General features: G+C 34.7%; 5 protein-coding genes across 8 annotated transcripts; 2 read left to right on the top strand and 3 right to left on the bottom strand.

Moving 5' to 3' along the window:
- Positions 1-528: 528 nt before the first annotated feature.
- On the bottom strand, positions 529-10,856 carry LOC143917571 (kielin/chordin-like protein). Its single transcript, XM_077439112.1, has 16 exons — positions 10,306-10,856; positions 9,594-9,755; positions 8,067-8,228; positions 7,836-7,997; positions 7,600-7,758; positions 7,348-7,512; positions 5,218-5,379; positions 4,978-5,139; positions 4,217-4,378; positions 3,977-4,135; positions 3,739-3,900; positions 2,478-2,642; positions 2,238-2,399; positions 1,998-2,159; positions 938-1,099; positions 529-853 (listed from the first exon to the last, which is right to left on the bottom strand). Exons 1-16 carry the CDS (start codon positions 10,487-10,489, stop codon positions 693-695), a joined length of 2,613 nt encoding a protein of 870 aa, XP_077295238.1. The 5' UTR covers positions 10,490-10,856; the 3' UTR covers positions 529-692.
- Positions 10,857-13,331: 2,475 nt separating this feature from the next.
- park (E3 ubiquitin-protein ligase parkin) lies at positions 13,332-18,853 on the top strand. Of its 4 annotated transcripts, XR_013261078.1 has the most exons (13): positions 13,332-14,211; positions 14,473-14,638; positions 14,713-14,909; positions 14,977-15,125; positions 15,200-15,277; positions 15,359-15,479; positions 15,552-15,624; positions 15,697-15,977; positions 16,035-16,352; positions 16,695-16,794; positions 17,837-18,148; positions 18,223-18,335; positions 18,413-18,617. XR_013261078.1 is itself a non-coding variant. In XM_077439110.1 (11 exons), exons 1-11 carry the CDS (start codon positions 13,951-13,953, stop codon positions 18,492-18,494), a joined length of 1,425 nt encoding a protein of 474 aa, XP_077295236.1. In that variant the 5' UTR covers positions 13,332-13,950; the 3' UTR covers positions 18,495-18,853. The 4 variants fall into 4 exon arrangements, 2 of the variants coding, with proteins under 2 accessions (XP_077295236.1, XP_077295237.1); XR_013261077.1 differs by lacking the exons at positions 16,035-16,352; positions 16,695-16,794 and having other exon boundaries at positions 15,697-15,805; positions 18,029-18,148; positions 18,413-18,624; XM_077439110.1 differs by lacking the exons at positions 16,035-16,352; positions 16,695-16,794 and having other exon boundaries at positions 15,697-15,761; positions 18,029-18,148; positions 18,413-18,853.
- Positions 18,854-24,195: 5,342 nt separating this feature from the next.
- wus (TM2 and DnaJ domain-containing protein wurst) lies at positions 24,196-29,834 on the top strand. Its single transcript, XM_077439109.1, has 6 exons — positions 24,196-24,846; positions 28,362-28,509; positions 28,585-28,786; positions 28,860-29,003; positions 29,100-29,223; positions 29,318-29,834. The coding sequence occupies exons 1-6, from the start codon at positions 24,520-24,522 to the stop codon at positions 29,531-29,533; spliced, it is 1,161 nt and encodes a 386-aa protein (XP_077295235.1). The 5' UTR covers positions 24,196-24,519; the 3' UTR covers positions 29,534-29,834.
- LOC143917568 (apoptosis-inducing factor 3-like) lies at positions 29,818-32,186 on the bottom strand. The gene is made up of 3 exons (XM_077439108.1): positions 32,127-32,186; positions 31,561-31,889; positions 29,818-31,211 (listed from the first exon to the last, which is right to left on the bottom strand). The coding sequence occupies exons 2-3, from the start codon at positions 31,876-31,878 to the stop codon at positions 29,898-29,900; spliced, it is 1,632 nt and encodes a 543-aa protein (XP_077295234.1). The 5' UTR covers positions 31,879-31,889; positions 32,127-32,186; the 3' UTR covers positions 29,818-29,897.
- Positions 32,187-37,272: 5,086 nt separating this feature from the next.
- On the bottom strand, positions 37,273-56,642 carry Dyrk2 (Dual-specificity tyrosine phosphorylation-regulated kinase 2; the record flags this gene model as incomplete). The annotated part of the gene is made up of 7 exons (XM_077439252.1): positions 37,273-37,839; positions 42,597-42,726; positions 42,840-42,983; positions 43,113-43,284; positions 44,620-44,758; positions 53,775-54,052; positions 56,460-56,642. Coding segments are annotated over 7 exons (1,467 nt in total), but the record flags the coding sequence as incomplete, so codon positions are not given.
- Positions 56,643-60,948: the final 4,306 nt, after the last annotated feature.

The raw sequence follows: 60,948 nt of genomic DNA, 5'->3' as shown, positions 1-60,948 counted from the left end.
GTGACCCTCGGAAAAAACAAATAGGTTTGTCTACCTTTAGAGGAACAATCCCATCTAAGTTGCCAAGCCGAATAATAATAAAAAAAAAATACATAAAAAAAATATCGGATCAGTGGAGCACTACTTATTTTTATGCTCCGGCTCCGCTCCTGCTCCACGCTCCGGCTCCGCTCCTGCTCCACGCTCCGCTCCAGATATCTGTTCAAAATGTGTGTATCCTTAAGGGTTGACCGCACTTGACGGAACTGCACTGCAGCAGAACTGCGCGGCCAAATATAGTTTGTATGAAATTGTATGAGATACGCACTAATACTGGCACGACACCACGCGTCACAGTTGCCTTGTGTACCAACTTTGACGTTTTCATTTACACAGTTTAATCAAAATAATTTTTTGTCTTAAACGCAGTCATTATAATATACAAACAATCAATTGCAATAATAAGTGGAAATGAAAGTTGAATAAAATATCCTTTTCAGTAAAAAAGTAAGCCAGAGTGTACCTTGATTTTCAAGTGTAAAGGGAAATTAAAAAAAATATGCTTCCAAAAATTTACATTTTATTTACATACAAAGTAAATTTGTACAAAAAAATATCATCATAATTATAATAAATGTTTTTGCTTTTTTCAAAATATATGTACAATATGGTAAAAAAATCATTTATTTTTGAATCTTGTATTATATCACTTCTTATGGACATTGACACTCTTTGATGCATTTATTTTTGCAATCACGCACATATCCTGGCAAGCACATGCATCCGGGCTTGCAATCATCGCTGTAAGATTTGTTTTCACAAGTTGCTTGTTTACTTGGAGCACAATCGCTGTAAAATTCATTTTCTCCGCAAGCTGAAACATTTTGATATGTTAAAAAACATAATATTATACCAGAAATCAATATTTTAGGGGTGGGGAGGATGTATGATTACTTACGACACTTGGATTGCTTTATGCATTTTCCTTCATGTCTAACGTAACCTTCAATGCAACGACATTCTTTTACCCGAGAGCAAGGAGCTGGTAACGGTTCACCACACGTTCTTTCACCATATCTTGACCAAACATACTCTTCATTTGGATTTGGACATTTGGGAGCTGTGGGAAATTTAAATGTAATAATAAATTTACTTAAATTTTTAACGCTTAAAAAAAATGTCATACATACATAATATATAATATTATAAATAAACTAGTGCTGTGCCCGATGAAATATCATCGCATGGGTTATGGCATATTAAGTCATTAAATTAAAAAAAAATAAAAGAAATGTGTCGGTCCTGTGATCGATCCGCACGCGGTCGTATTTTTTTCAAATACCTTTTAAATAAATTTAATTTATATTTTATGTTTAGTATGAAAAAAAGTAAAAACTACCTACCTACTTACATAAAAACAATATAAAATTCATTAAATAAATTTTCAATAGATGGCGCTAAATGCTCAGAGACTTATTGCCCTAGCGAAAACATTATCATTAAGTATTATCATTATGTTCGTACGTTTTGTTGGCAGTGTTTTAACTGTGACGTACATACATATAATATGTACATATGTCCAAACGACTATTATAGTACGGTGAGCATTGTCTCACACAGACACACAGACACACAGAATAGCGCTATTATATACATATACGTATATGATATGTAAATTAAGCTCAAATTAAATATTTAAACTTAAATTGAAATTCATCATTAAATTTGGATTGAAAAATTAAATAGCAAAATAATTCACAATCTTGGATTATATTATTTTATACTTCTGTATATATGTATGTATGCATGAATCTATGAATGCATATTACATACATATGTATGACATATTATGCACATTCTATGCTCATTTTTACCCAAAAAAGAGCTTTTTCAATTGTAAATATGCCAAATCTTATTTACTAAGACGATAATTTGGATGGTTCATTCCTTATCTTATTTCAATCATATACCGTTGTTTTGTAATGCATAATGATTATTAGTTTAAAGACAATACTCACGACATTCACAATCCTTGATACACTTTCCAAGGTGTCTCACATATCCAGCTTTACAACGACATTCTGCAACAGGTGAACAAGGAGCAGGAGATGGCTCGTCGCAAGTCAATTCACCGTATTGGGTAACGATATACACTTCATTGGGATCCTTGCATTTCGAAGCTGAAATGCCAAATCACATAATTTAGACTGACACAAACTTCTCCCAATGCGAATCGCTTTATTAAATAAAACACTCACGGCAATCGCACTTTTTGATGCAATTTCCTTCATGTCGAACGTATCCTCTAATGCAACGACACTCTTCCACGGGAGAACAAGGATCTGGATTGCGTCCGTCGCATGTCTCCTCACCATAATAAGCGTATACATATTCCTCATTGGGTTTTTTACATTTTTCAGCTGAAATGGTAAATTATCATTGGTTATTCAAATATACTGTATACACGGCAAAATACCCTTCTATATTATAATACTTACGGCAATCACAAGCTCTGATACATATTCCTGCATCTCTTACATATCCCTTTTTACAACGACAAGCTAAGACTGAAACTTTCAAACGTGCTGGAATCAGAGCATTGCAAGTTGCATCTTCGTATTTCGTAAGGCCATAGACTTCATTTGGATCTTGGCATTTAGGAGCTGAAAGTTTATGGAATTTAGAATGAATTATGTATGTAAAATCCACTACAGAGTCGATTGGAGTACATATATTATATAAAAGTATTACATTAAAATACATTACTGGGCTATTTTTACTTGAACTTTTTTTAGTTACATATGTACTCATTTAATCCTTTGAATGCTGACCAATGCCGATCGGCGTTTTGCCAACAAATCTACAAGCCTGAAATTTTGTTTTTTTTAGTATGTATAAAATAAACAAGAATTCTACCCGCTAAGCCTTTCCAGGTAGCATTGAAAAGAAATGCATTGAACATGGGTCGTGTAATCCCTGTCAATGTTTATAAAGACTGGTTTAAACCGGAATTTCTGAATTTATAACCATAGCAGAATTTCTCGAAATCCATAACTGCTGAGTATTTTGGATTGTGGCTTGGCATTTAAATTGTGAGCATTACATTTTAACAACAATGAAGAAGACGGAACTAGTTTTGAAAAAATACATTCGTTAATAGACTTGTTTTGTTTATTTTATATTGTTGCAAGATATATTAGAGAGTCTAAACACACCTTTACAAAACTCGAAATTCTCAGCGGTAGTTATCTAGGGTAGTGATCTAAGGTTTGTTGGGATTAGCAACAATTTTTATACCTACTTTCTATTGGATTTCTAAATAATTCTAATAATTTTGGCAAAATTTTCAGCGTCACGGGATTTCAACAGAAAAGACGTCAGCATTCAAAGGGTTAAGAGATATGAGCGTTTAAAAAATGTGCAATTTTTACAGATTTTTGGCTTTTGCGGTCTTTAATTCAAAATCTAGTATTAAAAATCATTGTCATATTCGAATTCAGTGGGTCAAACTCAATAAAGATTGGTTTCGGTAATCTTTTTCTGTTGCTCAGTGTTATCAGACTGACTATTTCTATAAAGTGGTGATTTAAAACTGCTCGAAAACATTCAAATATTTAACAAACTGAGGTAAACTAGTCCTGAACCGAAAATCTACAATTACATTGAAAGTTTTGAAAAATATTTTTTATCAATCATTTGTGTCTCAATATGACATATTTCTTTACTATTAATAGTATGACACTTAGTTTATATACTTACGACAATCGCATGATTTGATGCATTTGCCTTCATGTCTCACATATCCTTCAATACAACGACACTCTGTTACAGGACTACAAGGAGCTGGATTTCGTCCGTCACATGTTTCCTCTCCTGTGGATACGGTTACGTATGCTTCTAAAGGATTACTACATTTTTCAGCTGAAAAGTTTGGAGAGCATTCGATTAATTTCTGTGCCAAGATTTAAATCTTAATAAAACATTTAAAACCACTTACGACAATCGCATTTCCTTATACATATCCCTTCATGTCTGACGTAGTTTTTTCTACAACGACATGCCGTGACTGGCTGACAAAGTTTTTTAATTCCGTCACAAGTTGCATCCTCGTATTTGGTCAGAATGTAAATTTCGTTAGGGTCACTACATTTGGGTGCTGGAATAATACAAAAAAATATATTTTTAAAATAAATCCAATTGAAAAATTTACTTGGTACCAAACATAATGCAAACTTACGACATTGTGAAGCTCTGATACACTTTCCTTCGTGTCTGACGTATCCATGGATACATCTGCATTCACGGATAGGTGTGCAAGGATCTGGTGATAGACAATTGCAAGTTGGTTCACCTGAAGTGGCAAGGACGTACTCTTCGAGGGGATCTTGGCATTTGGGTGCTGCAAAATCATAAAAGAAATATAAAATGTTCAAATAAATAGTATAACGTGAAGATATTCGCTGTCTAAGTGCATCCGGGGGGTAACAATGGAGACCCCCGAATTAACCGAACGGGACTCAGTAAGTGACCGCTAGAATTCTCAGAACCCGAGAGCGTGAGACTCACTTAAAACTGTACGTGCCTAGACAATAGATTCATAAAAGGTTCTGGAAAGCTATGGTGAGCAACTTGTCGTTTATAAGGAGGCACTTAAGCCATATCAGACTATTTTTGGAGTGAGCGCTGGCTACGTATGAACCTTCTGAATCATTCATTTAAATGATGTAAAGCGACTTTGGCCTTTCATTTGAATCCTCAAACCACCCCTACGCAACAATAGTATACTTAGATGTTTGTCGCAAAGTCTTTTTTAACAATTCGTCTTTTCGAATTCAAGTTTTTTTTAAGGTATGTTTGCCAATCACAATTTGTTTTGATCTAGTTTTGTTAGTTTAAAGGATTCGAACCCATCAGTGTATATCTCAAGGAGTACTGTAAGTACATACAATCATGACTAATATGACAAAAACTAGTATAAAAGAATCAAAATTTACTTACGACAGTTACAAGATTTTATGCATGTGCCTTCATGTCTTACATATCCTCGTTTGCAACGGCAAGCTGTTACTGGAGTGCACAAAACTGCCTCTTCTCCATCACAGTTAATATCTTCGGTGTCAGTGTAGATATACACCTCATTGGGACCTTTGCACTTTGGCGCTGATAGTAAAAAAATCAAATAAATCAATCACAATATAATAACAAATTAAATAATTTTTCAATGCAGGTATTACTTACGACAGTCACATTTCCGAATGCATTTTCCTTCGTATCTGACGTATCCGTAGATGCACCTGCACGCTTCTTCCTCCTTGCAGGTTTCACCTTCTGGACGATCACAAGTTGCGTCAGTGTAACTGGTAAGGACGTATTCTTCATTTGGATTCGGGCATTTTAATGCTAAATCGAATAAAATCAACGATTAACTACATATAACTGTGTTAAGCCACGCATAATTATTGCATAGTTGAAATGAAACCCCTATACTCGATTTCTTTATAAATTCACTAAGCAGCTATTAATAGTTTTACGTACGCCGCGGATTAAGCTAATAGAATCCCAGAGACTATGTGACCGTTCAAGGGTTATCTGTTATCGGATTAACTAAGTGCTTGCACTTACTTCCAGGATTATATCTGGACTCTAAGTGCATTTAGGCTAAACAATGACCGGTATTAGGCTTTTCTCATAATCGGTACGGGGAGACCCAATGTCGTGGAAATACATATCCGAATACGTGACTATACAACAGGTAAACAGATAAGACGTCCTGAGAGATCGACCCTTTATGTACGTAGTACGGTACGTAGGCGATATCATGTCATTCTAGACTGAGCACTGCCAGTGCGTGTATCTCCTTAATCATCAATAAACGCTGTGAAACGACTGTTGGCCTTTTACTTGGATCCTCCACCCACCCCTACGCAACAATAGTAAACCTCAAACGAATTATTCTGGATTAAAAAATAATTTACAATATTGATTTGAAAATTGACAAAAACAGTTTTGTTTTTTCGTATACTACATTTTACAAAATACTGACAAATCAGATTAATTCTAGTACCAAAAGTTATTCTTATATGAACATTTACTTTATTTGTGTATGTATGTAGTAACAATAGAAGAAGTTTTGTGATATAAACTCACTGATCACTATATCATTCTAGAAAAAGTGTGTGTGTGTGTGTGTGTGTGTGTAAGTATGCTAGTATTTTGGATTCAATTATCACCTAAGCCGCTCGATGGATGAGACTGAAATATTCATACATGTATTATTAGTGTGAAATGTATTATTTCTATAATACATTTCACACTGATATTTTTAATACAACCGGAAGTAGTACTTTTACTCTAGAGAATCGAGGCTTTTAATGTTTTTCTCAGAAACTTTTAAGTGTATAAGATTTCGTTTAAAAAACGATCGGATAAGAGATGTGAGATATAAAAAATTACCACTTACACGAAAACCATGTGAAAGGTAAAGGAAGTATGTAAAAATAGAAGTTCAGCTTAATACCAAGTAATATATAAAATTTAGAAAGGTTCCCTCAACCGAGTTGGCAGTTTACTATTGTTCGATTTTTCTTCCACTATTTTTTTCGACCCCTTAAACATGTGTGCTCCTCACGAAAAAATTCAAGTATAATCTTTGTATTACTGTGATGAAAATAAAAAATAATCATTAAAGTTAATAAGCCGAAATAACCCTGAAAGTATCAAGCTGAAAATTTATATTTGTACTAACTTAAAACTGATAAGGTTGTGGTCAGAATTCGTAAACCGGAAGTAGAATTTATTTATAACAATATTTCATTATTTTATTTTGACCTTTTAAAATTATTTTTATATTCTTGATATTTAATGTGTATAATAATTATAGTGATTTTAAGTAATAAAAAAATTTCGAACAAAATTCGACAACCGGAAGTAAAACTTTTGTCTTGTGTAAGTTTCCCTACATGTGCGCTCAATTTGTATCAAAAATGCTCTCATAACTTGCATGTGTGAACGTGTATGATGTTTAATTATCGAATTTTGTTTTGCGACATTCTTATATTCCTCAAATACATAGATAAAGTCATAGGTTGGTCACATCCGATTTTTTTTCTTGTATAAAACATGTTATGTTGACTATAACAAGGAAAGGCATAACACAAAAGATTTGGGTAAGAGATATGTATGACAATAGCAGCTAAAAAAATATTGAAATACTGGCACAATAAAGCTACTCAAAGCTACCCAAGAGATGAGATTATTTAATGGTGCTTAGAACATAGAATAGAAGCGTATTGAAGAGATCTTCATCCAATAGTCGATGGCGAACAGCTATAAATAGTCGTGATGAAGTAAAACCCAAATTATACTCACGGCAATCGCAATACTTGATGCACACGCCTTGGTTTCGCACATATCCAGATTTGCAACGACATGCATCCACGGGAGCGTAAAGTGCAACTCCTGGACCATCACAAGTAGAATCTCCAGTTTGAGTATTTACTATGTATATTTCATTAGCACCGGTACACTTTGGTGCTAAAAAAAAGTCAGGAATAGCCCTATTTAGTCTCAATATACTTTATTCCACAATATATGTACATATATATGGTACGAGATACTCACGACAATCACATTTTCTGATACACTGTCCTTCATTTCTTACATATCCTTTAATGCATCTGCAAGCTTGAACCTTACAGGTTTTAGTTGGTTGAGCATCGCATGTTTCATCAGTGTAACTAGTTACAATGTATTCCTCAAACGGGTCCGGGCATTTAGATGCTATATTAAGGAAATATAGTGAAAATATGTTGATTTAACCATAGAATCAATTTAAATTTAATCACTTAATGACTTACGGCAACTGCATGGTTTGATGCAGACTCCTTCATGTCTGACGTAGCCGGTCTTGCAACGACATGCATATTCTGCTTCGCACGATGGTGCACTTTCTCCATCACATGTCTCATCTTGGTATGCGGTATAGATGTACACTTCGTTGGCTCCAGGGCACTTACTTGCTGTAATTTGATTTAAGGATTACTTATATGTTTTATGAATGAGGTCAACTCGAGCGAAACTATACTTACGACAATCTGAACGTGGGATACATTTTCCTTCGTGTCTGACGTATCCTGTAACGCAACGGCACTCCATAACAGGATTACATGGGGGTGGCTTAGAGCCATCACAGGTTAATTCACCTGTTGTTACCAAACCGTACACTTCGAACGGATCTTGACATCTTGAAGCTGTTAATAAAAAATAAAGTTGATACAAAATCATCACATTTCTAGAAAAATGTTTCAAAAAATCAAGTCATTCTAATATTTACACATTTTACACATATACATGTATACCAGGAAGGCCTTACAGAAACATTTTACATTAACAAATCAATGGTTAAACATCCACATCAGAGACATCTATGGTTAAATTTTGTAAATTTGCAGCATTTTATAGAATTCAGCGAAATTCGATGTTGATGAAAACTCGAGATTTGCGAGAAAATTTGTAAGGTTGCCAATTTTTTGGAGCCGTTTCAATGAAAATCAGATGAATTGTCAAACCCTGGTAGGGAACGATTGACCTGGAGTCACAAATCCAAGGTCTGGCCAGCAGAAACCAATGGGATTTGAACCTGTGACCACTTTTTTCAAAGCATGATTAAAGCATGGTTAAGTAATTATGTAATTTGGTACAATACACAATTATTTCAAAAGTTTAGAACCAATCAACTTTCATTTTGCGTGAATGTACATACATAATTAAATGACTTGCTGTTATTACATTAAAATGATTCAAATGGTATACAAAATTTACCTAACTAACGTATTTTTCATAGAATGATACAATATGACAATCATTGGAATGCAAAATATTGATTGCCATAATGAATCGCTTGCGAAGTAAACCTAAGAAGAGGCCTTGTAAAAAGTAAGTAACAATTTTAAGATCAAGATGTCTTGCATTCTAAAAAAATGTAAAAAAACGTATAACTCGTCCTTTAATGTCTAGAGAATTTTAGAAGGTATGTGTTATACATACATATGTACTATATACGTATACCTATAAATATGTATAAAAATAAAATGGTGATTATATGTATTTTTATCAAAAAGCAAAAATGTAATCAATAAAAAATATTTTATGATAAAATTGTCATATTGTGATTGAAAATTTTAGCATGCCTTCTAAAATATAGTCGAAATGTCGAAAAACGTTGACGGTGTCGAATATATTTTTAAAACGTATCGATAATATAGACTGACGTATTCTGTCCCAAAAAGACATATACTCTGTATACGGTAATACGGATCTTTTTTCTCTGCTTCGACTGACTATCTATGTACACTCTTCACACAGGGCCAGAGTAGCTGGTAAACTGAAGCTGGCGACTACGGGACTACGGCAGATAAGCGATTGCCACGTGGCAAGCGGGATAAATAAACACTTCGTGTCTGTCTCTTGACGAGAAATTAACAATATACTAAATTTGATTTTTGTTTTTTTCGTTTAGGAGAGATGTGTGTGGGGAAGTTCTCCGGTTGTCCTTAAAGACGAGCTGCCACTGATAATACCCAATTTTAGACTCAAAATTAATATGTAGTACTTACGACATTCGCATAGTGTGATACATTTTCCTTCGTGTCTCACGTATCCTTTTTTACATCTACATTCGTAAACAGGACCACAGCTTCTCGGTTTTCGATCAGTACAAGTTGGATCTCCATATTTTGTATATATGTATTCTTCGTTTTCACCTGGGCATTTTTTTACTGTGAACAAAAAAATGTATGAAAATTAATTAAGTCGCTTTGCACATTTATGTATGTACTAGTTTTATGCCCGTTGAAATTTCAACGGGTGGTTTCGAAAACAAATTGATACATGATTAAAAATAAAGTTATAATACGTGTGGTAATAATTAATCGGAAGCGGAACTAAAACAGAAATCGGGAATCGGAACTGAAACAGGGATCGTTATCCGGAACTGATGGGAATCCAAAACCGGAAATGAAAAAGGAATCAGGATTTGGAACTGAAAAAGAAATCGGGATCCGGAATTGAAATAGTAATCGGGATCTGGAACTGAAACACCCCGGCCGGAAAGGAATTGATACACGAATTGGGAATTATGAATTACGAAGTGGTACGCTCCTACTTCCCATGATTATCAATAAATATATATATATATATATATATATATATATATATATATATATATATATATATATATATATATATATATATATATATATATATATATATATATATATATATATATATATATATATATATAATGTATAATTAATTTATGAAGTATACCTTCACAAACACAAGGCTTTGGAGTCGGCTTTTGCGTTGTAGTCGGACATGGAGTCGGCTTTTGCGTTATAGTCGGACATGGAGTCGGCTTGGTGCATCCACATGGAGGAAGTTTTGCTATGCTCGTTGCCGCAGCACAAGTCACTGCAGCAAAAAATAATATGAATCGTAATAATTTAGCCATCGTACCTGTATTTAATTGGAACAGTTGTCTGTATCCAGAAAATGATATGTGATGCGAATAAAAAGGTATTTATATACATGAATTGTTCAAATAATGAGACAAAAACAATCCATTTTTGAAATTAATGGCTTTGAAAATAAGTAATAAAAACTCTTCAATTCTATTGTACACATGTCTCAGTTTGTAATATATCGATCTATATTAAATATGCACAAATGCAGGTGCATTTTTATCAATAAATACGTGTCAATTCTTGTGTGATCGTTGTTTGATTTATTTAAAGCCTTTGTTTAGAGAGTTTTCGTGTGTAAATAAGATTGAAATATTGCTGTTTAATCAAAATTGTAGGAGTTTTTGAAATATGCATAGTCATATGATCATTTCATTGTGCTTCATAACATAATTTAAGACTGCGGTTGTCAAGTGTCAATAATAAAAAAGTGAACATTTAAAAAAAAAGGCCAAAATTATCTACTCTATATATATATAAATGTATGTTATATCTACATATATAAAGAAAAAAAATTTCATTTGTTTGCTATGCAAATTTAAAGTTTTTTCAATTAAGAACCACCAAATTTGATATTCATATGAATGTACATATCTATGTTCATACTACTACATATATCATAGTAATTAGTCTAACATTTCTTCTATTTTATTATATTTATACCTATACAAAACACTAGGTGAATCTTTAAGAAATTAGGTGCTTCTAGGAAACAGGTTAAGTCTAATATAATTTCAGTAGAAACAAGAAACCTTATTAAGCTTAAAGGAAACTTAGGCAGAAATAATAACAAACAAGACTACGATCTAGTAAATAAATAAATTAAAAATGAATTGCTAGGGATGATAACAGTCAGCTAATCGAAAACACTATTAAGAACAACCATGAAAAAGAGCCTGAAAAAGTGCAAACAGGATCTTTTCTTGAAAAATGAAAAATGAGTTTTGGAATCTTTAATTTAGAAAAATACATTTATTGCAAGCTTTTTTTGTTAGCGCACAGACATGCCACTTGATAGGACACTTCTAACAAGGGCTTTTGAATTGTTGCACCACATAATTTTGTGATTGTACCACTGGCATCAAATCGAGCCTTCTTTGACCTCGAGATGTTCAGACTATGACCTGCACCTTCACCACTATGCACATTGTTGAAATATTCTAACAACTTCGATGGTTTAAGATTGGATTTTGAAAACATCTTGGAACATAAGATGCATTGAGGTCGTTGTGTACCATATTTTTCTGTTGTACAAGTGAATCCGTAACCAGCATAATCGTCTTTCCACTGGAGTTTTTTTTTTGCCATGGCGGGGTTAACTACAGTCAATTAAATAATAATTAGAAAGAACGTATAAAATAATAATAATATGTACTTCAAAATTTTGCAAGAAAACTTCTTACGTTTGTGTGATCATTATATCCTATTCGAGCTTTCATCACTAAACAATTAAGTATGTATTTGTTTCTGCTTTGAAATGGTAGAAAATGTTTGCAATCGAATTTTCGTGTGTGTACACATGCTAGTCTCAAGAAGTTTTTTGCTATCTATCTATCTATCTATAGTTTTTTGCTATCTGCCACTGTGGCAAAAACAACTGTAAACGGTATACCAGTGGAGACGACGGTGTGCAAATTCTGAGAAAACTGTCGTTCTTATTTGCGAGAAATGAGAAGAGAGCTTGACGCGATATCCTGCCATAAATTATATTATTTTTGTTATAGCTATTCGCTAAGCTAAGCGCTTTCGTCACGAAAAAAAATAATTAAAATAGTTTTCAAATATCACAAAACAAAATTTGTTTTGTTAGAAACGCCTCCCGCACCCCCTGACATGCCTTCTTGAAACCCATGAAGTGCGCGCACTCCCGGTTAAGAACCACTGATTTAAATACCTAGGATTCAGCTGACCTACTAACAGAGTAGCAGAGCTGAACAGGGAAAGTAGGATTAAAAATTAGCGTAGATAAGACCAAACTAATGTTACATAGTTATTGCATACCTGATAGCATTTCATTAGATGATAAAGTAGTAGAAGTAGTAAATAATTATTTATATTTAGGTCAAATAATAGGGGTTTGGTACAAACGATCGAAAAGCGCCAGACAGACTGAACCACAGATTAACTGGATGGCTGCTTTAAACGCAATTCTCGACTTCACGAATGAAAAATTTCTAATGAAACCTTTCGATGTGCACAGAAGCAATTATTAAAATTGAGTTGGATCTTTCTGGCGAGTTTAATAAGGCCAAATTTGGAATCCGTATGAAGCAAACTACTCTCTTATTATCGAAAAAGTGCAAAAAGCATTTCTTCGTTTTCTTTATAAAAAAGAGTATGGGTACTACCCATATCTCTATCCTACTCCTTTCCTTTTGGGCATGCTTGGGTATAATTCCCTTGAACTTCGGAGAAACTTCTCGTTAATTCGTTTCGTTCTCCAGCTATTGCGTGGTAATACGTCATGCCCGTTGTTGCTGGAACAGTTGGGACTTTATGTCCCTAATAATTATGTGCGTGGTAGACATCATCATTTGATAGTTGTACCTGCTGCTCGCACAGTTCTTTTTCGAATGGCTCCTATTCCAAGAGCTATTCGACTTCTCAATGAAATCGTTGCTGCTGTCCCTGAATGTGATATTTTCCACCTTGGGGAGCGTAGATTATCGGATATTATTTTTAAATATTTATCTGGTAACCTGCGCTCATCATTACTTTCTTAATTTGATTGTGATGTATGAGTGGAATCTTAATCTACTCTCTTCCATTTGGGCCTCACTGTGATTTTATTTTTTATTCATATTTTGTTTTATTTTATTTTATTTTTTCTTTCTCCTTTGTACATTTTTATATACTATTTTAATTTTGTTCAGTGTAAACAACGAATGGGATTTATGGATTTTATTTTTGATTTTTACACTTTTGTTATTTTTTTTTTCTCTCTGAATGATGTATTATTTTCCTTTTGTTACTTTTTTATTATTATTTTATTTTACCATGTTTTCTGCTTTTGCTTTTTTTCCTTTATTTACAGTTTACTTGTTTTTATATATTTTTCAAATGTAGGCCATTGTGGCGCATTAGGTTCTTCCTGTAATGCCACAATGGTCCAAAACTATTAAATAAATAATATATTTGGTAAAATTGCACATGAAATAACAAATTTTCAATATATAAGAATATTCGCACAGCATCTGTACAAACATTGCCTTAGTAGTGTTTATACATATGTAATCTAGTTATAGCATAATTTACGACTGTAGATCACTTCGATATAGTTTATTTTAAACTTACGTACAAAGTTGCACTTGTCCAGTTCCAATAATAATTACAATTGTAATAATTTTATATTGAAAATTTCCCTTGCGAAATATTAAATTCATAATGGTACAAGTGGAATATGTAAGTTGGCAACCATGCGCGATCAAACGTCAGTTTGACAGCGACGGTAATGTCGGCTGTTTTGACCCTCGTGAAAGGGTGTTTTCAGTGGATTTTCAGGTTGCTAACCGGTAGACTATCAGCCGTGGAGCCTTCTTCGACGTTGGTGGTGGTGGTGGTGAGTGAAGGTCGTCACCTGCCTCAGAAGCTGCCCGCTGATTGGGATGTTTTGCAGCTGAAACAGGCTGTGGCGCCAAAATTCGGCCTTCGCCACACACAGCTGGACATTGTATTGGCTGGAAAGCGTCTCAACAACTCCACACTCATTCAGGTAAAGATAATCTACTAATACTATAGTGTGCCTGAAATCTAAAGAGGTTATGTATAAAAATAAATTTCAGTATATTTATATACTTAGATGGGTGATTTCATTAGATGTAATTTGCAAATGTGCAATTATTAATCTTTCATTGTTGCTACTTATTATCAACATACAACGCATCATCAACCGTCACGTTGTAAATATGTAATTGATTTATGAATTAAATACAAAATTTCCGGTGATTTATGTTTCCTTTGAACTGATTTCCAGGACTGTGATCTCGGTCCTCAGACCATATTACATGCCGTGAAATTAAAGAAAAATGAAAATCAATCCCCAACCGTACAGGAAGACGATGAAGGCTCCAAACCGCTGTCAGAAACACTTTTAGATCTGCAATTGAACGATGAAGAACGTAGAAATCTTCCCGATTCAGGTATTTAAACTAAAATGGCACGTATAACAATTAAATATCATCAACACATCGATAATATTCATTCCATTATCTAGAAAAGGCGAAAGTCAAAGCACACTTTTACGTATCATGCAACACTTGCAACAAAATGCAAGAGGGAAAACTTAGAGTCCGTTGCAAAACATGCAAAATTGGTGCATTCACAGTCCACGCCGATCCGCAATCATGGCAAGATGTGCTAGAGCCGAACCAAATCACCGGAGAATGTTTAAATGAACCAAGCTGCTCTGTGGTACAGTTTATGAAAATATAAAACATATAAAACTTCATACAAAAATTAATTTTAATTATCATTCTAGATTCATCACAACATCGGTCCAACATATGCCGAGTTTTACTTCAAATGCACCAAACATGTATCCGAAGGGGAAAAAGATTCATCAGTTCCACTGTATCTGATCAAAGCCAACATTAAAGATATTCCGTGCTTAGCGTGCTCTGACGTTAGGTAACTTTTTCAAATAAAGCATATTTAAACCATCTCGCTTATAAGTATGTACAAATAATTTTATTTACTTTCAGCGAAACCGTCTTAGTCTTTCCGTGTGATTGTGGTCACGTCACATGCTTAGAATGCTTCCGACATTATTGTACATCCAGGTTATAACTCAAAACTTACATATAATATGTAGTATACATTACAATAATGTAAATTGTTATAAATAAATATAACTTCCGTAGATTAAGCAGTAGGGAATTTCTATTTCATCCGCAGTTTGGCTATACGCTATCATGTCCTGCGGGATGTGAAAACTCATTCATTAAAGAAACTCATCATTTCAAGTTGTTAACCGATAATCAGGTAACGTTTATGAATTTAAATCAATTTCTTATAGTAAAATCCTATATATTTAATATGTATAATACGTTTTAGTATAAACAATACCAAAGATTTGCAGCTGAAGAATACGTACTACAATCTGGAGGAGTGTTGTGTCCTCAACCGGGTATAAATCATTAAATTTTCATTTAAAATATGTAAGATTGGTTATAAATATACCTTTTTATTATTTGTTTAGGTTGCGGATCTGGAATATTGATTGATCCTCATTGCACTAAAATCACTTGTATTCATGGATGTGGTGTTAGTTTAATTATATCATTTCTATCGTACATTAAATATACACGGTAGGACAGAAACAATTATACGATTAATATCATAAAGAATGTGCACTTTAAATTGAGAAATAAATACTCACTTACTAAATAAAAGCAAACCACAAGATAGTATTATGATATACCACAAATAGGATATTATTACACTCGGCACGTTGTCGAACATTGTCCATCATTTTCCTCAGCATAATCTCTGAAACTCAATACATTTACGCTCTTCAATTTATTCTTCAACTCTTAGATATGTAGTCTGAAATTAATGAGTATACACTTTTTCTTTCAAATTATCACATTGTCTCCTTTAAATCTGATAATCATGGAAACCAGACATCGTCTCCAAAACGAGATATAAAGGTCTATTCATACTATCAAGCACTGCAAGACATATACACGGAAAAGACTTATATTCATACTATACAGCATTTCACGTTCAGACATGTGCAAAGCAAAATCGGCTTACATATATCAGTAGCGTCGCTAGGCCCTTACAGGGAGTGCGGTCTGCACCGGTTGACACCAAATTCTTCAAATTAAAAAACACTCATTCGACATATTCGTTGTATGACGGTCCTCGAGCAGCTACACGCCTCATTGCAATTTCTGTATATATACAGCTTTCTGGATATATACAGCTTTCTGTATATATACAGCTTTCTTTATATATACAGCTTTATGTATATATACAGCTTTATGTATATATACAGCTTTCTTTATATATACAGCTTTATGTATATATACAGCTTTATGTATATATACAGCTTTCTGTATATATACAGTAAGCTGTTTATATACAGTTTCTGTATTTATACAGCTTTCATGAAATCCGTCTGGTGCAGCTATATATATCATAAAATATGAACCATAATTGCATATATATACATTACATAGCGCGATGATACAGTCAATATTGTCACAGAATGACGTTTCTGAAAATATTCAAATGCGCATGCGCACTTAAGTTTGTATATGTACGTGCACTCGCTACTATGACGTCACTTCGTGTGTGAATATTTCCACAGTAGCCAAAGAAAATCGGGTTTGCTTGATACGTTACGGTGACATGTACTGCTGTATAATATTAATAGATTTTGTCGGCTACTGCTGCTATGTCTACGCCACGTACACACTACGGAACATATAAATGTGTCCATATATGTAGAATGTACCAAAGAATACTGCTGTTTACTTGCAGCCGGTCTGGGATCTTTAAGGTATATTCTTACTGGCACAGCACAGACCGGCAACTCCGCATTAACAGCAGTACGAAAAGGATTCTTTGGTACATTCTACAGCTTTTATGGTCCCGAATCAAGATCAGTGATCTCATCTTTTTCACCATAATGCAAAAGTCGTACGATGGCATCATCGCACTCTTGTACAGATATACAAATGAAATTATCTTCGCTCACACAAGGGCAACGACCCAATTCGACTCGCTTTATATATATACCATCTCGAGTCCGTAGAGACTTCCAGAAGCATGGACTATGGTCGTATGTGTGGTTACGATTTCAAGTCACACTGTTTGCTGCTGGCCAGACCTTGGTATATGAACAGGTCGGTCGTTTCCTATCAGAGTTTGTCAATTTTTCTGATTTTCATTGAAACAATTCCTGCAAAATTAGCTTTCCCTCTCCCATTTCTATCGCAAAATCTTGAGTTATTGTGTTATATCTCAAGGTTCGCTAGATTTCTCTCCATAGATGTTTCTGTGGATGATTATTGTATAAAAATTCGTATTGTAGTATATAAATATTTGTTGTTCGTATTGTATACAATGTTTGCAATGCACTTTACTATGTTTGACCATGGATGTCATGAATAATTTCGAATTATGTAATATGTAATTATGTATTAATATACAATTTGGTGTGTTTCTTGATCTGTATAGTACAATCGTCGCATTGGAGCAGTCTGTAATGACGAGCGTATACATTCATGTGACTGTGTCCTTATAGAATATACCAAAGAACACTTTCTGTACTTGCTGGTTACGTACTTGCAGTTGTCGGTCTGTGCTGTGCTAATATGAATAGACCTTAGCGCGTTGTACTTCCGTCTGGTAGAGAAAAAATGACTTTGGCGTAATGCTATCCAATTTTGTTTACTTTTATTAGGCCACTGAATATTTACTTTGCAATGAAAGTGTTCATTTTCAAGTTGCTTTCTTATCGTCTATTTGTTTCCTCCCCACCGTACATATTCCAATACTGTTTTTTTTTGTTAAAAATGCAGTATGTATTCTGTATAAAATGTCGGCAAGGATATCACATTGGAGAATGTAGTGACACCCTTGACAATGGTGACTGCGGAGGACCTTCCAATTACAACATAGATCCTTCCAAAGCCATTGAGGTTTAATGATATTCAATTGGTTTTATAAAAGTAAGACGTGTTTTGAACTTGTATATATTGTGAGACGTTTTCAGGCATGTTGGGATCTCGCTAGCAAGACGACAATTCGCATCATCAGCAAACCTTGTCCTAAATGTCGCACCCCAACCGAAAGAGACGGAGGCTGTATGCACATTGTCTGCGTGAGGTAAAACTAAAAATTGTATATATTTACTTCTGAATGAAATTTTATAATATAAAGCGTTTTCTCTTTTTCAAATACAGATCTGGTTGTAGTTTTGAATGGTGTTGGGTCTGCCAGACTCAGTGGACCAGAGAGTGTATGGGCGCTCATTGGTTCGGTTGAAAATTTTAGTTTCTAATCATTTGATTAGATATTAAATCTAATGGTGCTATTTAAATTAATAAGATTTGTTTTATGTCGTTATTCATTCGTGTATGTAGATTTGAATACAAATAAAAATACTCGAAATAATTACTCAGTATTATTTAATATGGATTAAACTTTAGGATTGCTTCTAATTCAATCGAAAAAATCAACAATATTAGACCACTTAGTTTTTTCCTCTTCTCGAGATTTGTATTATGTACACAAGAAAATAAAATCAACAAATTTTAATAAAAACAAAGCAGTAATTATTTATTAATTGAAACAAGAACAGTAAAAAATAAACGAAAATAGGAATAAAAACAATTTTAAACATCAATTTGTATTTTATATTAGATTTGGCCTTCTGCAAGACTACTTTATTTTTTAGTACATAATAATATGATACATTTGGCAACAATTGAAATCATAGTTTTCAATGCATTGTAGAATACTTTTAACTACATCTATAGAAAGGCTATTTCTTTAATCAGTCCAATGAATTTTCACTAACGAGAAAATATGGCCTGGTATGGAGAAAATATACTCGCCATTATGGCCTAGTATGGAGAAAATATACACGCACATTCGATATAAATCTTTATATTGTTCGGGAAATTCCATTTTTATTTGCGGAAATATAACTACCCATTTTTCTGCAGCTATTTTTCCATCCCAATTTGGAGATTGTAATTCTCTTGTTGATAAATTGTTTATGCAACAAATCGATTGAACAAATATGTGTCATTACAAGCCTCTTCTATGTATGTTTCACTTCTGAAAAGATTGAGCTAAAATTCCTACAGTCTTCAAATCGTTTTGAAACTTTACGATTTGGAGCAGTCTGGTCATTTCTTATAATATCTTTCGTATTTAAATATTCAACTGTTTTTTCAATATCTGACCATTCTGGTATTTTTTCCAAGTTCATCCAGGAATAAGCAGAATATTTTTTTTATAGCATTATGTATTGTTTCAAATAATCTGTCAATGTTTCATAAATATTTGCTAATTCTTTGTTAAATCCATCAATTTGTCCCTTTGAAATTATTCATGCATAATAGAAAAATTTGAAAACTGGGACTTTTGGGAGTCCCGAAAGGTTCGTTCGGGACACTGGGACATGGGTTCGGTGATTACTGGTCACAAATTACTCGTCACAAAGTCACTAAAATCTCTATAACGGAACATCTGGCAGCCGAAAACTCCATCATACTAACGATAACTATCATAGTAACGAGAACTTGAGTGCCAAATATTGTGTATTCGCGATTTTCATGGCAAAAATTGTCTTTGTGACCACCCCAATGTGACGAATAGTCCAATTACCGGAACATGAGGCTTAAAACCTGTGACAATCCCGATTAATCGGGACACCTGGCAACCCTAACTAAATATATGTAATTGCATGTGGCTATTTGTATATACACTATACAAATAGTCGATTTGGGTATCACTTTTGATCCTCAGCTCACCTTTCACAACCATATCAAAAAAGTCGCTGACGTTTCCTTTCGTCGACTTGGATTTGTTTTGAGATATGCAAGATAATTCTCCAATCCTTTGTCTTCTCGCTTGCTTTTCAATTCGCTTGTGAGAAGTAAGCTAGAGTATAATGCGATTGTGTGGAATCCGCATGAAGCAAATTACTCTCTGATGATTGAGAAAGTGCAAAAAGTATTTCTTCGTTTCCTATATAGGAAAGAATATGGGTATTACCCATATCTCTACCCCACTCCTTTCCTTTTGGGCATGCTTGGGTATAATTCCCTTGAACTTCGGAGAAACTTCTCATTAATTCGTTTCGTTCTCCTGCTCTTACGTGGTAATACGTCATGCCCGTTGTTGCTGGAGCAGTTGGGGCTTTATGTCCCTATTCACTATGTGCGTGGTAGACATCATCATTTGCTGGCTGTACCTCCTGCCCGCACAGTCCTTTTTCGAATGGCTCCTATTCCAAGAGCTATCCGACTTCTTAATGAAATCGTTGCTGCCGAGACTGAATGTGATATTTTCCACCTTAGTGAGCGTAAATTGTCGGAAATTACTCTAACCCATTTATCTGGTAGTCTGCGCTCATCATTGTTTTCATGATTGATTGTGATTTATGAGTGAAATTTTGATTAACTCTCTTCCATTTGGGCCTTACAGGGATGTTTTGTATTTGTAGTTGTTTCTTACATATTTATTGAAACTGGCTGTAGGTGCAAGGCATTCCTTATGCTATATTTTATTTGATATTTTTACTTTATCTGTTATTATAAATGCTATTTTTTATGTATGTATGGATGTATTTATGTTTATGTTTAATTGTTATTTTGTTTTTTTTCTTTTTTGTGTTATATTTTTTGACCATTGTGGCGCTTTAGGAATTCCTGTTATGCCACAATGGTCTGTTTAAAATAAATAAATAAAATAAATAAATAAATACAGTATCGACGAATTATTGACTATTTGTACATATAGTATCGACGAATTATAGCAGTGCAAAAAAACATCAAATAAGTGATATTGAATCGAATCTTAGTATTGAATACGGTTTTTGAACAGTTTTGTTGACTTTTAAAAAGTTTATACCAAACGCCACTTTTGCTGTCAAATGTTGCGCTTTTAGGTTATGTGCAACGGCCGAAGGAAAAGTTTCTTAATCGACTTTAAATTTCTAATCTTATAATTTATTAATCTTAAATCCTAATTCTTATAATCTCCTTATGTATTATGTACTGTATGTACAGATAGCCAATAATTCGTCGATACTGTATGTACAAATTGTCAATAATTCGTCGATACTGTATGTACAAATTGTCAATAATTCGTCGATACTGTATGTACAAATAGCCAAATTCTATGTAATTTATTTAATACTAATTTTATTCTGAAACAGTATGAAAGTCTTGGACTCCGAAAAGAAATTCTCATTTGCAGTAAATCTTATCAACTCATAGAAATAGCATCATGTACATTTACAACGAAACAAATAGTGTTTCCATCCAATAGGTAAGTATTTGTCGCTTAATATCAGCAAAAAAAAGTTTCTATAAAAAGCAAAGATATTATTTAATTAATGGTGTGATGAGACGATGACGCAGCGAATGGTAAAATAAGAATGTCAGCTGAAATAGAAGATAACGAAAAGAGTAGAGCCACGTCAATTGTCGAGTCTCGCGGAACCCACTTGTGACGGTCACGGTCAACATTTGAATACAACGTAGGGTGACTAATCGTTAGAGGTAAAGTAAGACTGTTTGCATAACTGCATAACTGCAACACATGACCTCTAGACAAATATCCATAAAAGCGCGTCAGGTTAAGAATGTACAAGAATAATACCACACACAACAAATGACCTCATCACACAGCTGTGTCGCGCGACCCCCAAATAATGACATTTGAACACGGCCGCATATCGAACTAAAGTATATAAACTAGCGCACCAGCCCCAGACGCCAAAGTGAGCCTCAGGAGTTCAGCCAGCCTACTTCTCTGAAGTCAAGCAACTAGCTCCTTCGTACATAAAATAATACAAACTTGTATTCTAAACCAATAAAGAAACTTTTTTCAAACACAAACATGTTTCCATAGGCCCGGACACTGGTCAAATATATTCTCGCTCTATAGTACCTTGATTTATTTTTCTCTTAAGAGGGCTGGACAGCAGCGCCTTGTCCATACAAACGTACTGTACTTCTCCCTTCCTCAATTATGGCACTAGAGAAATTATTTTTTAATATGCTATGGATATCCACCATTGGGGTGCATCTATCGTTTAATTTTTTGATTAATTATTTTTTATAGGAGCTAGGAGCCGCCAAACATCTATAAAATCGCCTCTTTTTTACACCCACGAAACGAGTCCAGCGTGCTTATTTAACGGTCGATTTAAAAAAAAAATACGCCAATAGATGCACTGAAAGTATCTTTCTCATACCGATGATGAAATTTTTTTAAAAATTGGTCCACTTTTGGGGGAGAAAATAGAAGAATACGAAACCTCGATTTTGTCAATTTAAAATACGTTTTATCTGGTCGAAGCGCAACTGTCGCATTCACTCAATATATATATATATATATATATATATATATATATATATATATATATATATATATATATATATATATATATATATATATATATATATATATATATATATATATATATATATATATATTGATATATATTGTCGCATTCACTCAATATATACATACACTCAATATATATATCGAAGAAAGGAACGGTAACAAAATTAGGGTTTCGGGTGTACAGCCCTCTTAAGGCTTTCATCTCACAATTAAAAAATCGGGGCTTTTTACATACCTCTTTTATTAAGATGAATTTTCTTTCATCATCCTCAATATGGATCTGATTTGTCCTTCCACATTATTATTCACTGTCAATATTCATTATATTGTATTTTCTAAATATACACTGAAAGAAGTAGCAAATTAACACAAAATTCATCGGATGCAGGGCTTCGTTGGGCATTGAAAATAAAATTTTGCAAAAAGTCCAATGTCGGTACAACGAAGTAAGACAAAGAAAGAAACGCAGGTTCAATCGTCTGTATGCAAATTTAAATTAGCCGCTCTTTAATTTTATCAGCATTTGTATAAATCACATTAATAACACTGTTCGACACGAAAAATGGTTCAAATGTCTCAAAAATTATTCAAAAATTCTATTGATAACTGGCTTACCTCGATAAAATAAACGAATTTTTGTTATTAATCCACAAGAATAGTCGAAATATGATTTTTCTAAGTGGAATTTTATTTAATTCTCATATAAAGATAATTTAATATATTATCCCTATTAATTCAATTCAGATTCGTGTAAATACGAGTAAACACTAGTACGAGCTTTTTGGTCGCAATTTTACCGATTTAAAGTTCAGCACATTTCCAATTAACCTTTTTAAACGAAAACAAAAAATAGTGTGGTCAGAACACTATCTCAATAAACATGTTTCAATTGAAAAAACTCAATATAAAATAGTATTAACAGTGGGAAAAAATCCCAAGTGAAAATACGTACTTTTGACTTTTGATTTGAACTGGATGACTACTTAAGAGATATTTGAAAGCTGAAAAGTACTACAAATGGAAGATAAAATACCCGACTATAGATTCCAATATTCATTTTGAACAGGAAATTGACAGATTTTGAGACATCGACCGAATAACACCGAATATAGAAAAATCGCGCGATTTATAAAACACATATATCTCCGAATCTCGAGCCAATCAACATTTTTTATTACCAGATTCGTGTTCACTGGTAATAATTCTATAGAAAAGTCATATCTCGTTTCTGAACCAAAAAAAAGTCGACATTTGTCGAACAGTGTAATTTAAAAAAAAAAAATGAAGTGCATTCGAGTAGTACAAAAATCTTAACTTGTGATAAATATTATGTGAGAAATATTGTGTAGAAAATTTTAATCACAATAAAAATTAACCAGAAAAAAAGACAAAACAAAACACACAGAAATCAACAAGTACATATACAACAAGACAAACTAAATGCATTTTAAAAAGTACGATGTCTGGTTTCGTATTTTTTAAGGAATATATTTTTTCGGCCGCCTGTGTGCGTTGCACACATTTGTACATATGATAGACGCGGCCCTGACGAAACGAATGGGCTAGAATTATACATAACGATTGTTTCACGTAGTAGAACGAGTAAAGAAATAAATATGGCAATGGGTAGGTCATAAATCTAAAAGAGTGGATAAATGGTGAAATGTTTGAAGAGCACTCAAGACAGTTAAGGGTAAGTCGTGCAAGGCAACCATTCGTGAGATGAGCAGATGAAGTAATTTTTGAAATTGGGTGGTGGTAGATGAATGTTGTTCAAAACAGAGACTTCAATGTCTCGCACGATCGCATGGTGTGCCTAAAGTATGTGTCGAAGAGCAGGTATGGTGGTGGCCGCGATCCCGTTATCCGTTGGAGGTGGAAATGGAGGTAGAGGTAGAGGTGAGGTAGAGTTAAAGAAGTAGAGATGGGCGCCACGGCGGCGCACAAGCCGCCTCAACAGCACCAAAACCAACAAAACCATCTGCCGAAGGAGTTCAAGGAACACGAGAAGCCAGAATCCGAGAAGAAAGTATGGCTAGCCGTGGTACTTTGGCTGGTAGGAGGGCTGGCTGGAGTGCACCACTTGTACCTGAGGAGGGACCGGCACGCGTTCGTCTGCTGGGCCACTTGCGGAGGTCTGGGTCTGGCCTGGCTCGCAGACTTGTTCAGTCTTCCCCGATACGTCAGGGAAGCCAACAAGCATCCTCAGTTCTTGGAAGAGTTCGTGCGCAAGCTCAAGACTCACCCAAAAGTACAGTATCTTCTGCAGTACCTATGCATACACCTTACATACATTAATCACGCGTCTCGTTAGTCATTTCGTCTGTTTACCGTTACGGTTTATGTGCCTCGCCTTCCGATCGGAACGAACCGATAAATTTACAACACCCATTGTGATAATAAAACCCATTCGATATGTTATACGTATATCGAAAGTAATTTGAGAACTGTGTTTTTTCTATTGCTGTTCCAATTGAAATTGTTGCGTCATAGTTATTTACGATTGCAATAGTATTAATAATAAAAATAAGGTGGCATCAGTTATTATTGAATTACTTCTCGAGTTCAATAACCCAACCCATTTATCAATGTGTCTGGACTAGGGCTGCCTGATTTATTGACATCCAAACCGGGACATTTTAATTGTACCCCCCCCCCCCCTCCCAGGCACAGATGGGTCTACCTCACGGGACCGAAAGTGAAACGTCTGAAAACGCAAAGATCGGAAGGCAAAGATCGAAAATCGAAAGATCTTAAGTCGAAAGATAAAAAAGGGTCTCTCCGCCCCGTCGCACATACTCACTTAATATGCGCGAGCAGGATACAACAGGAACAAGAGGAACAGGCTTTTCCCCCCGTATTCTGCGCGCGCACATTAAACAAGGCTGTATGACACAAAGAGAGTTAATTTCACCGCATTCCACTCATTTATATTATATATACATAGTACCGTTTACCATGCACCCTTTTTTTATGATCTTTCGACTTGAGATCTTTCGATTTTCGATATTTGCGTTTTCAGGCGTTTCACTTTCGGTCCCGTGAGGGAGACCACAGATATTACAAGACTGATAAAAAACTTTGTAAAAAGCGTAAACTTAACAAGGTATATTTAAGATCGATGCGGTGCAAACGATCGAAAAGCGCCAGACAGACTGAACCACAGATTAACGACACGTGTACCTTTTGCGTGCGCACTGCTCGCACTTACACTAAGCGAAATCTACCCGAAGTCTCGACATATACCTACCCTGTATACGTTATGTGCTTCTTATACTTAAGCTCCGAATTTTTCCTTATTAAATTATTAAAAACTCGCCAGAAAGATCCAACTCAATTTTAATAATTACCATTTTAATAATTGCATCTGTGCACATCGAAAAGTTACTCGTCATCTGATGTGCAATTTTTCATTCGTGAAGTCGAGAATTGCGTTTAAAGCAGCCATCCAGTTAATCTGTGGTTCAATCTGTCTGGCCTTTTTCGATCGTTTGCACCAAACCCATTTAAGATCCTTCCTTTTATTAACTAGTATTTCCTTTCTTTTTTCCAGTTTATTCAGTTATTTTAATATTAAATTAAATTAATTACATATTGCCAAAGAAGATTAAAAAAAGTATATTTTCTCAATATCGCTTTTCTTCCTTTTTTTAAACACGGGTGTAGATTTACGGTGAGATTGAGATTCGTGCATTTTTTGGCAGTTTCATAACTGCGGGGATTCGGTATTTCTGAACAGTGAAAGGTCAATAAGCAATTATCGAAAACCGGGACATTTAGCTGTCCCGAAAGGTCCTTTCCCGGTATATCCCGAGACATACTATTCTTGTTTTCAGATAAGAAATTATGTAAAGTTTCAAATACTTCAGTTTGATCATTTTAGATACAAAGATTCCAAAATCTAATTTTCTAATCAAACTTTCAATTTTATCTGCAACATTAAAGTTCATTATCGAATTGTTCTCAAGTGTCAAATTCAAGTTATTTATTTATTGGAGCGCTAACGCGGTAAATGCACCCCAAAATCCATGCCGGATCTGAGGAAAATGTATCGATTGTCAGATTTTCGATCATCAACTGTACATATTGACGTCGACGATGAATAATTAAGATAGTGTTTATTAATTATATAAAAAATATTTCTATTTTTATGCTTGTAAATCATTCATTCCTGCATGTCTGCCATTACTGTTATTTTTTTTTCGCGTACCACCAAGTGGTACGCGTACTACAGGTTTCAATAATTGACATTCACAGATAGATTAATGGTCATATTTGCAAACTTGCAGCATTTTATACAATTCGACGAAATTCGAGATTGCTGAAAACTCGAGATTTGCGAGAAAATGGGTAAGATTGCCAATTTGTTGGAACCGTTTCAATAAAAATCAGATAAATTGGTAAATCCTGATAGGAAACGATCGACTTGGAGTCACAAATCCAAGGTCTGGCCAGCAGAAACCAGTGGGATTTGAACCCGTGACCACTGTTCAAAGCATTATATGCTAGCCAATAGTCTATTCTGTTGGTGGTTGATATGTATGTACATAGGTTATGAAAATTTTAATTATTTTTATTTTTTTCATTTATTTACATATATGTATACCAGGAAGGCCTTACAGGTAAATCCCAATGCGCCTTCCTGGCCAATTACAAATACAAATGCAGCATTTTTATTACAAGTCGTTGAATTGCGAGACACTGAAAAACTCGCAAATTAACGAGACATCTATGAATTGTACATAAATTTTATTGTACATCAATCAAACTTCAAATAGTGGTGACATAGTAGGTAGGAAGGATTTTTAGCCAATTTTTTTTTCCGGGAACCGTTTCAACAATGAAATCAGAGAAAATTGGCAAACTCTGATAGGAAACGATCAACCTGGAGTCACAAATCCAGGTCTGACCCACAGCATACTCTGAAAAATTCATTTTCATTCAGGGATTGAACCCGGCACCTTCTTGACCCTAAGCGGAAGCTTGACGACCGAGCTATGCTGCTGGCTTATAGATTTTATATCACAAAAAATGTAAAAATTACATTATTTTTAAATTGCCTATATGTATTCGTGATCAGTGAATCAAATTTAATTTAACCCTTTGCCCACGGCAATATATATAGCGACCAAGCCCTGTACGCGGCACCTTTTTCGCGAATTTGGCAATCGAGTTTTCGACCTTAAATACAGATTTTAATATTTACTCAAGTAACCAGATATGTTAATTAACACATAAAGTATTATTTTAAACAATAAATTACATAATATACCTCGTAGTTTTGGCTTAATTGTCAAATAATCATTCTTCATACAATTGAGACGTATCGTCTCAATTGTATGAAGACGTGACGTCACATAAACGAGGTTACAGTATGGTTCCACAAAAAACTGATTTTGACTGGTATATATTCATTTTAAGCAAATTGAACAGATGGCATTCAACTCTCAGTAATATATTCAACCAATTTTGAACCTTAAAACGGTTGAAATAGGTGCATATAAGCCTCAAAATCCCGTGCAAAGTTCAGAAATTCTATGGAAGACAGCCGCGCTACAGATTTGTCGCCCAAAGCTTCCATAAAAGACGACCGCGGGCAAACGGTTAAATAATCAGGTTTCAGTCAAGGTGCACAAGGAAAAGTTATTGTAATTTAAATCTGACTATTAAAATGCTTCTGATACCGACAATTTTTACATATACATGTATAAATCTAGATAACAAATTACAAATGCGATACTGAATAAAACTCTACTTATTTTCCAGCCACCATTCTCCGTTAACCGATTCACCTGTGCGATACTTACGGGATACTGGTGGAGTTATTTATTTTTGGCCGCCGTCCCGATAGACACCTTTTATGGTATCAATTGGAAATTTCTGTACTGGTTGGCACCGATACCAGTAACGTTAGGTGTGTTCACATTTTAAATTTGCCTTGTGTTCAATCATAAGTGTGTATTCAATTATATGTATGTAATATGTTTAGGAGTATGGACTGTGGGTAATATTGGACGTCAATGTGGTGGACCATGGCCTGCGTTTCTGGCAGCGGTGGTTGTAGCACCTTTTCGACATTGGTTAGCAGACGATACTTGGCTAACAGTGATGGTATTTTGCTCGGCATTAGTATTCGATACATACTCGAAAGAATGGCGTAGAAAACCTTCGAAAAAAACCTCAATTTGCAGGTAAAAATTATCCTAGATTATAACATTAAACATAATAATTCAGCTTGATATGCTATTTTTTATAAATATTTAGGCGGATGAGCATTTTGGGCGTCTGTGGAATTCTGTATATATCTATGTGGATAGCATTCCTCTATTTCAACGGTACAATCACCGACAGCAATGGTGATGAAATACCTGTACATGAAGCTGTATATCACTTTTTCACCAGTCCTTGGTTAGTCATTGAGTTGTTTTTATTGTTTAATTTAGTACACGAAAGTGCTGATAATTTATGTATTAATTATTGCATTTTGTATATTTGTTGATTTAGGTGGGTTGATTTAAAACAATCGTTACACGAGACGTACATATTCGCTCAACATCACGGATGGTATCAGATATGGTTACAGATTGTCGATCTATCTGATCCTCACGGGGAGCAAAATGCTTATAAGGTAAATTTTTTGCACCCAATTGCAAACGATGCTATCAAATTATTTGAGGATTGCATTTTGTGTATGTTTTTATGTATTTCTTGTATTGTTTCAGGTGTTGGATGTGAGTCGAGACGCGAGTCAACAAGAAATTACATCTACTTGGAGACGGCTATCCCGGGAGTCTCATCCCGACAAAGAAAGGGATCCACAACTGAGAGAGGCAGCTCAACAACGATTCTTAGAAATTCAACAGGCTTATAATATACTATCGAATACCAGATCGCGTAGGAATCATAGAAATAAAAAAGACAATCAAGACTTTTCATAAGTATTACTTACTTTATTGTAATGAAGTGCACTCTTTTATATGAAGTAATAAATAGAATGTCACTTATTTATTCTTAATTCAATGTAGTATGTCAATTGTGTGAATATTTGAATGGCTGTCACATTCCAAGGAATGTACATATGTGCTTGCATGAGTGTATCGTCATTTGTATTCGTAAAGGTTAACAATTTTATATACCAAATATATAACTGTTGAACGTTAGTATGTATTTTATGATTAATATTTATTATTATCGAGTAATTCCATCGAAATGAAACAAAAATAAATTTTAAAAACCACAATAATTTTATTTTTTTCCAAAAAATTAGACATACATTAGACAAAAAATACAATTTATTTAAAATTACGGTTTACAAATCGGTTTTGCAACACATTTTGCCCAGCTAAAAGGGTTGGGATTTAAATCATCTGCATGCAACGTTTTCCCTTGATACAAATACTCGCCAAACTGTGATATAACAGGATCACGTTGACAAGCAGTCATCGCAACCACCTTTCCAGACTCGTCAAAGTAAAATGCAACAAATCGCAGATCATCAACATTCCCCTCTATTCTGACAGTCTTGTAATCGCCATAACCACAGTACTGAACCGACCTACCAAAGACCCTGGTCCAGAAAAATGGAACAGCTTTGAGTTGAACGCATTTATCCAACATATTGAGTGCAGCTATTTTTCCATGATATTGCGCCAGGCCATAGTGACCGATGGTTGCTGGCTTCCCACCGTTGCAGAAGACTGGAGCTTTAGCAATATCACCACCAGCAAACACTCCTGGAATGTTGGTTTGAAGCTTGTCATCAACAGGAATAGCGCCGTCCTCGTCTATCGTCAATCCAGATCCTCTAAGGAATTCGGTGTTTAAAATGGAACCAGTGCCCATTATAAGAATGTCTGCCGATAAAATATTACCATCTTTCAGTTCGACAGAAGCTATGTTTCGTCCTTGGCCATAGGCTGCTTTAATGTTTGTATTCATTTTGAATTGTATTCCCTTATCCATGAAAACTTTCATCAAACTGGCTCCGACGGCTTCTCCAAATACCGAACGGAATGGAACTGAATCACGGCCAACAACCGTAACACTTCTAGCTTTGTCGATACAGTAAGCAGCGGCTTCCATTCCTATGAAACTTGTGCCAAGTATTACAACGTGCTTGTCTTTATTCGGACCAAGTGCTCCATACACCGCTGCAGAGTCTTCAATTGATCTCAATGTAAATACATTACGTAAGTCACTTCCTGTTAGAGGAATAAGTCGAGCTCTAGATCCTGTGGCCAAATAAAGTTTTTCGTAATTGATTTGCTCTCCATTAGAAAGCATCACAGACCTTGTTCTACAATTGACGTGTATAGCATGCACGCCTTTTTTTACTTCAATGTCGTTGGTCTTGTAAAAGTCATCAGTCCTCAATTGCAAGGCTTCAACGGGAGCATCAAGTGACTTGGAGACTTGAACACGATCATATGGCAAGGCGTTCTCTTTTGATATCATGATAATTCGTCCACTAAAGAAGTTTTGGCGAAGTGATTCAACGCATTCAGCAGCCGACGGACCTCCACCGATGATTACGAATGTCGTATAATTGTAACATTCGCGTTTTCCCATACTTTTGATTCGACTATTTGACTCCAACTCAGACTTCTTAGCTTTGACCTAAATCAAATTACAATTTAAAATATTAATTATATATATATATATATATATATATATATATATATATATATATATATATAGATGTATAATAGCAGTTACAAAAGTCGTTCTCAGTTACAAAAGTAAAAAAATATTTTGAGTTGATTAATTAATTTAAAGCAATCTGCGTTTTCTTTTAAATATATCAAAACAGCTTTCAAGTACTTCTATATAATAGCTTTAAATTGTTAATACAGAATAATATAACAAATGTTTTATCTATTTTATACACTTTATATCCAGAAAAAATATAATCTATAATGAATATGTACATATGTATATTTAAAGAACTGAATTAACAAAACATTACCTTGACTCTTCCATTGTTTGTAATTGTTACTTGATAACGAGGAAGAGAATCCAGACCAGGAAAATCTTCAATATCTCCAGTTGACACATTGAAACAAGCGCCATGCCATGGACAACGAACACGTCCTTGGCCCAAAGCCCCTTCGATTAGTGGTGCTCCATAATGAGTACACTTAGTACCCACAGCAGACAGTTTCCCTCCTTGTCGAATGAGTAGAACCTTTCCATGGCTGCCCAAGTCGAATTGTTTCATCTCATTATTCTTCACATCGGAATTATTGCACACTTCAGCTTCGACGTACACCTCGGAGAACGACATTCTTAAATATTCTGAAACATACACTCATATAGGTATATAAACTATCAGTTTTGAAATATACAGCCTGTGATTTTAATATGGAAATAATAATATTAATGAATTTAACACCCGAAATACTAATTTCAATACAAAATAAAACAAATTAGTATTTGATTTCCATTCAAATATATGTACAGATGTAAAAACACTAAACTAATAAGACTGATTCAGTATTAAGATAATAAAAAGCTATGTTTATGTATATTTACTCTCAAAAGTTGTTCATCCGTCAAACACAGAATTGAGAATGGATCAATATGGTTTGATCTAAACTTATAGTATTGAAATACAAACTTGTTTACTAAGATTGGTTGTGGTTTTAACATCAATTCTGATAAATGTGTGGTTTCCTTTGAAAATTGTGATATATCCTGGTCATAATCAAAAGAAAACAAGTTTAGATAACTCTTAGGGACACGTGCAAAGCCAATCTGTATGTTGTATATTTTACATGATAAATATTTGGTCAATTTGGTTAAACTTACAATCAGATTAAATTAACTACAAAGGATAAAAAAATAAAACAATTAATATTGTGATTATTTTATGTATTTATTGTTATCATTATTTATTCAGAATATAATGACGACACATGCATTTCATTGCTCTAATATTGATACACTATTTTAAATGAATTCACACTGAATATATCACCTGGAATGTTACATATATTGTTTTATTTTAAATTTATTTTCTCACAGTCATCCCGATTGCATCTCATTTGCAGCATTACATTTTATCTGTTTCCTTTTTTTTTATTACAAGAGACGCTCTTTAACATTTATTGATATGAAAACCACTATCTTACACTAATCCAATTATGTAAGTATACACATTATAATATCAATCAGGAAGGCAATCATACAAACAAGTCATTCATGTGTTTGGATTCGGAAAATTATATATTTTACAGTCAAGCAAAATACTACATAATAAATTGTCAATGATACGTCGAAATTATTTTACATTAAACATATGCGTATAGTAATTAATTACAAATACAAAATGTACCTCTAAATCCAGTCGTTTTTTTGGCCAAATTTTCATGAATTTAGTGTTAATTTAACCTTTTCGTTTGTAGCGATGTTGGCTTTGTTATTTCATTTCATTGAAAAAGTTGGTCTATTCATTCACATCGCTACTTTAAGGCTCATCATATACTGAAACAGACAAGCGGCAATACTGCAATATATCTCAGCTGAACTGTGCATATGTTCTCTACTAATCAGCAGTGATACAAAACACGTTGAATAAGTTTAGCTGAGAAAGTGATCTTATATACATAGATTGCAGTATGCGCCCTTCTTAACAATTTAGTTTATTTCTAAACGTGTACACAATCTTGACTCCTTATTATAATTTTGATAAAAATAATATTTTTATAATTTTGTATAGTAGTTTTTTGTTTCATTTTAACCACAACTTTATTTATTCATTTTTATTTTTTTTGTAATAATTTTGTTTCACAATAGTTTTATTGTCAAATTTGTAAACGAAAGAACGATTGAGACTAGTGTCGTTTTGTGTGCTTATATAGAAGCTGTTCAAACATATTGAAGCAATTTACAGTGTTTTTAAATCACGAAGGCGTATTTTATTAACTATATTAACAGCAGGGCGTCATTTGGGGGGGGGGGGGTCAACCGAGCCCCCCCTAGATTTGAACGAGACTATCCGCGTTGTTTAATGTAGTATTATGATTAAAATGATATAATAAAAATATTCTGTAATTAAAATGATATTATAATAATAACATTATAGTTTTCAACAATTATTTTATATTTTTTAGTTTAAAAAAGACGTTCAATGTATTTTCAGGAGATTATTTTGTACTTTATAAATATGCATTTATACCCAAATCTCTTAATAGATTTTTTAAAATTATTTTACTATTACATTTTATTGATAAAAATATAAAAATGATTAAAAAAAATAGTTAAAATTCATATACACTCATTTTATTAATATAATACACCCCCCCCCCCTCCCCAGAAAGTCGTTCTTTACTGGCCAAAAATGATGCCTCCCCCTGGGAAAAGTTCAAATGACGCCCCTGATTAATGCATATAAGTATATTTTGAATGTATGAGAAATACATGGGTTTGGTGCAAACGATCGACAAGCGCCAGACAGACTGAACCACAGATTAACTGGATGGCTGCTTTAAACGCAATTCTCGCCTTCACGAATGATAGATTGCACATCAGATGACGAGTAACCTTTCGATGTGTGCACAGATGCAATTATTAAAATTGAGTTGGATCTTTCTGGCGGGTTTAATAAGGCAAAATTCGGAACTAAAGTATCAGAAGCACAGAACGTATACAGGGTAGGTATGTCGGTAGATTTCGCTTAGTTTAAGTGCGAGCAGTGCGCACGCATAAGGTATACGTGTCGTTAATCTGTGGTTCAGTATGTCTGGCAATTGTCGATCGTTTGCACCGCATCGGAAATAAATATACACTTATACATACATACATATATATTGAAACTGTATGAGTGACCAATAATTTTAATAATCTTATAAATTAAATACATTAATGTCGATATTTTTTGAATCCAAAGTTAAAATTTGCCGTCGTGATATAAAAACACTAGATATTTAAAAAAAATTGTGTAAACAAAATTAAAAATGTAATAATTTGTACTCTTATTGAATAAGTAATTTTAATCGACAAGTCATTGAAACTACACATACATTTTTCAATTCCAATGAAATATTTTCAATGTACTGGATTAATATTCTTTAATATTATAGGAGAGGGAAGGGATTTAGGGGACAGAATTTTCATCTAAAGACAAGAATAACTTTAAAGCGACGTAGAAATATTAAAAATTATGTATTTTTCTTGTAAATTTCTATACATATCAACGCTACGGTGATTAGAGCATAAGTGCGTTTATATACTTAGAAACTTTTTCGATTATTAAAAATATGATTTATCAATTGTTCATATATATCAAAGTACCAATCATTTATCATCAAAATAATCTACACCAGTTGCACTCACGAAATTACGAAAGCTAGCCCGTTCAGCTTGTTCTTAATCTGCAAACTATTGGCCTTTAAGTATGAAAGGAACGAACGCCAGGGGCGTCAAATCCTAACGGCACTAAATCGACGACAACGATAGTAAAAATATATTTTGCTCTTTTTATTTTTAATTTTCTTTCACTCAACCATTCGCTTTCCTGTATAACTTTACATATATATATGTAGATTGGATCTCATTTGCAATATCCATCATTACCAGTCACATAAAACTATCTACGAAAAACAACAAGACAAAAAAAAATACGAATGAATACTATAAGTGGTCCAATTTAGTACGTGTTTTATTTTTTTAATTCATAAAATTATATATAGAAAAAAATTAAGTTTCATTCTCACTACTCTACTGAGAGTATATGAACTACTTGTTATATTGTTACATATTCAGTAATGTGTATATAATAATATAAGTACTTCATTATTTATATTTAATACAGCCACATAATTCAGTACAACGATTTAGTACTATATGTAAAAATTGTACATTTTTATTTTTCTCTCTACACATACGATTAATGTTTAAAACAAATTATACAGAGTACATATTTTGATGAATTATATTCATACAATGTATAAAACAAACAAACAAATCATTATAGTATTTATTTAGCACATTTACATAAAAACATACATTCAGTGATCGATTTCAATAAATTGATCGAATCTTTTTAAATTATTACATGAAATATTCAGTATATCAATTTAAATATATAGTATACATAAATAAAACAAATAAAGCTTAAAATTTATTCCCTGGATTTTATTCATTCCTTTCATTTTTATATTTAAAACTCAAATGGATGTTTTATGTATATATAAAAATTCCATTAGAACCACTAATCTATCAATAAATAAACAATTTGAAGCGATCTACATATCCTATCAAATAAACATCAATTCAATTAATAAATTTGAAACTTTTTCCCACTCCGTCAATACAAACAACATGCAGTCGCATCACTGATTTAATATCCATTTGAAAAGATGTCAAATTTATAATGATTGCATTCAGTAAACAATAGTATCACGCATTACGAATTTATAAACACATTATTTTATTATATTTACACAAATATCTTAGAGCCGCACTCCGAGCGCTTGATGCGTCGGTATGCGACCTCCCTGATCGGAAAACCGATCGACACTCGACTACTACAGTAATAAATTAGTTCGACTAGTTAAATATCATTAGTTTTAAAATTAAATCACATGTTTGGCCAAATCCAATCGATGCATTTGATGCAGGCCGTTTTGCAGTTGCATTTTCACGCGAAGACGACATCAACATACATACATATATAAGAAACAAAGTACACAATGTTCATACTATATGTTCTTGTCATTTAAAAAGAAAACATCTAATACTTATTTACACCAATTATAATTGTCTGTTCGCAATTACCGTTAAACAAATCATATCAATTGATAGAAAATACTAATAATGGTTGACATTTAATTGTTCCTCTTGCTCAACAATTAGTTCATTTGGCGAAGATTTGCGAAAGTTTAAATAAATGCTAAGTGTAATATATGAGCCTAGATTTTCATTTAAAAATGACTAAAAATCTCTATACATCATTAAGAGTTATCATTTTATACAAAAATAATCGACCGCCTCTGACCATTCGTTTCAAACAATCTTCTATTTTTCAATCATAACATTTTATTTAAAGACGAATAACACAGATTTCATGGAATTCACACTACCTGGAATATACACTACTTCTCGCCGATTTAAAAAATAATTACAAAAAAAAATCGGAAACATTTCAGCATCGAATCCCCACTCAAAGTCATATTTATATATGCAATTAATTAACTCTGAGTACAAATTCATAAAAAATAACGGGCGTGAACCTTCAAACCACACCTTTTCATCAAAGCAAATTTATTCATATACATGTATTTTGATAATATAATAATTAACGTGCCTGTCTACGGATTCGCTACACCAGTGCTCAGAAGCCACATACCAGCTTCACACTATAGAAAAATTGAGCATTTGAATCCAAACAGCATTCAGTTTGATAAATCGAATCGAGAAGATATGTCTTCGATTTGTACACCACCGGCATCGTAACGGTGCATATTTTATTTTTAGCATTCGCATCATCAAATGCGAAATGTCATCGACACCATACATACATACATAGGTAGGATGGGTAGGCTTTGGATTGCATTAAACACGTAGGATCACCGTTTAAATTCGTTGTAGGTGTGATCGCGCGATGCATCGACCCTCGAAGCTACCCTCCAGACTCATTCGCTCGTAGGTACGACAATTATTTTGGCAAACGACTATAAACTTCTAACAATTAAAAAATGGAAACGCGAAAGAATGGCACAAATGTCATCGAAACAGTCGATGTACATACATAAATCTGTATTTGGCTTCGTTCAATCAGTGTTTGGTTGTGTTTCAGTAGCGGTTGTTGACGTCTAGCAGATATCACGCCTGGCCAAACATGGCGGACACGTCGCCAGTGGATTGCGAATGGTGCATGGCACCATGCTGATGCACGCTGTTGCCGGCTCCGAGCTTCGCCAGGGTCTTCTTACCGTGATAGAGTCGGTAGAGCGAGTACTGGTGGGCCGATTCCAAGTCGCTGACGCTGTTCGTCATCGCGCTTGATTTGTTGACTAGAGCGTCGGGGGCCCTCTGGAAGGCTGGTGGTTCGACTTTGTGGCGGGGCGCAGGCGCTGGGGGCGCCGCTCCGTTCGGAGCCTCCACCTTGGCATGCAGTGGGGGCAGGTGGGGAGCTCCCAGAGGACTCGGAGGCTGTTGGCTGCATGGTGTCTTCACCTGGGACGTTTGCACCCACTCGTGCTTGCTAGCTTGGTCTGGCGTGATGCGCTTCTTCGGATCCCATCTGGGAACATATTGAAAAAAGAACATATTGAACTATTTTGAAAAAAGAATATAATATATACATATATAAAAACCGACTGTCGCTAAATATGTATGTATGTTTATTTGTGACGGACGATCAACCAGTATGGGGAACCAATCACAGCCGAGTAATCGAGACGCCGGGAATCGTGGTAGTGGGAGAGGGGGGGGTGACGAGCGTGCTCGCATTTATCTGGCGTCCTCCGACGTGCCGGGGCGCGGAGGCGAAGACCCCGAAGCGCGTGAGGCGCTCTAGGTGGCGGGGGCCCTAGAGGCGAAGCCCCAGAGCGCCAGGGGCCATGGGGCAAAGACCCCAAGGCGCCAGAGGCACCAGAGGCGCTGGAGGCGTCGGGGGCGAAGCCCTCTTGGCACAAACATTCATTCATCATTTCGAACGAGTTGGATTGCTAAGTGTATAATGTGCCACTTTTATTACGATTAATATTACGTGCGCGTGCGCCTATAAATTACCTTACATTATATTACTTGTAACTTTATTTTTATTTTTATTCGAAACCACCAGTTGAAATCAACGAACACAACACTAGTATGAGTATAATTTCCGTAGTGCTCGTCCAATCCAAACACAAAAGACAGTACTCATCCTAGTATTCGAACGAGTGAAATAGAAGTGAGGGAGTGTGTGACCTACTACGTGACACCTGGGCGATGAGTACATTTGGGCGATGGGTCGTACTGGGTGAGGCGACAATTTGGCACCGTGACTACCTTAATGACTATTAAAGCCGTTTGAAAGATCAATTAAATCAACCAATAAAACCGTCTATATGAAGCCACCCCAATTAATACAGTTTGAAAGACACTTTCGTCGAGGAACGAAACTACATATACGAGTATATTACACCAGATCAATCGCATATATAGCATATCTTGCTATATAGCATATCTTACTATATAGTGTGGCGGCTCGCTATATGATATGGTTGAGTTCGGTCACCTTCCTGCGAGTTGGGACCAAACTCGCCCGTGTTCAGAGTTGCTACCTCACTCCGTCTCTGGCTTCTATAATAAAAGCACGTGCATCAACATGCCAGTCGTCTCATTCGTTCATCCCCTATAATAGCATATCTTGCTATATATGTAGCATATCTTACTATATAGTGTGGCGGCTCGCTTATACGACATGGTCGAGTTTGGTTGCCTTCCTGCGAGTGGGGACCAACCCGGCTGGGTTCGGAGAGCTACTACTCACTCTGTCTTCAGCTGTCATATAATAAACACGTGCATTAACATGCCAGTCGTCTCATTCGTTCATCCTCCATACTGGTGACCCCCGACATCGAGCCACGCAGCCTCGATCAATTTCAACATGCCGCTCATCCCTGCCTCGCCGAGTCAGGCGGGAGAAGCTACCCGCCGCGCCCCCATCGCCATCAACACGCGTCGCGGCCCGCGGGTGACAATAAACGAGCAGACACGGCTACCTACCTACCTACCTACCTACCGACGTCCAGCCACAACGTCGACGACAGGTGCTTTTAAAAAATGGGGGAGCGAATGAGACGACGATCTTGACAGCTGGATGTGGAGTCATGCGCGATCCACTACACATAGAACGGTCATCCAGCACCACAAGACATACACCACCTCAGCACCATCATCATCATCATCATCATCAAGGCCCCGTCCGTCCCCACGAGCGTCGTCACGCCGAGACGGGCGGTAGCGCTACAACACCTCCACGAGCCACAACGACTCACGGTCCAGCTCGGAGTATCATCAACCACATCGATGCCCCTGCCGCCCCCGCCGCCCCACCAACCGACATCAGCCTCGGAAGAGCGGCGCCGCCGCAGCATCGCATCGCGCGACCATCGGACCACCCACCGTCCTGCTCGCGACGTCACCGCCCTCGAATCTATCGACCATTCAGGGCGGTACACCTATGTACACAGCGGATGACCCACGTCAACATTTTTTTTTCTCCCCACGTAATAATTTTTTCTCTTTGTGTAACAATAATTTTTTTTCTTTTGTAAAATTTGTTTCTTTGTAATTTTGGTATCGCTGATGCTGGGGGGGGAGTGATGTGGCGGCTCGCTTATACGACATGGTCGAGTTTGGTTGCCTTCCTGCGAGTGGGGACCAACCCGGCTGGGTTCGGAGAGCTACTACTCACTCTGTCTTCAGCTGTCATATAATAAACACGTGCATTAACATGCCAGTCGTCTCATTCGTTCATCCTCCATAATAGCATATTTTGCTATGAACAGTATTGTTACGGATTCCTGTTCCACTGGTTGCTGCTGGCCAGACTTTGGTTTGTGACCAGGTCGGTCTACGATCTTAGTTTCATTCGTCTCCAACACCACATTTCGAATGCATCTAGCATGTCCCTTTCTCTGCTTTTCAGGTCTGTACTCCTATAATGCAGTGGAGAACACCAGACTTCAACGTCTATACTTCATGGCCTCGCACTGCATCTACATATACTCCATACATATGTATAATACTGTTACGTACACCGCGGATTAAGTGAATAGAATCCCAGAGACTGTGTGACCTTTCAAGGATTATCTGTGAACGAATTAACTAAGTGCATACCGTGCGACCGGGATAATTGGTTTCAAGGATTATATCTAGACTTTAAGTGCATATAGGCTAAACAATAACCGTTATTAATCCCTTCGAAGAACTGATCCATACCGTGGGAAGACATATCCGAATAAGTGACTATACAATAGGTAAACAGATTAGACGTTCTGAGAGATCTACCCTTTATAAGGCGGTACGTAGGCGATATCATGTCATTCTGGACTGAGCACTGCCAGTGCGTGTATCTCCTTAATCATCAATAAATGCTGTGAAACGACAAAGGCCTTTTACTTGGATCCTCCATCCACCCCTACGCAACAATACAATGGAGTACACCAGAGATTGCACCAGATGGATTTTCGTTCTTCTCATAATAGAGCGGTTCATCCTTATCTTTATCAGGTTTACTATCGTCGCTTTCGCCATTCCTACTATTCTGCAGATTTTCTATTAGCATCCTCCTTATCTTGATATCAAGGCACCTAGGTAGATAAAGTCATCGACTTTCTTATAGACTATTAAAGCTTTGGACTTAATGAAAGACTCAAATCTCTCAACGAATAGGTTTTAAGTTTTAGTTTCGTTTATCTCTAGATCCTCGTGTCTATTCCCTAGTCATTGCTGGCCATTAACGTCGTATCGTCCGCGGATCTTATGCAAGAAATTTGTATGCCATCTATTGTTATTCCATCATCTCATCCATCGAGTACTTTTCTCATTATGTATTCTCCATATATGTACATATATTAAAAAGATCTGGAGAGAGTATGCATCCCTGTCGGAAGCCTTTTTGGATTTTTCCAAAAGAAACTCATATAGTCTTATTGTTGCCGTACTGTGTATTATGTATATAATACATTACGCTGATGTACCAGACATGTCTAAACAGACAACCAAGCGTTGAGTGGCGATTTAGTCAATTTAGAGTGCAAGCGCTAACTCTGGTGGCAATTTCAGACAAGTTTCTCCCGCATTTTTTCAAATATGGGAATCACCACTATTGAAAACACTCAAAAGGGTGAGAGTGGCGGTACACATTTTCCGCGGTACACGTACCGCGTACCTCTCTGTGTGTCTTTACCTTAAAACCAACAAATGCGTGTAGACACTTACTCGGCCAATATTGGTCCATAGTGCGCATCATGTCTTATGCAGGTTCGTTATGAAACGATGCGACTTTGACAAATGATTTTGACAACTGACTTCAACCAGAGTGTTACAAAATATTGCCGTATTTTAAAAAAAAACAGTTACAGTGTGACCAAGTTTACTGCATGCAAAGCAGTCATTAAGCACATTCTGGGTCACGTTGTACTGTCGGATGAATCGAAAACGTACCTTAAATATATTACACCGCATGCAAAATGTACATATGTATATGTATTTGAAAAAAATTGTACCTTTCGAAATTGCAAAGCACCTAATATGTACATATATTTTTAAACTTATCAATGCGTGAAGTTCTTAAACCAGATCTAAAGTGGATCTTTTATATATGTATATAATAAGTTCATTTATAAATGATGCAAATAGATACATAAGTCATATCAGTAGTGGCCATGGGAGCTTTTTTTCAACTAATAAAGGACGAATACCAATCAAGAAATTGATATTTTTCTCGCATTTTTTGAAAGGAAATAACTACAATGAATAATTATGGTATATTAATACCCGCTATGACCGTTCATTGGGAATATTTTTGTATGAAATTACTATTACTACATAAATACTATTTTCTCGAAGCAAGACATTAGACAGCTGGCAGCAGGGATGTTCATTTTATTTTAAAATAATACTCTTAAAGGAGCCGAATAGTTAAAAATCAGAAATACGGACGAACGGATCTAAAATATTTATCACAAAAATATTTAAACTGGTATTGATTTATTTTATTACAATACATAGTACTTGTTTATTTATTTTACCATATTTTATTTACTTTAAAAATATGCCAACAGGATACTACTGGAAGAATGAACTGCGCCCAAAAAGGCCCGCCTGGCCACCACTGATGTACATACATATATAGCTTTAAAGTTGAAAGTTGAAAATGAAAGATGTACTAAAGTTTCTATGCAAGCTCAGTTTATGGCGCGTATTTGGGTGTGTATGGAAAAGCGTCATTTTCCAAAGGAAAACATTGCTTACTATTATCAAAATTTTATTTAAATAATTACTCACTCTAAGCATTTTCCAATGAAGTCAATGAAGAGCGTATCTTCGCATCTGATAACCGTCGACAACATCTTCGAACCAGGTTTCCTCTTCCTTCCCTTACTGTTAATAATACAACGCGGATTTCCTTTCGAATCTGTAAACGGAAAAAAAAACACGCCAAAAATTATTCAACAACCTTGAAAATGTAGTAAGTTCGTGTCGACAATTCATCAATTCATATAACGAAAAAAAAAACAGATTAATCACCAAAGAAAAGTCTTCTTCTGGAAGCCGAAACGATAACATCATCCGGCGGTAGGCCAAGCACTTCCATAATACAGGCCAATTGTTCTACTTCATTTTCACCTGGAAATAGCGGATATCCGGTGTATAGCTCGGCCAAAATACAACCTGTAACAATGAAAATAATTTAGAACACAATAGCAACAAAAGTGAAAGCATTCAATAGGTCTAAATGTGACCTGTACAAAAAGAAAACGTAATAAACGAGCGAGCTTTACAAACACGAAATAAACAAACCTAAACTCCACATATCAATAGGTGCTCCATACGAAAGTCCCAAAATAACTTCAGGCGATCTGTAAAATCTCGATTGGATGTACGTATAAACCCTCTGATGAGTGTAACACGAGCTTCCAAAATCGATCACTTTAATGGAACTACTGCCTCTTTGCTTCAACAGTATATTTTCCTGAAAAAAAAAACATTCCATAAACCATCACTCAAACAAACCCGTCAATTCATATTAGGGGTTCAAAAAAACCGCCTGGAAAAAAGCCGGTTTTCGTTTTTTTATAAATCAAAAGCCAGCCGGCTAACCGGTTTTCACTGGCCACAGAAAAATAAAGATTTAGTTTTTATATTGAAAATAAAGTTGTAAATACATACATATATACGAGCCGTTATATTTGAAAGTGGCATAAGTCCACTTTTCTTCATTTCGAAAAACATTAAGTATAATGTTAAACAATATTTAAAAATACTGGTGGCCTGTAATACGTTTATTCTGCTTTTCGGAGATTATGCACATATTGAATTAAAAGAAGTGACAACAATTTGTGAATTAAGTCAAACACAAATAGTGTTTTTGGAACTAAAAATTCGAATTCCGTCACTTTCAAATATAAAGACTCGTATATATTATATTTACATTATGCAAAAAAAGTATTGCTTATAAATTTCATTGAGTTAGTCTGCGTGTAGTTCAATAGTAAAAAACTTATAAAAAATGGCATGTAAAAAATAAAAAAGGGCCACGGGCTGGATCCAACATCGGATTAAATGAGTTCGGGGGCCGTACATTGGAGAACGTTTTTTTTTTTTGTTTACATTTTATTACAATTTGATATTTAATTTTTCATTTTTGTATCTTTAAATTATTTTTACATGTACGTATGTATATATTCCTAGCTATAGTGATAGCCCTGGAGTATATCTGTAATGTCACTTTATCTTAACCGCTATAAATAAATGTTGTAACGTTCGTCGTAAGAAAGTTTTACTTCTCGTTTGAATCGCCCCTCGAGTCTTTGCGTCTTTAGAAAAATGTAGCATTTCCGTGGCGTTGTTTAAGTTATTGAAACTACATTCAATAATATTTTATTGGTTTTTGAGTTATTCCCCACCCGTTGTTAAATCTCAAAGCAACCGCTAAGAGCTGTCCCTTTTTTTGTTGTCCAAAGAAATATACGCCTATTCCCTATGAAAGTAAATGCACATTTTTTTCGTTTTTTCATAGAAATTTGAAATTCATAATTATAAACTATGAGAAAAAAAACTTTAAAAAGCCTGTTGATTCAGCCTAAAAAGCCGGCTTTCGATATTTTGAAAAATAGTCAAAAGCCGGTTTTTCGGTTTTGATTTTGGCTGGCTGTGAAGCTCTAATTTATATACATACATTCTAAGCCCGCTTTAAAGGTCACGGAATTTGACCCTTAAAGCCCTCAACATGAGGCCACCACCCCCCCCGACGAATACAGTCCAAGAGAAAAATATATATACATACATAAAAAAAATGATAACTTACAGGCTTCAAATCGCAGTGTATGATATTTTCGGCTTGCAATAGCCTCAAACATTTCAGCAACGAATTGGCGAACCTCCTGATCAAACTCAGACTGAATCCTTGATAGTTGTTCTTCTTGATTAACTCGTACAAATTTATACTGCAACAAATAAAAATTAATTTGAAACCGTCGCTGTGATTAAGTAGGCCACGTTGAGTCGCGGAAATTCGTATGAAAAGCGAAGGGGGAAAAACGGCTTTTCACGCAATGGGGCATAGCGTTTTAATTGAAACATAAATCAAAGGAATAGAAAGCACTACCCTCGATATTCCCTACCGATTTGGCTTTGTTGTAAAAGTTTATCCTTTTCCTTTCCCATCTGTCCCTCCGTTCAGGACACGAATTATTTAATAAACGATAAATCTGCATCACGAAAGACAAGCACACGATACCTGGGTTATCTTTGAAAGGCACGCGATACTTTCCTAATGCGACATCTCCTCTTGATTGCCACGAAAAAGCAACCCTTGTCAAACTGTGGCCCGCAAACCGTAATACGATGATCAACGTCGAACAAAATACACAGACGTATCTCTTAAATAATTTGAGTCCTGCGAAAAAAATTGTACAAAGTGAAACGATCGCGTGCACGACAATTTCCCCCCCACCTGTGTGAGGGGTTAGCGTAAAAGTTTTTCATCGATTTTCCACAACGACCCTCGTATTTTTAATGCGACCTATGCACCCACGCTTAATAAAAAGTTTCACGAAGGCTTTGATCGTTTGACGGACACGAAATTCCATCACTGTTTGTATTATATGAGGCCGTACAAAATGCTCATCGCCGACTACTGTACGGTGCAGAAACCATTGATACATTCCAGAGTACTCCACACTACTGATACAAATTCAAAGCACAAATCATCAGACTACATATTGACAGCCATAAACAATGTATTTAATTTATCTCCATATTTTATTTTATTTTACATAGATATATACCAGGAAGGCTTGACAGGAAGACCCCAATGCGCCTTCCTGGACAATGAATTACAAACAATGCAGCATTTTATTATTACAATACACGAAATAACAATGAATGAATTAATTAAATAAATAATTAATCCATTGAGACATCTATGGATTTACATAGATTTGTACATATTTTTTACAAATTGTACAAACAATAAATACAGAAGATTCGTGACAACGGGAAAGAGGATTTTTTGCCAATTTTGAGGAACCGTTTCAACAATGATCAGATAAAATTGGAAAACTCATTTGTCTAGAGTAGATTGAATTTATTCATTTAAATGTTCTTAAGTAAAAAAATATGGTTTAACAATACGTATGATGTTTGTGCAAGCAAAGGCAACCATTCGATAATATATAGTTTAATTTATGTTGAGTGTTTAAGACTAAGGAAAATTACAATAAAAAAATCTTATTTTATTTTATTTTTACATAGATATATATATATATATATATATATATATATATATATATATATATATATATATATATATATATATATATATATATATATATATACCAGGAAGGCTTGACAGGAAGACCCCATCATCAGAGACATCAATTACAAATAGAATAACACGAAATAACAATTGATTAATAAATTAATTACATAATTAATCCATTGAGTCATCTATGGATTTAGATTTTGTACATAATTTTTACAAATTATACACACAATAAATACAGAAGATTTGTGACAGCAGAAAATATGATTTTTTTGCTAATTTTGAGGAACCTTTTCAACAATGATCAGATAAAATTGGCAAGAAACGATCAATTTGGAGTCACAAATACCCCCAAATCTAAACAGTAGTATAGCGGATCGAACCCACTGATCATTTGGTGCTAAAAATACATGCTACGATTGAACCATACTGCTGGCTATGTCTCTACTTGAGCAATTTTCGTGCAACTTGAGACGCATGCGCTTGTCGGACGCAGTGTATGCGCAGAGGCATACGTTTTAGAGTTGAACGGATGCGTTTTGACAGATTGCACGGAAAGCGCACGCACTTTCAAGCCGGTCGAGTATTTGAAATCAAAATCAAATCGACAGAAATTACGTAAATCAAAATAACTTAATAACGGTTTGAAAGTTTTGGGAACAAAATATAATACGACTCCTGAAGAAGTGAAGAAAAAAGTCGATCCTCGGTCATATGTACAAGAGAAAACAAAAAAAACCGCGCAAAATAGCCAAGTTTAAAAACTATCAGAAGAATCTAATATATAATTTCGAAAGAGACTTTGAATGTATGTAACTATTGTTGGTTCGTAGAAAAACACGTGAATATTCAAATAAATTTAATAAAATGTGTACTATTAGATTGACCATGTTTAAGTGGTTTACATTACAAATACCGAGTGAGGCCGGGTAAAAACACTAGTGTAAGATATAATATACATAATATTGTTGCGTAAGGGTGGGTGGAGGATCCGCATGAAAGGCCAAAGTCGCTTCACAGCATTTTTCGGTGATTAAGGAGATATACGCACAGCTAGTGCTCCGTACAGAATGCCTTGATATCACCATAAGTACCTGCTTATAAGGGATAGGTCGCTCATTGCATCTTCGACGTCTAGTTATTTCCTTAATGTTTAGGCACGTACCCGGATATGCAATCCCACAGTCCAAAGCTCTCAGTCCCACGCTATCGTCAGTTCTGAGAACTACACGGGAAAGCGACCGAGTGCCGTTGCTGCCGCTTAGTGCATTCGGGGGTCTCTCATTGTTAGCCGACTTGCACTTAAGCCTGGAGATAATCCCCGAAACCAATTATGTCAACGGGCGCGTGGCGGTTTCTACGTTACAATATGTTGTCAGACTAATGAGTGAAATAAAGAAGACCCTTGTAAAAAAATAGTGGCGCTGCGTTGATGAAATAGTCACTTTTCAGTCAACGGTATTGAACAAGTGTGGACGGTTGATTGCATGCGTCTACGCAAACGCCTAAAGCATGCATCATGTTGCATATTGACATAACTTGTAATATACATAATTGTACAAAAATAATGAGACATATTTGTACAACAAGTTGCACGGCATATTATAAACAATTAGTAACCAGGTGATGTGGAGAGTCGAGTGGGCGTTCATACTGACCATGAACCACTAGCAACAATAGCCTCGAGCGTGGTTCATGTATCAATTCCCTTCTAAAACTACCCGGGCACAACACTAGCTTTAAATCATAAATTACATATCACATACCAATAACAATTACATATATGTATAATTGAATAGAGCAATAATGACGATTTGTAGCGGTGGTAATGAATTGACTTGGTGACTAACAGTCAGTATGTAAAGTGGCGCTAAATTCGAGCGAAAAAAATATATGAAATTTTGTTTCCCGTAAATGACAAATAATTGAATCTTTTGTTAATGAAATATATATTTAAAAAGTAAAATCTCCTTTTTTATTAGTATCTCGGCATAAAAACCACAGCTTCCATAGTACATCCATATTATGTCGACCGCAAACCGCAACCGATTTCCGCCTTACATTGATACAGTTGATTTAAGTAAACATGTGATTTTAAAATTGAAATTAGACCTACCAAAATAATATGTGTATGTATATGTTGACCTGCAATGGTCAATGGATTCGCGAGCCTTTGAAACACCCTTCTTTTATTATTTTAGGGTCAGTCACATGCGGAAAATACTATGTTCAAGAGACCATGGGGCAAGACAAATTCCTATTGATATGAAACACCATATTTTCGCTTAATTTATTGATGTAAATAAACTTTGGTTTCAATAATTTTAGCGATTAAAATTGAACACCGTAAATTATTTTATTATTAGGTGGTCTTTGAAAAAAACTAAAAATTACTTAATATACAATTTTTTTTATTAAAAACACGTAAACAATTGTAATATAAACTAGTAACGAACACAAAAATGTTTATTAATGAAATAAAATTTAAATAAATACTTTAAGTCTTAAGTGAAATAAAATATGAATTTTTTTCCCGAAACGTATTAACACCGCCAAAGTCGAAAAACTGCTAATTGACCAATTTTGCATCCCCCTTCGACCCATTTATTTTTCTTTTCAACTTGAGTCACTACCTGAACCCTAACTAGCAGTTTTATTCTTAAATTTTACAAATTTTTGTTCATATTTGCATTCAGTAGCCTGTTTTACAATTTAACCTTAGTGGTCCATCTATTGTGTCACACCTCTGTATAATATATGTATGTATATTGTTACGTATACTAAAAAGAGCCGCCGGCTAAGTGCAGTCGGATTAAGCCGAGGCGCATCCCTGACACTGTGCGGCCGTTATAATTGGTTTCGAGGATTATCTCCCCCGAATGCACTTAGCGGCGATAGCGGTACTCGGTCGCATTCCCGTGGAGTTCTTAGCACCCACACCGGTAGCGTGGGACATCTAGTACGTGACCATAACAATAGGCAAGCAAACCGGACGCTGAAGATGCTTTGAGCAACCTGCTCCTTATAAGGCGGTACTTAGGCTATATCAAGACATTCTGGACGGAGCACTGCCAGTGCGTGTATCACCAATAAATGCTATGACACGACTTTGGCTTTTTGCTTTGATCCTCCACCCACCCCTACGCAACATATTATATGTACATTTTTTTATTTTTCCCATTTCTCAGTATTTTTTCGACCATTGCGGCGCATTAGGGACTCCTATAATGCCACAATGGTCCATACTTAAACTTAAAATAAATACATAAACAAACTTTAATATACATATGCAAATTCGAAATCAAAATCGATACCGAAGAGATGAAAGAAAACTGTTCGAATATTAAAATTTACGCCAACGGACGAAATTGAGTTATGTTGCGTCGTGCTTTGAGTTTGTTGATTTTCCTCGGGTATGTCAACAGTGGGTGGGCTAGGAGGGACACGAACTGCTCTAATGGACGGGAAATACGGGTCGGGTCGAAAGTCGCGTGCTCATTTTGTATGCGTTTTGAATTGGAACTATCAAATAAATTGACACCGATCCGATCCGTGTACGCGGCCATTTATACCTGCGGATAAATCACATCGGCCATGTTCACTTTTTCGGTTTCGTCACGCGATTAATTAATACATACCTTCGACATGATATGCTACAGTTTTTAGATTTGAGTCGTCTCTAAATCTTAAGGTTTTTCCTGTTTCAATTTTGGCAAACGTGTGTGTGTGTGTGTGTGGGAGAAAATCGCGTGCTCGGTGGAAAATCTACTGCAAGGAAACTCCGCTATTAATAGGCTTTTCATGGGGAAAAACGACGTCGTCTTTAACGTTTTTAAATATTTCGTCGTTCTGCGGGTCGTTTTTCACGTTTCGTGAGCTTCGCTAATCGACGAAAATATATAATGTTGTATAATGCCCAAATCGAATTGCAAAATCAGCTTACGTACGACATTTTCCCTATTCAATTTCGTTTCACGAACAATGGGTTACCTCGGTATATATAATATAGGTAAGATAAGAATAAATCAGGCCATTTGAAAATAGGTAGTCGTATTTCTCTTTTTTTTTTTTTTGTACATTATTTAATATTTATAAAGACGAAAAATATATTGCCTTAGCGTTGCGTGAAGCGATGGAAAAGTCCATTGAATCAAAGATCGTTCATGCGATATAATAAATGTATGAAATGTAATAAATTTTCTTTTTTGTATACATTGTTAGGTTAAATTTCACACCTTGAATATAATAATTATATCCATATGCATTAATACATATATAATCCATTATATTTGAATTGTAAATAGGTTTTTGAGCTCTTTTTCCTATTATGCTTTAGATTAACATTAGAATAATATAATACTGTGATTACTAACGAAATTAAATTAAATTGTAAAATAGAAAATGATTAGTAGATCAGTAGCTACTAAAAAAGATATAAGATGTATTGTGAACATAATTTCGTAATAATAAAAAGCATTTAAAAATCAAAAAAAATATTCGAAAGTGGCGGTAGTCCAATTTTCAGTTCCAAAAACACTATTTCTGTTTGACTTAATTCACAAATTGGTATCACTTATTTTAATTCGATATGTCCAGAATCTCGGAAAGGTAGAATAAACATATTATAGGCCACCAGTATTTTTAAATACTGTTAAACGCAAAACAGTACACTTAATGTTTTGGAAGGTATTTCCCGAAACGAAGAAAAGTGGAATTATGTCACTTTCAATTATAATATAATACATTTTAAGCAATACATATGTGACTTAGTGGTTAGCGTATAATGCTAACAACTGGGGAATCACAGGTTCAAGCCCTGATCCAGTGTTGTTGGTCAGATCATGGATATATGTGACTCCAGGTCAATTGTTTCCCATCAGAGTGTGCCAATTTATCTGATTTCATTGATGAAAAAGTTCCTAACAAATTGGCCACCTATCCTCATTTGTCATCATGATTTGAATTTAATTTCAAATTTATAATAATATCATTTATTTCTGTTCCACAGTAGATGGGTCGTAGGTTCAAGTCCCAGCCAATACGTTGAGGACTTGTTATTGGTTATTAAAAAAAATACAGATCGATCATCTATTGTTAAGAATTTTCCGATTTTTTTTTAGCTTAATTGTTGTGACGAATCCAATAATTCAAATTATCTGCATTTCTAACATGTTGAATTTTATGAATGCTACCTACATAATGTATTTATCGCAAATTTTCTGTTTCAAAAATTTCTGATTGTCCATAGATGCCTCTATTTGTAATTTGAAAATTGTACATGTTTGTACTTATGTATGTACAAAAATTAATTTAGTCGTATGTAAAAATAAAATAAAACATATGTATTATATACATATATACAAGGTTGGTTATACATAGATGTCACCTTGAAGCTGTAACACCATGGTAAAAATAAATAAAAATAAAAAAAAATTATTTAATTATATAAATATTTATTTAAAAGACTTGAAAATTAATTTATCAATATCCTTCATTTGTATATAACTTCTTTTGTATTAACTATTATATTAAAAATATTTAAGCTTACTTGGTACAAATTTATATTAAATTTTAATTTATTCGCACATAATCTGAGAATAGAAATTAATCAAAATCAAGAATAAATTTAATTTCAGCTTTTATATTTTGCATGTATGAAAACAAGGCGTTCAATCAATACTTGAACAGCATCTTTGGGACGAGGCTTTTTATACAGGTTGATCGCGAGAAACTTTGTCATTTTCGAAAAAGCCAAACAGAACTAATTTCTCAAAACATAATATTATTTAACTGGTGTAATATGCTAAAGGGGAATCTGCCATTTTCGTTACGTATCAAAAATCACGTAAGAAACGTGACATCCATCTTCCCTGATGCAATTTTCAATTCGCACAATTCGTGGAGCGCCTGGTTATATTATATTGCGGTTCCCAATTAATCAACCCATTTCATAATGAACCAGTGCTCCGTTGCTACTTAATACAAAATGGCGATCCATTAAGAGGTGAATGGGCCGTACCGCCACCACTTCACGACTCTCCCTTCCAAGATTACCAACCCATTAAAAATGACAATGCTCCTTGTGGTCTCCCAGTATTTTGACTTTTTATTGTGAAAATTATGAACACTAATGTGATCAGTAGAGGTAGGATAGCCAAGGTGCCGCTCATTGTTCCATTGTTGTAAATCCTTCGTAAAAAAGGTTCGGCAAACCTTTAAAAATGCATTTACAACATTTGAACAATACACGGCCCCCTCAGGGTCCGGTGACTAGTGATCAGTGATCGATTCTGAGTTCGAATCAGACAAAATCTCGATTTCGAATTTTCGCATGATCACTAAACTTCATCCATTGTTACTACGTACATAGATAAATCAAATGTGCTAATTTTATACATTTTATCAGCGGTATTTTACCTCATGTATTTATACCGGGTTGACAAAATGCGTATCGCTAGGATTACTCAGCTTAGACGAGTAATTTGGATGTTCAAAATGTTTAAAAACAGTTGGATCACCTGTTGCCACGCTGCTAGTAACGTCCAAGTTACTCGTCCAAGCTACTCACATGGTATCAACCCGATATTATAGACATTTTTTTGGCATAATTTCTTAGCCAGCAGATTGGCTTAATGGTAGCGTGTATGTTTAGCACCAAGTGATCAGTGGTTCAGGGTTCGATCCGCCATACTGCTGGTTAAATTTGGGGGTATTTGTGACTCCAAATCGATCATTTCTTGCCAATTTTATCTGATCATTGTTGAAACGGTTTCTCAAAATTAGCAAAAAAATCATATTTTCTGCTGTCACAAATCTTCTGTATTTATTGTGTGTATAATTTGTAAAAATTGTGTACAAAATCTAAATCCATAGATGACTCAATGGATTAATTATGTAATTAATTTATTAATCAATTGTTATTTCGTGTTATTCTATTTGTAATTGATTGTCCAGGAAGGCGCATTGGGGTCTTCCTGTCAAAACCTTCCTGGTATATATATATATATATATCTATGTAAAAATAAAATAAAATAAGATTTTTTTATTGTAATTTTCCTTAGTCTTAAACATTCAACATAAATTAAACTATATATTATCGAATGGTTGCCTTTGCTTGCACAAACGTCATACGTATTGTTAAACCATATTTTTTTACGTAAAAACATTTAAATGAATAAATTCAATCTACTCTAGACAAATGATCATTTTTTATTATGAAAATGAAAACTGTACCACCCTATATTTTTATCCATATATCTACATATGTAAATAAAAAATAATTTATGATATAAATAATAAAACTATTATTGAGTGCTTCTATGACATGTTCAGGGGCAATACTTAACAAATTACACTCTCGAATGTGGATTAAGCAAAAGTAAAAATCGATGACTTTCCATTCCAACGTCACGTGTGTGACCTTGAAACATATTACATATCAAAATCGACATAAGTAAACCGAAAATAGCCATAATATCATTATAATTGTACGTGACGTTCGATACGTCTGTCACAGCCATGAAGGCAACGTGGTTCTTCCTATCAGCGACGATATTATTATTATACATAAATGTAGGATTGTTATGAGTGGTAAGTAATGCAAGATTGCTATGAGTGGTATTTGATGTAAGGTTGGTATGAGTAGTATATAATAAGGAGTCCCACAGAAATATCATGATAATCAAGACGATCCGTACCTCATGAGCTCGAAGCTGATGCACAGATGGTTTCGGAAGTAGAAGTAGTCCAGCATGTGGATGACGTTGTGGACGCCATCCTTGTCCTTGGCTCTGAGATGGTCCAGGATGCGCACCTCGATCAGGGCCTGATGATGGAACCTCTTCTTGTTGCGGATGATCTTGATGGCCACGTGCTGATTGGTGCGGTGGTCCAGGGCGCGTATCACCTGACCGAAACTTCCCTTGCCGATGACTTCCAGGATCTCATACCGATAGCAGATGTGATCGTGTGCAACCTGAAATATTCAAAAATCAATTTGAAATTCACTTAAATTACGGTCGACTATTGCCTGAATGAATACTTGACCGATGCGATATCTATGGTATTAAACTTGTACATATGTACATACATATATACATATATATAAATTAATAGATTATAAATTTTAAAATCATATTCAAACAGTGATGATATAGTGAGTAAGAGGGTTTTTTCGCCAATTTATTGTTTGCCAAGAAAACGTTTCAACAATGAAATCAGATAAATTGGCAAACTCTGATAGGAAACGATTACAAACATCGGTTGACCGACTATTGTCGGTCGGTTAGCGAACATTTGGCTGAACGGACACTTGGCAGAACAAACATTTAGCCGAACGGAAACTTGGCCGAACGGACACTTGACCGAACGAACATTTGGCTGAATGAAATTTTAATTTTTTTAAATTCTATTTTATATTTGTATATAGTAAATATTAGACGATAAAAACATATTCTAAAGCACTTGTGGAGCTGGCTGCATTGCAAATTTTTTTATATTATTTTTCACGAATTTCTTATAATATGGAACGTCTTTTTCAATATAAGTTGTTCCTAAATTCAAAAATTATATGTTTTTGATGTGCCTTTTTATTAAATACCTCCTTTACGTTTCACATGGCTTTCGTGTTAGTGGTCATTTTTGTCTATTATCCGATCGTTTTCATACTTTGCCATATTGCTCATTTTGGTCATCAATATAAGTAAATGGAGCCTCCACTATTACGACGGTGCAAATATATCGTGTAAGACGCGTTTGTAATTTGGCCGCCGACATTCTATTTGACGTTTACGGTTGACGTTTGTTTGTTAGTTTTAAACATAGATGGCGATAGTAAAAAAAAAATATTGGTGTTTTTATTCAAAATAATAATTTTATATACAAATTATAGAAGAGGTATGTTTTTAAAAAACTTTTTTTTTATATATTTGTTTGTTAGCCCAGTACTACTCAAACTTTTTCGTGCCTTTTTTCATCATCATCATTATCATCATTCGCTATCCACTGCTGATTATAAATAAGTTAAAGAAATTAAAATATTCAATCAACCAAGTGTCCGTTCGGCCAAAAGTCCATCAGCCTAGTCTCCGTTCGGCCAGGCGTCCGTCGGCTAAGTATCCATTCAGTCAAAAATCCGCGCACGTAAACCACCGACTTGTCTCTTTTTTATTACAAGGTTTTTATTAGTTTCGCTTCACCAATTGGTCTGGCAAACTTCCTTCATTATTTTGATCGCTTTGAAACTTTGCCATTTTGCGAGGTTTGGCCACCGATAGAGAATTAAATTGGGTTGATGGGGAAATAAAATCGTAATAAACACTTTTAAGAATTCAAAAATTCTGGAGAGTGTGACAGCTCACCCACTGCCAATATCCAAGAGCCTTGTTTGTTTGACTTTCCACCCCCCACTCGTTTTGTCAGATTTTAATTGTTTAAATGCCTATAACTGTATAATTTATAAAGGCTCTCATTATCTCCCATATATATTTTTACTTCACTAATAGTCACTAACAAAATTTAACTAACTCCAAAATTTTTGATTCTTTAACGTTTTGCTGAAGACTTTGAGTCCGCCATAATTAATAATTCGTCTTACGCACCAACAACTTAGAAGACATCGTTAAGTCGGAAAATGTAAAATTTTCCGCAGAAAATTGCGTATCGGAATAGCCGCGAGAGTTTTACGCCCCGACCTTTGTCGTATCAAAAATGTAATTACCTCCACCCTCACTTTTCCCCATATTTTCCTTTAGCACTTTGCGAGAGGAAGTTGTTATCGTAAAATTAAGGCTGTTTCGCAATAGCGACAACGACGATGATATAATAAAACGGCACAACACAACGGAAAATAACAACGACGCCAATTTAGGCACATTCAATTTATTCAACACGTCACGAAACCCTCGTAGACAAACACATAACGCTAATTACAAACTACAAGCCCATTCACAGACATTAAATTGTGATAATATATAAATCAAAACAGTCGAATCGAAACCAAACAACCACATAGTTAATACCGTCTAAACTGAAATCGAACAAGTACTAAAAACTTGACAGGTTTAGTACCCTTACAAATTTAGACATTTCGCATACAAAAGACTTTCCCAAATTGATGTAACAGCGTCGCGTGAACGTAAATGTGTCCACTTGACGTGTTTACCAAAATAAACTAAGAAAAAAATACAACATAAGCCCTTCATTGAACTAACAAACAACCCTCGTACTAGTGCCGTGACGCGATCCAGTACATTACCCTATGAACATCTCAATTGAAATCGTGCTCAACGCACATAAAAACTTATCCAAAACTCGTACTCATGAACCGAGTACATAATATAATACGTGTACTTTCGCCAAATTTGACAATTTATAAACCTCACCTTGTTATAACTTCCGTTGTCGTCATCGTAGCCAGAGTTCAGTGGAGCACCAGGTCTGCCTAGGACTTTTGCCGCGTCCAAACCCAAAAACCAAACTTCTGGAAACTTATCCACTTCGGCTCGTTCATACTCTGTTAAGCGACCTCCATATGCCTTCAGGACCTCTGAGAAACACAACAAATACAAATATTAGCTCAGGAATACTTCTTATTTTACTAAAAAAAAAAAACTGTCGCATCAAGAGTGTAGAAAGCAGAGGCGAAATTTCTCAGGGGAGCTTCAAAAGTACATAACGAGAGAGGAAACGTTAAATACGAAAATCCCTCAGTGTCGAACTATTATCCCTATCCATTGACAGATCTCAATTAAGCTGGATGAAAAGTATACTACAAATGAGTGAACGACAGCCTACGAAGAATATTTCGTCGGATGTACCAAAAAGAAAAGAAAATCTTACATAGATCTCAATTAAGCTGGATGAAAATTATACTACAAATGAGTGAACGAAAGCCTACGAAGAATATTTCGTCGGATGTACCAAAAAGAAAAGAAAATCTTACATAGATGCTTCTAAAGTTTAATATTACATGACATTAGTGTAGCATTAGTAGATATAAGGACACCGACCCAAGTTCGGTAACGAGATGAAGATGCAAATGACAGCAAAAGTCCTTCAAAAGTCGACCCCAAAGTTTAATGAACCCATTACATATTATGAGTAAGTAAGGCCGTCGCTATGACGGCAAGCCTAATTATAGAACTGTCATAATTGAAGCCGAATTCTTTTTAAAATTAGATTGAGTACTGTTTTAATAATGCTTTTTAATTTACATCTATCTCAGAACTCAACACTAATTTTTACCTCCGAGAAAAGTACCAAAAAGTCATTTTTGATAGGAAATAATTACACATCCTTCTAAGACCCAGTGCACAATGCTATCTACGTTATGTAACTTTATCGCTTGTTATTGAAGCAACTTTCGATTTATTTTCTCCGGGCTCTTATGTATATCACAGTGTATACCATATTATTTCATTGAGTTTAGTCAGTAGTGTCATAAAGCGTTCGAAATCTACGTTATTTGGTAATACGTGTTCGATGTCACCACCCGGTTACGCCGCTCCAGGTGTGCTATGATCATTTTCGTTAATTTATTATGAAAAAGTCAATTATATTGCATGATGTATTTTCCACAAATAAATTCAAAAAAATACAAAAGATACTTTTCATGTCCCTTTATTATGTATTGTATTGTACTAACCAAAAGAATTCCACAAAAAAAAATTATACGAAAAATAAAAAGTCAGAACTAAGGAGGATATGTTTATGTGCATATATTGTATACTTTGTATACCTTGTAAAAAAAAGATTTTTTTAAAAACAAACCCTTTTTTAGTTTTGTATATAATATTAAGATATATAAATTATTATTTTGAATAAAAATACCAATAATTTTATTTTACTACCGCCATCTATGTATAAAACTAAAGACTACATAGACGTCACCCAGATTTCTAATTAACAAACTTCAAACGTGTATTAATCGATATTTTATCTCTATCATAATGGCGGAGGATCCATTTACTTATATTGATGACCAAAATGAGTAATATGGCAAAGTATGAAAACGATCGGATAAGAGGCAAATTTTTTCCTGAATTGTAATCGTAAGTGGAACGTAAAGGAGGTTTGTAATAAAAAATTACCACTTTCTTAAACTGTATTAAAGCCAAATTGTCTAGCATTGCTCAGACGAATGAAAATTAAAAATAGGATTTCAATCAAAATCACAATCCCGCCTTAAATGAATGTAATTAATCTTCGCCTTTTCACAGTTTCAAGTAATATATTTAATTAAATTAATCCTGTAGTATACATTATATACAATATTTGATTTATATAAAGATATTCCTCTGTATTGTCTAGTAATACTTTTTATATTTATTTTTAATATTTTGGTAGATAAATTTAGTTCACCTTTATCTTATAGAACTACTAGATGTTTTTAATGATAAATTAGCAATTTCTATAACGTTATTGGTTCCTTTAGGGTGTACATAGAAACTGTAAATTAAATTTATTTTTATTAAAACAACATAACAGTGAAAACTGTGGAACTACTAATCATACACACATACAACATTTCTTATTTTGAAACTTCTACACATAATTCACATAAGTAATTATGTGCATACGTAAGAAGTATTGTTGAGTTTGCATCCCAAGTTTGGAACCCAGAGTACTCTGGTGTAAGAGACAGATTGGAGCGCATCCAGAAGAGATTCTTGAGGTACATCGGCAGCCGTTTTGGATTATCCTATACATCCTATGAAGATGCTTGTAGGTGTCAGCATCTGCTTCCACTTGTCAAAAGAAGGGAGATAGCTGACATCTCAACAATTTTGAACATCCTTAACGGCTCGATCGACTGTCCTCAATTATTGAGCAGACTATCGTTGCGTGTGCCAAATAGAATGACCAGATGTAATGAGCTCCTTTACATACCTAATATTTTTTCTAATTATGGAAGAAGCTCATTCATCTAGCGTGCAAGATCCACCGTCAATAAACTACTTTCTACAATTTCTATGTTTGACTTATTTAATATAGTTTGACTTATTTATATAACAAGCTAGAGTGATTATTGCAAATTTGTTTTTCGATGATTAATTTTATTGAATATTTACGATTGTGATTATGAATTTTTATTTTGATGTATTTATTTTGTCTTTTTGTTTATTGTTATATATTATATTATTTTTATTATTTCATAATTTCTATCATATTATTATCGTTTTGTTATTCTTATTATTTTGAAATTTTTATTATACTGTTATTTCTATTTTTTCTTTTTGTTTTCTCTAATTATCTTACTCTATTATCATTTTTGTTTCTTATTTTAAATGTTTAAGCTTTTCTTTTTTTACCTATATGCGAAAATTATTAATGGTTTACTTAAAATAATTATATTTTTTTTTACTATCAATCTATGTAACATAATAAACTGTAAATTTTCCAAATAAATAATGAATAATAAATAAATAAATATAATGCAAATTCATTCAAACATCTTCCACAGCGACATCTATAGAGACATTTTTGCAGCATTTTGTTATAGAAATTGGCGAACCTCAAGACACTGAATAACTTAAGATTTGGAAGAGAGATTGGAAAGGAAATGCTAATTTACAGGAACCGTTTCAATGAAAATCAGAAAAATTGCCAGACTCTGAAAGGAAACGATCGACCTAGAGTCACAAACCAAGGTTTGGCCAACAGCCAATAGTGGAAATCGAACCGTAACCACTCCGCTCGAAAGCATAATGTGCTAATCAACTAGTCTACGCTGCTGATTTGTATATGTATGTATGTTGTATATGAAGCATTCGTCTTCTGTGATAGAAACACTTAATCGCACGGTAGGCAGGTGCTCCCCCGTAATTGATAAACGTGACTAAGTATCCGACAGGTAAATGAGACTCGTTTGCAAACGACAAATTTGGGTCAATTACGACCCCAAGGATAATGTTGTTGCGGCTAGCGAGCAAAGTTTCGAACGGTGCCCACGGGAACGACTTAATTATATTTGACGCCAGGATGAGGAAAGCAACGGGAACGTTTACACGTACATATATATTATGTAATATTACATACGCAAGGTCATATTTAGTCATTTTCGGCCGAAAATTTTGCTTCGAAAGCGTGTGCATCCACGTGGAAAATCTCCTGTTGACATTATCGTTCCGACCTTTAGAGTCACTCCTTGTGGGTAGGTGCAAGTTAAATGTGTACATATTTAAATTATTGAGACTAATGCTTACCTATTATGAAATTCAAATTTATGTGAAAGCTTAACATAACGTGTACAACTATTGGCATATCGTGTGAGATAATTTGCAGGAGCAATGAGCGATTCTAGCATTCTATAGGTTATATCAAATTGATTAAGACTTTTACAGTCCAAAAATGCCTATTTTAGCATCTTGCAATGACGTAATGCTCAAAATTAATGTTGGAAATAAAGCTAATGACTTTTAGGATCTCGTACCGATAGTAGATGTGAAAGTGTGCTCAAATCTGAAATACTCAAAAATCAATTTGAAACTAAATTACAGCTGTCGGACTATTGCTCGACTGGATACTAGACTGATGGACGCTTAGCCGAATGAAACTTTTAGTTATTTATTATTTTATTTAATATTTTGCCGAATGTAAATTTGCAATCCTTGCTATATATGTTCAAAATTAATGTTGTAAGTAATGATCAAAGTAAAAATATATTTTTATTTTATTTATTTGGTTATAGTTGGAAAAGGTGGCAATTTTACCGATTTAAAATTTATCACACTTCCAATTAACCCTTTTAAACGAAAACAAAAAATAGTGTAGCTAGAACACTATTCCAATTAACATGTTTCAATAGAAAATACTCAATATAAAATAGTATTAACAGTAGAAAAAAGCCCAAATGAAAATACGTACTTTTGA

This window comes from Arctopsyche grandis, chromosome 10, assembly GCF_051622035.1.
Source record: "Arctopsyche grandis isolate Sample6627 chromosome 10, ASM5162203v2, whole genome shotgun sequence".
In the NCBI taxonomy this organism is placed as follows: domain Eukaryota; kingdom Metazoa; phylum Arthropoda; class Insecta; order Trichoptera; family Hydropsychidae; genus Arctopsyche; species Arctopsyche grandis.
This window is presented reverse-complemented; position numbering and strand designations above follow the sequence as displayed.

What these genes read in the sequence shown, in the direction of transcription:
- LOC143917571 (XM_077439112.1), bottom strand. Translation starts at nt 10,489, where the DNA reads ATGGCTAAATTATTACGATTCATATTATTTTTTGCTGCAGTGACTTGT. An exon ending in CATTCGGAAATGTGACTGTC is followed by an intron (nt 5,140 to 5,217) that starts GTAAGTAATACC and finishes TTTTACTATCAG; the next exon opens with CGCCAAAGTGCAAAGGTCCC. An exon ending in TATCAAGGATTGTGAATGTC is followed by an intron (nt 1,100 to 1,997) that starts GTGAGTATTGTC and finishes AATTTCCCACAG; the next exon opens with CTCCCAAATGTCCAAATCCA.
- park (XM_077439110.1), top strand. Translation starts at nt 13,951, where the DNA reads ATGTCGGCTGTTTTGACCCTCGTGAAAGGGTGTTTTCAGTGGATTTTC. An exon ending in AGTTGTTAACCGATAATCAG is followed by an intron (nt 15,480 to 15,551) that starts GTAACGTTTATG and finishes AATACGTTTTAG; the next exon opens with TATAAACAATACCAAAGATT. An exon ending in ATCCTTCCAAAGCCATTGAG is followed by an intron (nt 18,149 to 18,222) that starts GTTTAATGATAT and finishes AGACGTTTTCAG; the next exon opens with GCATGTTGGGATCTCGCTAG.
- wus (XM_077439109.1), top strand. Translation starts at nt 24,520, where the DNA reads ATGGGCGCCACGGCGGCGCACAAGCCGCCTCAACAGCACCAAAACCAA. An exon ending in ACCGATACCAGTAACGTTAG is followed by an intron (nt 28,510 to 28,584) that starts GTGTGTTCACAT and finishes TAATATGTTTAG; the next exon opens with GAGTATGGACTGTGGGTAAT. An exon ending in GGGAGCAAAATGCTTATAAG is followed by an intron (nt 29,224 to 29,317) that starts GTAAATTTTTTG and finishes GTATTGTTTCAG; the next exon opens with GTGTTGGATGTGAGTCGAGA.
- LOC143917568 (XM_077439108.1), bottom strand. Translation starts at nt 31,878, where the DNA reads ATGTCGTTCTCCGAGGTGTACGTCGAAGCTGAAGTGTGCAATAATTCC. An exon ending in CAAACAATGGAAGAGTCAAG is followed by an intron (nt 31,212 to 31,560) that starts GTAATGTTTTGT and finishes AATTTGATTTAG; the next exon opens with GTCAAAGCTAAGAAGTCTGA.